General features: G+C 42.8%; 1 protein-coding gene across 1 annotated transcript; it reads right to left on the bottom strand.

The window, feature by feature from the left end:
* Positions 1 to 13,299: 13,299 nt before the first annotated feature.
* On the bottom strand, positions 13,300 to 70,048 carry ntng2b (netrin g2b). The gene is made up of 8 exons (XM_079178860.1): positions 69,916 to 70,048; positions 67,833 to 68,569; positions 56,200 to 56,843; positions 37,225 to 37,397; positions 35,210 to 35,239; positions 18,756 to 18,923; positions 15,848 to 15,982; positions 13,300 to 14,692 (listed from the first exon to the last, which is right to left on the bottom strand). The coding sequence occupies exons 2-8, from the start codon at positions 68,049 to 68,051 to the stop codon at positions 14,469 to 14,471; spliced, it is 1,593 nt and encodes a 530-aa protein (XP_079034986.1). The 5' UTR covers positions 68,052 to 68,569; positions 69,916 to 70,048; the 3' UTR covers positions 13,300 to 14,468.
* Between the last annotated feature and the right edge of the window lie 2,041 nt (positions 70,049 to 72,089).

Here is a 72,089-nt window from a genome sequence, read left to right as displayed (position 1 = left end):
TTTTAGCCAGGATAGTGTGCGGCTGAAGGGATGGAAACGTCGATCTGACATTGTTGTTATTCCACCACTTTGGTCCAGACTGAAATAACTCGGCAACTATTAGTTGGATTGTCATGAAAGTTTGTACAGACATTCACAGTCCCCAGAGGATGAATCTTAATTACTTTGGTTATCTTCCTCCAATGCCTCTAGCACGTTGACATTCTGCATTTTTAGCGAAATATCTCAACAACAATTGGATGTTTTTGCCAATAACTTTGATACAGAAATGGCCCTGATATGAACAAATAAAATAACTTTGGTTATACCTAGCAATAGCTTGTCACCTAGCACCATCCTCAAGCGAAATTTGCATGCTGATGTTCAAAGCACCACTCGGGGCCGCTTGCATGGCTGTTTGTTTCTTTTACCTTGTGTCTTCATCTCTCTTTTACTTTCCAAAATGTTTTTCTTCGTCTTCATTCTTTAGCAGGTGTCTGCCTTTAATCTGTATTTGGTTTTTGTGCCCGTTTGTTGTGTGTTTTCCTTGTGTTACTGACTAAACTAAACTCAACTCGGTTTCAGGATGACTGCCAGGAGCTCCAGGTGTTATGGGACTCCCTTATCTTTATAATCCTCACCGTCTGAATGAAAAGCCTGTGATCCTCCTTAATGTTCTTGTGTGATGTCATCTGTTTATACTTCTGCTCCGTCTTAATGTCTTAATGGGGATGTTGATGACTCCCCTTATAGAGCTTGTTATCATTGTGCTGGTTTTGTAAGGACTGATCGCTATGATGCTTCACTTGGGGAGTGATGCTGATTCCTGTTTTACACTAAAAATATCAGTTTGCATTTTGGTCGAAGTCTTCAGTGTTCATTTGAATCAGACCACAGTCTTTTGCGTCATGCTCTTAGAATCTTTCACTGCTTTTTGCAAACTCCAGGCTGCCATCTGGCCACTCTCCCACACAGTCCAGATTTGTGAAGTGCTGCTCTGACTGTTGTCTTTCCAGAAAATTCTCTTGTAGCAGCCAAGGAACGCTGTAGTTTAGTTCGACAGGTCCTTGGATCTTAGTCACCTCGGCAACTGGGGTCCATTGTCGCATGTCGCTTTAAGATTTAAGGTCGGACGTTCAGCTCTGGGACAGAAGCTTTACTCGGGCCACTTTGACGGTCTTTGTGTTCACGTGAAGCCCCTAGGAAATAGACTTTCAATTCGACAAAGTCAAATGAAGAAAATGGTCATCCACAATGCAGACATGGTACATGTTACTACGGAGGATTCGACGCAGTTCTCTCTCATCGTCTGCTGCACATCTGAATACTGCACCGAGTTAAACAGTTGAAGTTATTCATGTGGAGCTCCTTGTCATGCTTTTGTGTTTAACTGATGGAACGTGTCATCAAGTGTGCAGTGATGGACAGCAGGGATCCATTGGAGAGCTGCGGGGAGCTTAGTCCACATGCTTTTCTGATTTCCTGAGCATTCTGACAGCATCATGAATATTTCGACATCATGCACTGCATGGATGTTTTTTTTTTCGTTTTTCATGTTTAGTGTTCCCTGAGTGTCATTAAATTCTAAAACCCCCACAGGGTGTGTAGCTTTTAAGCAAGATATTTGACTATCAGTAGGCCAGCAATTAATATTTTCCAATAATAATCAAAGCAGCATTTCATGCTTATGGTCTCATCTTTGTTAAACATCGGTTATATCAAGGCTCATTTATTGAATTTCCTATGTTCGAGGACAAACACAAGGCTGACTAATAAAAGATTTTCTCAAGTACCAGGAAAAACATAAATATGGTGGTCCGATGTTTCTATTACAGAACAGTTCAGCTCAAATTGCACTTAACAGCTGGAAAACATATTTGCAGTAATAACAGACCTTTTACGCAGCAGCAGGAAAAGCACATGTGAAACCAACATTAAGGATGGCTCTGTTCCATTAAGCAGTAAGAACTGGCACAGCTAAATGAAATGCAACCACTGTGATTACTTTGTTTGACAAGTCAATGTGTCAGCTGTAAAAAGGTTTAGTACAAACAAAGCTTTAATTTTGTATGTCTTCTTTTGTGTTTGTGTGCTTTTATCCATCGGTCTATTGATCTCTTTTAATCTATTTATCAATAACACCCTTTATTGGTGTAAAAAGTTGTTAATACATGTCTTGCTTCTTGCACACTGCATTGCAGATCTAATACCATTGGCAGAGCTTTAGCTCTCCTGTCCTTTGGGAACCTCCTGGCACTGCCTCATCAATACCATGGCCTGGTGGAGGATTTAACAACAACAGCAACAAATGAGATGTGTTCAGTAAGTGGTGCACATCATTGATCTTTGAAAAGTCACTATTTTTACCATCTTCTCTCGCTCCCAAGGTCAAAGGTTCAGCCGAAGTGCCATTACAGCACCATACAGGATTGCACAATGAAATGCATTTGTAGACCCCTTTCCTACTACACATACAGAACCTGCATAGACAGGTCCAATGTTTTTAATTAGGATAGACCGGGGCATTAAGAAGAAGATGCAAAAGCTCCTCTGTGAGCCCTGCACATACAGGCACTTTTATTCCTCATTAATCATAAAACCATACCCTCTGCTTTAGGTAATGTCCTAGCCAATATTACTACAAAATTGCATTACATAGGGAGAAAATACACAAATGATCTGCAGGTTATCACACAACAAAATTAGAGGATGCATCCCATCACAGTATATCAAATAGATATTCTTTTTCAATTTGGGAAATACACTTGTCTGCTGTCTTAAACAGATTTACAAGAGAGGATCAATAACAATATCATCTCCGCACGTCCAGTACGGAGATGTGTTTTGTCTGGCTCTGCTTTGTACAAAAAGCTGTTAGCGGACACGACATGTTAGCTTTGCTCTGTCAAAATGTGTCGTATCTGTGGTAAATAACATGTTTTTCTTTATAATTATGATTTCAGAACTATGTCAAGAGAAACAAACAAGGACCCCGCTTCCCGTTGGCTCCTCTCCGCTGCTCCCCGGCAGTGAAAGCAATAGACATGTGCTTCCACACGGCTTCATCATCAGTGGCAGTGGTACAGGGTATGATGGCATGGCAGACCTGGTCACAGATGGTACACTTAGGCGCCCCAGAGGCTGCCTGCTGACAGGACACACACATTACACATGAAACACTGTTATCCTCTGCTTCCGCTTCAGACACTCTGACCAAACGCTTTCGTCAGGTTTTCCTCTGTGCACATATGACTGATGCACTCTTTAGGTATCTGGCACACTTCTCCATATACCTGAACAGTCTTTGTCTTCTTTTGTACGGAACAAACGAAAGATTACTTGTCTGTCTCTTTTTTTTTTTGGGTTGTGGATGCATTTTTGTAGCAGTTTTAAAGGAATTTTGACTGCAGGAAAATGTTTTTGACTATGCGCATTTTCTGAGGTTCTGTTAGTGTAAATATAGAAAATCTGAATTTGTGCAAAATGCAAAGATGCCCATAACCTTTTGTGCAACAGATAATTGCATTCTGCGGGGTAAGTTCTGAGTTTCTGTTCCCGGGTCTGCTGGGAGATTCTGAACAGGCTCACTTTCTTGCTCTTTCTAAATTGACCTTATTGACTTCATCTCTGTCTCTTTCTTGTGATAGAGTGCTTTTGGCAGATCTCATTAAAGCTAGACGTTACATCTAAAAGAGGCGTGTAGCTGATCTCCCCAGGGCTTCGCATCTCTTTAGCAACATCGAAAAGTTTCTTGAATCAATCAGAAATTTGAAAGCCCCCGCTGTTCCTTGTCCTGCCAGTCTTTAGACATCTTTAGTGTTGGCGGATGGAGAGTGCAATGATCATATGACCTCCTGAAAGCCAAATATAAAACAGTAACAATAAAACTCAAAGGTGAATTGTACGAATTCAAAAAATGACATTGTGATGATGACTCGTTTAGTTTTACTTATAGGGCCACGGCTATATAGATAATGTCAGTGGTATCACTGCACAGTCGTGAAGGTTCTGAAAACTGACAACCTTTCGGGAAGGTACTTTACTATTGTTTCCTTACTTCAGAAAATTGTTTCTTTTTCTCATCAGTATACAGTAAATACATAACTGAAGCCCTCACTTGAACGTTGAGACGTGTGTGACAGCAGCTGACACAATAGTCTGCCATCCGTGAAGGAAATGCAGGAATGGAATAGCTGTGAGAGGGGTGTTTGAGAGAGACAGAGGCCGATAAAAGAGGTGGAAATATACTTCATACTACATGACAGAGTGTACAAAAAGAGAGCAACCCGGAGACGCTTTTTGAAAAGTAAAAAAAATAGAGAAAATCCCCAGAATTTTCAAGTTATGGCAAAGAGGAAAGTTTAATCTGTTCGAGGAGAAATGGTGCAAGAGCTGCTAAATATAAAACCTTCTACAAAAAGAAAGAATTGAGTGACAGAAACCAAACCAGAGAGCACACATAGAAGTCAATCATAATTGCTCTACATCCTCTTACTTATAGCAAAGTTGCCGATACTGTTCGAGGAATACTTTACCCACAGAATGATCATATTTATATCAATTACCCTCTTACCCTGAATTCTTGTTGTACACCTATCCAGACAGAGACAATTGATATGCAAATGGTCATTTTGTGTGTGAAGTATTGCTTTAAAACCCTAACACCAAAACAATGTAACCATACACTGTATATTACAGTATATAATAAGCATGCAGCTTCATTTTACTGCCTTTTTTGTATCCATTCCCCAAATAGAAGACTGTTTCTCAGTTTGTGTCACTTTCTTTTGAAAAGGATGTTGAGACTGAGCTGTGCCGGCTTTCAAGCAAAACTCTCTGTCTTCAGGTAACTTAAACTCCAGGTATGTCACTGCTGGAGATGGTGTTTACTCTGCAGTCATACATTTCTTAAATGTCAGTGCTCCTTTGTAGATGAACCCAGCTTCTTTCCCCTTGTGTCACGTACGTTGCCAAGTGTTCTTTTGTGTCTGTTTTTTTAAAATTTTTTAAATAGACTATTTCTCTTGCTCCAATTTCTCTTGACCTCCATATTGCTGAGTGGTGTGTTTCTCTCAGATCTGATTTTTAATCAGCTCAGTTGGACAGGCTGAAATCAGAGAAGTAGGTTTGTGAATTCCCTCCCGCTGCTTTAATAACTGTCACTGTGTTTACCCAAATCCCTGTCATTGTGGTGCCATGTATTTGGGACAATTTCATACAAATATTCTCTGCTAAGGTGGTTCTTTAAAAAACTTCAGTTGCTTCTCCGCCCGAAGTGTTTTCTTTCAGCCTGTCTTCGTGACAGGTACTACTTTACACCCAAATTAGGTTTCAGACAAAGCCATCTGGAGGTACGTGGACTCTGCTGTTTCCTGTGACTGTGAGGAATGACGGTCAGCTCCCTGGTGTCCTTCTGGCTAAAGTTTTGAATAAAAGTCTCCAACCTGCAGATGAATGCACCGGTGTCACCTGTGGTTCTGGCATATCATTGCCAAAAGACACACCAGGTGTAACAATGATGAGCATGCAAAAATATGCACCTATATCTTTCCACACAAAGACTGATATTTATGTAATTTGGAGGAGTTATCTTGTCGTCACACTGCAGAGTTCCAAACGACATCCTAACTTCTACCCATTATGTTTTATTTTGGTATACATACATTTGTTGATAATAATCGATTCATACATTTGACTTAGCCTTATAATAAATGTCCTATACATTAGGGCTGCTTTGCTGCAATTGCCATTGCCAATGCATTATTACAGATTAAACATAAATATTTCTTTGTTTTTGGTGTTCTGTGTTTAAATTTTGTATGTGTACCAAATCAATGACAATAAAGTCATATATATTGAATTATGTAAACAGTTCATAATGCAGTCACAAAGTCATTCAGCGGAAATAACATGATAAGGTGAATGGAATATATGGGAGAGGATCATCAACAGTCTACTTCTTGCTGTCTCTGCGTTTGCCCTGCGTGCTACAGTGAGGTGAACTGTTTGAAGTTTGAGTCCTCGAGGCTAATGAAGAGGAGCTTTGTCAATATCTTAACTGGGAGTCTGAGCCTCCAGTCACTGAAGCCCCTCTGGCACCGTGCAGCTGAAAGTAGTAGAACGAGGATCTGTTCACACACACACACATACAGCTGGTAAGTTGAATACTTCCTGGAAGTGTTACTGCTAAAAAAACAAAACTATAACAAATAACAGTGAGTGAGCTAGATGTGTGAATGTCAACCTGTTTGTGCTTTGGTGGTCCTTTGGCAACAAGAGAGGCCAGTTCCCCTTTGGCAACAAGCCCCCTTCCCAGTGTTTTCTATTAAGAAGTAATCCTGGACTGTTCAAACTTTTTGGCAACACACTATGTAATAAACTAGATCCAAAACAGTCATATCTTCTATTAATTTAACATCGACAAAATGTATTCCGTTTGTTTCGTTGACCTTTTTTCTTTACCAGTATTTAATAAGTTTCTTTAAATGGGTGAAACAGCGCCTCCCCGGATTCCAGCGCTGGTCAGTGTCTCCCAGTATGTGTGGCGAAAGGTGGTATTGCACCCGTAAAGTTGAGGCGGTGGCGTGGAGTCAGGACAGCGTGCAGCTGTCAAACTTTGATTACAGACAGGTGAGGACGTCGCAATGCTCTCTGAGGGGAAACCCTGAAGTGAATTGTTAAGCACATACTACTCTAGCCTCACAATAAATAATAGAAAGTTGTCATTTAAATGAATAAACTGAGCAGCAAGAGGTGAAGTGTGGATATGGACCAGATCCCCTCCATTGAAAAAAGGACTTCAAGTAAGGTGAGTCAGAGACACTTTCTCTCAGTCTTTTTTTGTCTTGCTTTCCTGGTGGTTAACAGTCATGTCACGTCATGGCTGTGTGTATTTGACTGCTTGCTGTCTGCTTTGTGCTGGAGGTCAAACTGTGCCTTAATTGTTTGGACACTGAAGCTGTTGTGTTATTGCTGCTGTCCACATGTTCAGTAGGAAGCCCGCTGAGGCTCAGTATTTAGTTTGGACATTTCTCTTTAATTTGCAGCTATTTTTTTTGCTTCTCTGTGATTGATCTTGATTAGTGATTGTGTGTGTGGCCTGTGCAGGAGGTCTGGTTTTGTATTGAGTCTGTGCTGCATGAGTAATTGGTCAGAATACACTGTAGGCTTTCAGTATGCTGAAGATTGTGTGTAAGTCATGTATTTGATACATGCATTGATGCTTTTTAATGTGAACATGTATGTTTTCATCTGTGCATACTTTTCTTCTTCTTCTTCTTACTGATCTTTTTATTACTTTAGTTTTCCACATTTTTGTATCTAAAACAAATCTGATGGCGCTCTAGGATGGACACAAATTCAAGCACTTTCAAATAACTTCAGGACACTGAGTCTGAATCATGGGAAGCATGACTTGCACTCATTTTCCAACCTGGATACATGTTTATTTATGAAATTTGGTTGATTTACAGATCTCAGGAAAGATCTTTGACATCACTTTGACGTAAACACATGTGCATCGTTGTCCATCTTGTGTGAAAGTGTGGTCCGACTCTGTCTAAAGGCAAAAAGCCTGCCATCATAGAGAGGAATGAGATGTGATGAATCCTACACATGGGAATAATGGCGCAGTGTCTCCACAGAGGCATTCATGGCGTGGCAATGTCAAACACGTTAAAAGAACCAAGTAGTTTTGTGAGGGCAAAAAAAGAGAGTTCAGACCTGTCCAGTCACTGCGTGAAGTTGACGTGAATGCTGGATTGTCAAATTCGGGGAAAAAGCTACAAAATAGTGAGACACAGGCCAACGTCAGTAAGGCGTGGGGGGGTTCAGACAATTTGTCAAGCACACTGATACCTGTAGAGTGTGACACTTATCCACTACTCTGTTCTGTATGTGTCTCGAACTCATTTGATAAAAGCTTCATCAGGCCAGAAGTCCTTTCAAATGACTGTGGAAGTAAGTGCTGCTGTTAAAAAGCATTTAAGAGGTGCATATACTCTGCTGTCATACTGTATTAAAATGCAATAATGTCTGATATAGGGTAGAGATGTTGCCTTCATGTCTGCTCTTCATATCTGGGAAGCTTTGTCTGCTGAAATTTTCAGACGGATTAGTTGGCAGAGGTACGACTCGGAAACAAACTATATTTGCCACCTGAAAGCATGCCGACGTCCTTTAAAAGCACTGCAGAATTTACAAAAACATCAAATACGACGGAAAAAACATCCTGCTCACGGCACACAAACTCCATCTGTGACAGTAGTCTTTAAAAATTCAAAGAAATCTGACACACTATTAAAGCGTGAAACAGAAAAACCCAACAAATGTTTGAACATTGTTACTCGTCGGGTTCATGAGCTCCAAGCGATAAGACATCTGATCTCATATCTTCACCGTTCTGTATGTCTGCAGGAGCAGCGGAGAGGGCAGACATCCCAGCACTAAGTCGTACAACTGGCATTTTAGAGCTCTGATGTCAGCCCCACTGGTGCACTGAGCCTGACAGCTGAGTGAATTGACAAAGATTTCAATTTCTTTGCCTGGAGCAGAGGCGTTGTGAGGGTTACATACTGCACAGCGGCAGCCATCTTTATGCCAACGTGTTTGAGATGGGGCACACCGATACGTCACAAGGGCATGTGTTGGTAAAGGACAGTGTTAGAAACAAGGCAATGCAGCAGCAGCAGCAGCAGCAGCACGATGCGCCATCTGTTAACAGACACATAATAATGACGACAATGTCCTGAGAATAAATGTGAAGTTGCAGAAACTAATTCCAAAAATAATTTAGTCACAGAAATGTATTACAAAGTCAAATGTTCATCCCCTAAATCAATGATAAAACATTCTGCAGCCGACTTGGTGATAGGTAGACAGGAGCTCATGATTTTCTGACCAATTTTAATATTTGTGAACAAATTAATCATTCAGATTCTGGGTCAAACCCGCTTTGGGGGGGGGGGGGGGGGGGGGGGGGTAGCCATGCATGTCCGGCTTTGGTAAACTGCCATTTCCAATACTAATGGAAATAGATTAATTTAACTGATTTGCAGAGCCAGAGAAAACAAGGAAAAGAGAGAGAAAGAGAAAATCACTGATATTGGCTATCGGTCCAATACCTACTCAAATAGCTGGATCGGGTATAGGTGACGATGGCCAATCTGGTATCGTATACCATCATTCTAATAAACAATTCAGTTCATTTATGTATTTATTTGTCTTATTTTGTTTTACATGTCAAGCCTGATGTTGCCTTAGATATAAAAGAATGATCCCGGGCTCTTCTACACAGTGATGCATGCAGCTAGTTGATCAAACACTGGTATCGGATCGGTACTCGGCATCAACCGATACCCAAAGCCCAGGTATCTGTATTGGGACTGAAAAAGACGGCTCGGTGCATCCCCTAATATAGACAGAGAGAGATGTGAATCTGAAAGTTTTCATTTGGTAATTATTTGATGTGATTCAGTGTTATTCGGTCGTCTGTCAGGGAAGAGTATTGAGCTGCGCTGCAGTCTGGAGTCTGAGATGCCCAATAAAACATGCAATAAAGTGAGAGCAGCAGAGCTCACATAAACAGCATATTGTGTTGTCCACATGTTCAGCAGGGACAGAGCTGCGGGACCAATGAGCTGGCAGAGGCGACATGTTGTCTTTTTAGAAAGCCCAGCCTGTCTGCCTTCCTACACTGTGCCTGAGTCTGTGGGTTGTGGTTAATGTGGCCTGATTTTCACTGTATTTCTGTTATATGTACTGCGGCGATGCTCATTTTTAGCAATATTCTGTTTAAATCAAATAAATCTTTTCCACTGCAGAGTATATTATATTGTTAGATCAAGTTTCTTCATCTGCAGTTATTGCTATTCCTGACAAAAGATGCTGCCTTACCCACACTTTCCATGGATTTAAACGTATTCTTTAGGAAATGGCTTGTGCTTTTTTTGTGCTTTTTTTTTTTTTAAATGTCTGGCAACGCCTTTGGGTGTCTTTACAAATTTCCTTGGGTCAGCCTCAGGCGAGATGTCTCAGGTAGACACCTCATCAAGATGAATGACGGGAACTTGACCGACTAACGGGGACCAGAGTGGGACCAAAATCTGCTGACTTCAGGCAGAAAGTAGCATAATGCATATTGAATTTAATCATAATATGGGTTCAATTTCCATCTGTAAATAACAAATTTGTTATTGTAAGTCCTTGGGAGGAGCACCTCGATGTTTGTTTGTGTGTGTGTGTTTGTGTGTGCGCACGCACAAGTCGAAGTCAAACCTTTATGGCCAACTGTTGCATCCGCATACGAGGTGATGGCATGGTGAGGCATGAATTATTCATGCTAATTAATGCAGTTTTATTCAGTGATTTTCACGGGTACAACACTGCTGCCGCACCGCTTGGTGGTAACAGGTGGAGTTTTAAAGTTTCCTATAAAAACAGAGTTACTCCAGTTGCACTTACTTCACCTTCCATATCTCTGCACTCTGCTTGTTTCCTTGTGATTACAAACAGGTGGAATGCTCGGGGTGAATCTATTTTAGGAGTATTATTGTTAGTTCTTGTTGTCTCCTGTTCAGAAATGGAAAAGAGCACATGGGTAAAAGAAATTATGTTGACTGTGCTTAAAGGATTTTCATCAGAGTGACAGCTGACAGTATAAGCTCATACACTATCCACATTTTTAGCACGGATCCTTTCGGGAGGGTCTATTTTCGGGTAGATGAAAATATAGTTTTTACCATTTCATCAGTATTGATAAGCCCTTCCTCGATTAGCAGGATCGGTGAGCCAGGATACTTATTATTAGGAAAGAAAAATCGATGCTGTCCTGAAAGACTTTAGGTATCGGGAGAGGAAAAGGTGGACTGGCGCATCCCAAAGCAGAAGGGCGAGTCAGCCGGATCAGAGTTCTTGACGGTGAACGGGGAAGGGCTTCAGCTGTGAAACACACAAGGTATTTGAGCCAAATCGCATCTGTGTTACCCCCTTAAAAAAAAACACGAGGTGCCCAGTCAGGCTTCTTCCAGAGGGATCCGTCAAGCACAAGCTCCCTGTACTTCTAACCCTTCATCTTTTTCCAAAAGATGATGAAACATGAGATCAGTCAAACCCCAGAGAAACGCATGACCCCAGCACAGAAATCAGGTCATGTACAAGTAAATGGTAGGGCTGTACAAAGTGACTGACAGAGACCCGTGGGCACACCACGGGGAAGGTGACTGGCATGTGTATCCTCAAAAACAAGGGGAATTTTTAGGGCAGTCGAGACGTGGAAGCCTCAAGGACCCAAGTGAAAATCCACAGCCTAAAGTACTCCAAACACACGAGGCAGTGGTCCAGCTGGGAAAACAGTACAGAGATGACGGGGACAAATAGAGCCATTTTTCACCAAACTCTGAATCACATTCAGGAGACCAAAGACAAACGTATTCATCTCCCACACACACACACACACACACACACACACACACACACCAGCGTTGGCAGGTGCTACAGTTTCTAGATCAGATAAGTGTTATGTTCATGGTATGGCTGTGGCAGCATATACTTGTTTCTGTATCAGCAGGACAGTCTATCTCTTTATGTTAATAAACATAACTGTGAAACCACACCACATTGAAATGGATCTTTTGCACTCATTGTTCAGCTATTCAGAGGTGAAATAAAAAAAAGCAGCTTTCTGTTGTTCAGAGTTTACTCTCATTAATTCTTTATGTCTCCGGGTTCATCTCAAAGCAGCAAAGCAGAGGCGTTGCTCCATTTTAATTTAATTAGGGAGGCAGGTTCATCTGAATATTCATTTATTACCCTAATAAAACTCTAATGATAAAATTATTCACAGCTTTGTCTTGAACGGAGGAATCATTTGGCACCGCCAATCTCATTTGTTAGATTTCATTCATGAAAAAAAGACAACTGCAGCTTTTATCTTGATTAACAACGTGTGAATATAATATTCCTGTTTTGTTAAACATGGAGAAGTCCAAATCCATTTTTTATCCCCAGTTTGTCACTGCTTATATCCACGACATTCCTCAGGGATTGTTACGACACTACTTTTGTTACTTTGCAGATTCAGATTACTAATACAAAATGTAAATAACAAATTACTATGTATTAAGAAAGATGGCAGTATATACATGTGTTAAAAAAACACCCCAGCTTTACCAGCTGCAACATTAAAGTGGTGCGTATTTATGACATTAATTATAATAATCTATTATTGTAATTCAATTATATCATATTATTCTGATACGGGCCATTCTGTACAATGAGTACTTTTACTTTTGGTACTTTAAGTACATTTTGAATACTAATTTGAGCTGTAATGCATGACTGATGACTTATACTTGAATCTATTTCCACTCTGTTGTGTTGCTACTTTTATTTAAAGTTACTGTGAGGAACTTTAACCCGGTTATTAATTATACACTGGGCGACCAACTGTGTGTACTGTATCTAAACATCAAAATACAGTCAGTCAGGCATTAATGCCTACAGTATACTGCATTACACTTATTCTCTGGCTACGAGCACTTCCTGCTCTTTGATCCACAATGGAATGTGTTCCTTAACATCACTTCTCAATGTTCTACATTCATAAACTATTCCCTCCCAAGCCTCAGTTCTTGACACCATTCAGACTCAAAGGGGATGAGCCCTACACACAGAATAGCTAATACAGGAACCACCAGCTCAGAAAATAGAGGAGTAATACAAGAATCCCTGTCTTGTCATTTCTCACAGGCTTATTCTCGCTTTTATCTTTGATGTACACTGTATCCTGGTGTAATGCAGCATTCACGTCTCTTTATCCACCGTGTACCTGGGCTGACTCAGCAATCGAACCCTTCTCAGTGAAATGTTATAGTTTTGCAGAGGAAAATAAAAAATTGAAGGACATTTTTGCTAAACACAGCCTGTCACTGGAACGGCCTTGCAAAGGAGAGTTAAAGATGAGAAAATCCGTCCTCAGGGTCAGTCGTCTCTCAGGACCGCCGGGAATCAGTATATCTCCACTGTTTGTACAATGGAAAATATGTTTAATCAGCGCATCGCTTGTGCTGAATCTGCAAGTGACATTTTCAGATATAAAGAGCTCTTTGCAACTTTTATCAGAATGAAATAATTTATATTATCTTGACATAAAGCAGTTCTTTGTGATTGTCAGACAGACTGCTGGAATAGCCTGTAATTAAGAGTGTTCAATACCACGTCAGAAGTGAATGAAATGGCTCGAATGGCTGACTTTTTCTATAATTTTTTTTACCCCACTGTAAATAAAAAAAGAGATGTTAACAGCACATGTAATCACGGACACTTGATTGAATGACAAAAGTACAAGCAAGAAGGCAAATAACAGTCATGTTTACTGCAAGGTTTACACTCAGTGTAATAAAATGCTCATTTGGAATAGTTGTAAATGTCATTTTTTATAATTTATTGTAACTCCAAACAAAAATAATTTCTACAAAAAATATTCAAATAATGTCATATAATATTGATACGTGGTCGATATCTTTTCTCTCTCTTTTAGACTTCTGAAAAGTTAAATTCTGCTTCCTGTATACTGTGTGAAGATAAAATCTCGCTAAGTGTGGCAACAATCACTCATTCCTATAACAACCATAATAGTGACTAAATTTGTATTATTCGTAACCCCCTGGATATTATATAGTATGTATAATCTCAGCGACTGTTAGTGGGCACATTAGATACAATGACTCAAGATATAATTTGAAAAAAAAGAATGCAGCAGAAATAGAATAAATGTAAACTCAAGTATCATCTTTTGAGAAGAAATGAAACCTGGTTAATATACTATGTAGGCCTCAGCAGCAGGATCCAACGCTCATCTCTCCTCCTGACTCGTCCGTCGTGCCGTCATGTCGCGTACTCTCACCGAGTCTGACCACACACACACACACACACACACACACGTCGGCCGTCAGTCAAACGGAGGTGAGATCCTTAACTCAACCAAGGAAAGAAAAGAAAAGGTCCTTGTGGGTACAACAGCCATTCCCTTTGAAGTGAAACAGTGGTGATTTAAGTGTTTAGTTTATGCTTTTTGGTTTGATGCACATTGCTCCAGCTCAGGAATAAAGGGAACAGTGGTTGGTATGATTTTTTTCTTTTTTTTCTTCCCCCTCTCCGTCTGCATCTTTTTTTCTCTGAGGTCACTCCCATTTCTTCTCTGTTCATCCTTCTCACACCTCAGCACACACCCAGTATCATAACAGTCCTGTGAGGTGTGTGTGTGTGTGTGTGTGTCTGTGTGTGTGCGTATATATATATATATATATATGTGTGTTTTGTTAGGAGACTGGGGCTAGTTAGTGTTGTGTGTGAGCTTTTGCGAGTGCCGGGGTGTGTGGGTCCACAACTGGGGGCGGCCCTAACCATTCTAGGTCACCCCTCGCCTCGTGTATACACACACACACATACACACACACACACTCTCCTTAGTCCGAGGGGCATTTCGTAGCTCAGTGTGGAGTTAACGCGGCCAGCAGGTGGGCTAGCAGAGTGCAGAGCAGCAGGGTGGCCGTGGTAAGGTGCAGGGAAGAGGCGCCGTTGCAGTCCTTGCCGGCCTCGCAGCGGGGGGATTGGCACAGTAACCCTTTAAACTCTGGAGGACAGATGCACTTCTGGCTCTGGAAACATGTTCCTCCGTTCTGGCACAGGAGCATCTCGTCGTCGCAAACGTTAGCTGTGAGCGGAGACGAAGGCAGACAGAAAGAGTAGCAAAGGGAGAAGTATAGGGCAAAAAAAGGAGAGGGAAGGAATCACAGAGGTAAGGAGAATGAGAGAGAAGTCAGGAATAAAGAGGGCACGGCAAAGTGACAGATTGACAGGCAGTAAAAGGATAGAGGGGGAGTAAAGAGCATGAAGAAGAAAGAAAGATGTATGGCAAAGAGAGAGAGAGAGACAGGTGAGGGAAGATAAGGAGGGGCAATGTTAGAAAAGGCATGATGGGAAACAGAGGTAGGAGAAGAATTCAGGGCAGAAGGAACAAAGTAGAAAAGGAAGAAGGAACGAGGCAAGATAAATTCTCCAGTCTTTACCTCAGGGACAACAACAGGTAACACCTGCCTTCTGTTTTTTTTTTTTTTTTTGCAATTCTTTTCTGTCTGTTTTTCTTACGTCTGCACTTTCTCAGGGTCAAGTTAAAATCATTGTCTCAAACACAGCAGAAAATCCACTGCATTTGTGATATTTGTTAAGTAATGATTGGAGGAACAAATGGCATCGTTAAAACACTATAAAAGGCATTAGGAAAACCACAGAGGTAGTTGCACTGCAAAAGATACTTAACCTAAAAGTGTACTCAGAGAAAATAGAGGGGAGGATCAGGCTTCCATGACAGGAAATAATTACATGAGCTAACATGTTTTATTACACCGACGATAATTGGCTCTGTTGCATTGGAGTATTTGGAGTAAGATCTCAACTCTAAAGTGGAGTAATATGCCCCAAATGGTAGTAAATAAACCCACAGTCAAAATACATGTATGCCTGTGGAGGTGTGGTGTGTGTGTGTTTATGTCTGTGTGTGTGTGTGTGTGTGTGTGTGTGTGTAGGGTCTATGTGAGACTAAGGCCCCTCACTATGGTAGATGGTAGAGGAAGGAGATTCCCTGTAATGGGGTTAAGGAGTGATAGGGTCATCAATTAAAGGAGCAGCTGATGCTGCTAATGAGCTACATGATCTATTCCCCCCTGAGTAAAGATCACGTCGGGAGATGCACAGGCTACACAGTAAGTGGCACAGTGCACCTGCAAACGTCCTGGAAACCTACAACATTTGTTCATGGCTGGATTTATCCGACATGAACCCACAGAAAACTCTGCCCCCTTATACTCACAGTAACAGCCTTGTTTCCAGTAGTATCCTGGCAGACAGTCGTCACACTTGGCCCCCGTAGCCCCGTCTTTACACTGGCAGAAGCCTGTGCCGTTACATCGGTCATGAACCGAACCCATCTGGTTGCAGTTACACTCTAGGGGGAAAAAAAGAGATGGAGACATTTAGAATGAGGATTTGACCAAGAGTTGAAATGAGTTCAGCCACATATGTGCGCATTTGTATTCAGACCACAGTTTTGCTTTTGGTGTTGATGCTTTTCAGAGCTGCAGTACTGTGTAAGGTGAAGTTTGTCCGAAGTACAGAGAAATCCCAAGATGCTGCAGAGATTCAGACCTGAAATTTCGGCCCTTTTCAGCCATAATAATTCTTGTTTTGCACACCATGCACCTCATGGTGAAAAGGATGCAAAGTCACAGATAATGTGATACATGTAATGGTGTCTTGACTAAACAACTACTGTGATGTAGTAAAACAAGTTACGTTTTGGATGTTATCACTGAGATTTGATCCCACAGACTGTAAACAAACTGTCCCAAGGATTCTAAGAGGTTAATGTTTGCCGTTGGTTTCCTAATAACAGCACCTACCACACTGGGAAGACAGATGTCCTATGTCAGAAAGTACTGTGTCAGATGTTTGGGAAACTAATACGATCTAAATATAACTGCAAGTTCTTTTTATCGCAGAATATCTCCCTTCAAAGGCACGTGTACTAAGTATTGGGAACATTGTGGTATTTTGAACAGGTGAGGGACATGCAGACGTCTTTTGAAATAATAAAACAAATTCAGGCTTCGTCAGTTAAAACTTCATATGATTCAAATGGCCTATAAATCACCACAAACTAATGTTTACTTTCAGAAACACCATGAGCTCTGCTCCCTACCAATCACAGTAACTTGTACTGAAATGTTAACTACTTACTGAGATTCATGTCAAATAGGTCTGAGACAGATTTACCTCTTTAAAGCTAGGGTTAGTAAACTAGCAAAGGTACGCTAGATTTAAAAAATGACCCAACAGAAAAACCCAGCGCAGTGTTGCCAACAACAGCACGAGCTCCAAAAGTTTCTAAAGAGAGCAAGAATGTCGCCAAGTTGGCAATACTGACGGTTTGTCCCTTCAGGCCTCCTTTCAAAGCCTCTCCCCCAAAATTATCATTTTGAAAGTAAACATTTCCTAATAAACAAAGACATTCATTTCTTTAGACTGAATGAAATGATATGATTGTTTTATTACAATCCTGTGACAGCTACAGATGCAGGATATTTCGTTTTTATTTTTCGCAGCGCATTTGATTTGTTGATTGTTGTCGAGATGCTCAGAGAATTTCAGCAAATATAAAAAAAAATGTTTTTGAAGAAGATTAGCAACCATAGCGTCAACACGAGATGTCATTGGATTTGTCCCTTTTTCATATAAATTACACTTATTTCTGCAAGTGGTTATCATTACAAATGTGTATATTTATAGAAGCTGACTTGATATCCACATCAGTGGGAGCAGATCAGAGATGGTAAAAAAAAAAGTGCACAGCTGCGTATTTGCTTTGCATCTGTCTGTCAGTTGACCAGAGTTTCTCTTATGATCTGATGTAAGCCAGTAGCTTAAGCTAAACCCACGATCAAATTAACTCATTTATAATAAAATCATAAAATATTCATAGAAATGAAACACATTACGCAACCAACGCCATGCGGTTGGTAGCCGTGTGTTTGTGGGTCATGTGCATTAATATCGGGATTGTATGTGAGCCACCGAGGGAATGCGTAGCTGTGTACAATGCCTGTGCAAATGCATTAATGCTTGAGAGGGCATGGTTTCTTGGAGATGCTCTGGAGATGTCTGGTGTGAACTAATTTCTGTTGCCATGCTCGGTGTGCCAGTCTGCTGCCAGACGAGCTAATGGGGCCTTATCTGTGCCGACTCCGAGGCCTGTTTGTGCCCCAACCGCCACAAGTTTACACTCCAGTCCCCTGCAGTCCACCTGCAGATGGATTGCTGTTTGCATTGCTGTTTGCATCAGTATTAGTCAGTATTAGTCGAACAATGTTGGACTTCTAAACCATTTCTACACATAATGTACAGTAGCACCTCTAGATGAAGGACAATGCTGTCTATGGTTTGTACATTGTTTGGCCCAAAACTGCCAGTGTAATAAACTGTAAACACTGCGCTGAACTATTATTACCTTTCTAAAGTTGCTATTGTGAATATTTTAGCAAAACGGGTGCCTTTTTTACAAATCCAGCAGAAATGGAGCAACATTAGCGAATCATGTTTCTTGCCACCTGACAAAAGGAAGTGTAATATTCACCCTCATTTGAGCTCTAGTTTAGTCACCACCAACATGAAACATCTGTTTTTTAGCTGCTACATGCACCGCTATGTTCACCATCCCACCACTGACCAGATATAGTGTCCAGTGGGGTTTTTAGAGCTTATTTTCTGAAAACGGCTGCCTGATGCATCTGAAAAATATGTTGATGAGAACGGTTAGAGTGAACCAAAGAAAGTTGAAAAAAACCTTCACTTTTCAGCCGATGTGGACAAACACACTCCTCTAGAAACTGACATATCTTTAAAGTCATAGTAGGTGTATCTTTTCAAATCCTGTTTAAAGAGAGCCAATGCAACAAAATGTGTTTTTGTAAAAGCGTCTGAAAAGCAGCTGCATGGTTGAAAATACATTTGATATTTTATAGTTTTTACTATATGCATCTATTTAAAATGTCACTACTAGACTACCTTGTTGTGGTAATCTTTGTGTTAAAAAACTTGTAGTTGCTTGTATTTTAAAGCAACAACGCCTTCTCTGTCAATCACACACAACACACACTCCGCACACACACACACACACACGCCGTCCCCCTCCACGCACTCCTTCTTTCCCCCTGCAGACTGACCGATGCAGACGCTCTCATCATCCAGTTCGGCAGAGGCGTTGCGGAAGTATCCCAGTCTGCAGTGTTGGCAGTTCTGGCCCCTGGTGTTGTGCTTGCAGCTGACGCATGTGACGATGTTCAGGTAGTCGATGTAGCTGCAGCGGTTGGAGTGGCCGTAGCACTCACAGTCTGAAAGAAGGAGACATGTTTTGAGTTCCTTTACTAGAGGAAGATAATTATACATGTTCATGATATCAAAGTCAATACTTGGGATGGGGTAGTATCCTTGTAAGCATGCTCATGGGATTCTTCAGCGACCGGTGGAAGTGATAAATGACTTGCATTAACAGATATGTCTGATGGCTTTAGTTTTAGACGTCAGTGAACAAATGAATGACTCTGAGTGTGTTTTATGACTTGCCTTTCTGACTCTATATTGGTTCAATAAAGACAGACCACTCCCTCTCCATTACTACACTCACAGGTTTGCTGAGTCTGCTTCGCTGGGCTGCACTGATTACTGATGGGAATTCCACTATCCTGTGTGTGCGTGTGTGTGCGTGTGTGCATGCTTGTTTGTGTATGTGTGTGCAGGCGTCTGAGTACAGGTGTGTTAAATGTGTCTGGGAGTTTAATTGCATTACCAGATGAGTAGATTATATGCTACAAAATCATAACCGAGGGAGTTTGAGGTGAGTGATACGGTAGTTGTTTTCAGACTGCACCTGACACCATGAAATCGGTCTGACACCACTTAACCGGATTGAAAACCTCCACTGCCTCTCCTCTCTTTCACTTTGTTCTTCATTTCCACAGTCTTAAATTCTCTTCCATAAGGCGCTGCACAATCAGAGCTCTTTATTAAATGTTCCCTTTGTAATTCACGAATTATCTGAGAGGATTTGATTGCAGGTTTTACTCTTCATGCTCATACGCTTGATAAATTAAGACTTTATCCATATTTCATACCCTAAAACCAAAGCTAAAAAAAAAGACGCTGCAGAGAATGGTGTAAGACCTTTTGTATAATTTTTCCACAGAGGGAGAAATGAAAGCGTGATATAATTTACTCTAGGATCTGCATTGTGCAGAGGGGTACAGCAAGTGTTGCTCTACATTCTCACTACGGGTATCTTGGCTGAGGCTGGTAGCTAATTAAGCTTTTATTAAGCTTTAGAAGTTGCCTGCAATAGTGTGCTGCAAGGCATCACTGTCCTCTAAAGAGGCGTTTACCAGGCATGTTTATGCAAATACACATTTAAATGCACATTAAAAAGTCTGAGTTTAGCTGTTTAATCAGCCGTCACATTATTATTTTATTATTGTTTGGTTGATGATGCCAGCTGAAATATTAATGAGCTGGTTTAAAAGGAAACCAGCGAGTGCAGTGCCATAAAGTGCCTCTCTCAGCACTGAGGAAACCGTGCTAGCGGTGGGGGAAGAACTGCCTGATTAAATATAAATGCCCAATTACTCCACAGACTAGAGATGCAATGGGACATTGTTCCACAAATTACCGTTAGGAGTCAAGATGCTGCTTTATTTCTGTTTATCAATTGTTCACGGTGAGAGATGGTTACATTGACAGAAATTAAGAGAGCTGCCTGCATCAAAAGAGTCTTTAAGGGTGAAGGAATAATGGCACATTTTGCTAACAAGCGTACTTTCTAAAATCAATAAACAGGAATGTCAATGTCTGCTTTTGTTTGATGGTTTAATATGAATTTAAAGTCTAAATACTTACCTTGATCATGCACATAAAGCAAAAACACGACCAAGAGGGAGTTGCATAGGGAAGAGAGGTGAGCAAAATGAAAAACACAAGACATGCAATGAAAGGAATTTTCCCACAGGTTGCTGCTTGAAAAACAGCATCCACACTTAAGTGAAATGAGAGAGTTTTCAATCGCTGATCTGAACCAGAGGATTTAACCAAGCTCGAGTCTCCTGTCTGTATTTTCAGACCAGGTCTCTTACCTCTGAAATCATCGTATATGATCCCATACAACTGTCTGGCCTGGGGCTCTCCAGAGATCAAGAGTTTCAGGAGCCCTTGAGGGATGAAGGAGTCTTTGTTTAAGATTTATCTCCACGTCATTTACGGCGCTAGAGTCATCTACAGCTCTATACCTTCACACAGCTGGGGCAGGTATAGGTGGGCATCAGTACTTCAGAGAGGTGCTATGGATTAGGTGGATGGGATTCCCACTAGACTCTACCTTAAAGAAGGGGGTTGCTTTGTTCTATAAAGCTGACATAATCTTCACCTAGTGCAGTGTTTCTTAACTGGAGGCACAGAACCCAAAAGTCATCCTCAAGATTTTATTAGTTTGTCTTCACATGATCCAGAGCTTTCAAGTCAAGTCCTATTTGTCAGCTCAATATTTGACTGTTAATATCTGGGGTGGACTGGAAGCTGGTTTTAAAGGGAGTCATTTTCAAAATGGTCCGAAAAGATGAACTTTTAAGTTGTGGGTTAGATTTTCTTAAACATTTTTGGGGGAAAAATCATATAGACCTATTAAACTTTACAGCCTTAAGTGAATAAGATTGATACAAATGTCAGTTTGTAGATTAAACCAAGAAAAGGATGATTAACTCTGGGCTCAAATGATTCAAATCACCACATTTAATGGAGCTATAACTGCAATACTGTGTCACCTATTAATCTCATCAGGATACATTTTGGGTCCCAATTATCACACGGTTATGAATCACTGTGTCATCTCAACACATGTTCAAAATTCTACCTTTCCTTTTCTCTCTTTCGCTCTCTTCTCTCTCTTCATCTTCTCTCCCAGGAGTGTGTTTGTGGGTCTCATGACTCCCTCTCTCCCACTCAGGTTTGTGGTGCACTACAAAGGAGCAACAACTTGCAAATCAATCTATATTGACGTAGCGCAGACCAACGCAGGCTGTTTTACCAAACTAGAAAGAACGACGACTACTGACGAGACAACAACATCCAATGATTTGTTTGAAACCGTTGTTAATATAGATCCTATTCACATATAATGTAATTGACTAAAGGACTAAGGATTCTTCTGGGTATTTAGCACATTAAAAAGTTCTCTTTTCTTTTAAAAGTATCATACAATTGCTCCCACTCTCTATAATCACTTCAACAGACCAGACTTTAAACTTAGAAACGAATTATTTTGAATGCAAAAACAACATTGTGTCTTTCAAGAGCATTTTCCATGTGAAGTTCATTTCCTTCCTGCTACAGTTGGTCCCAAATTAAGATGTTGCCTTATAGCGTATGTTGACTGACAGGGTTATCACGTAGTTAGAGATAAATTTAGATACATTTGTTGTTCCCAGTTTCTGTTTTCACTGTGAGCTACCAAGTTTAATTCACAATGAGAGTTTACTGCATACATCCTTCACTACAGATACACTGCAGTATATAAAACTACAAGAGCATTGCTACCACGACATATAAACGATACCTTGCCCGTGCCCAGATGAGGTTGTTGATTTGTGGCCATGAATCTCATGTCCGTGTCCTTCAGACATGTGGGAAACTGTCAAACCACAATTATCATAAACATAACAAGCAAAAGGATCACATGAAGAAGATTGTATATGCTCTTTTTCCAGCAACCTAAATAAGCAATGGATATTTGTGTTTTTTTACTTGGTTCTACTGTCCTTTTCTTGATCTGATCTTGAGTCTCGGATAGAAATATGTTGCCAATGTTGATGCCAAATTAAGCTTAATATGTTCACCAACATGCTACTGTGTTGCAGAATAGACACGAATACATGAATTGATACACTATTCTATTGTTCAGTGGCCCATTTCATCACTTGGAGTTGCCAAGTTTAGCTTGTGAGGAAAGTGTATCTACTACTGTACAACAGGTACACTAAAGCATGTAAATATCCCCATAAAATTCTGCAACGAATTACAAAACAGAAACCTTTTCTACCTTTGCCATGCTCCTCTCCTCCATGCACAGATGAGGTTTTGGTTTTGTCTCCATGAGACTCATGTGCACGTCTATGAGACTCATGTTCCTCAGGCTTGTGGGAGACTGCCCGAGATCATTGTCAACAAAAGAAACAAAGACACATTTCTGCTTTTTTCAGGGGCTCATTTTAGACAGCTGAAAGTGTATCTTCTATTTACTGTGCTAAAGGTCAACTATAGAATATAAAACTACCAGAACATTGCCACCACTACATGTAAAAGATATCCTCTCAGCTTTTCTTTCCTCCGCCTCCCATTCCTCCCCGTGCCTAAATTAGGTTGTTGTTTTGTGGTCATTGGTCTCATCTATGTGGCCATGAGCCTCCTGTACGTTTCCCTCAGTGGGACACAACACATTTCATTAGAATTACTACAGTATGCACAAAATATTCAACTTTTCGTTCAGCTTTTTTCCCCTCCCCGTGCCCAGATGAAGTTGTTATTTTGTGGCCATGAGTGTCATCATGGGTCGGATGTACATGTCCCTCAGACTTTTGGGAGACTAACGCATACTATTTTTCATTGACATAGCAAGAAATAATGTCTGTCTGTTTGTGTTACAAGTTGCCTAGTTAAACTCGTAGTAAAAGTGTATCCACTGCATATTTATAGATACCACTACAGGTCAACAACAGTACATATAAGGATATACCTTTATGCTCGTCCTCCCTTTTGATCCCGTGCCCAGATGACGTTGTTGTTTTGTGGCCATGAGTGTCATGAACGTGGCCATTGGTCTCTTGTACATGGCCATGAGTCTGTTGTACGTGGCCACGAGTCTCTTGAACGTGGCCTTGAGTCTCTTGTACGTGGCCACGAGTCTCTTGAACGTGGCCATGAGTCTCTTGAACGTGGCCTTGAGTCTCTTGTACGTGGCCATGAGTCTCTTGTACATGGCCATGAGTCTGTTGTACGTGGCCACGAGTCTCTTGAACGTGGCCATGAGTCTCTTGAACGTGGCCTTGAGTCTCTTGTACGTGGCCATGAGTCTCTTGTACATGGCCATGAGTCTCTTGAACGTGGCCACGAGTCTCTTGAACGTGGCCACGAGTCTCTTGAACGTGGCCACGAGTCTCTTGAACGTGGCCATGAGTCTCTTGTACGTGGCCATGAGTCTCTTGAACGTGGCCTTGAGTCTCTTGAACGTGGCCACGAGTCTCTTGAACGTGGCCACGAGTCTCTTGAACGTGGCCTTGAGTCTCTTGAACGTGGCCGTGAGTCTCTTGAACTTGGCCGTGAGTCTGTTGAACGTGGCCGTGAGTCTGTTGAACGTGGCCGTGAGTCTCTTGAACGTGGCCTTGAGTCTCTTGAACGTGGCCTTGAGTCTCTTGAACGTGGCCTTGAGTCTCTTGAACGTGGCCTTGAGTCTCTTGAACATGGCCATGAGTCTCTTGTACATGAGTCTGTTGAACGTGGCCATGAGTCTCTTGAACGTGGTCATGAGTCTCTTGTACATGAGTCTGTTGAACGTGGCCATGAGTCTCTTGAACGTGGCCTTGAGTCTCTTGAACGTGGCCATGAGTCTCTTGAACGTGGCCATGAGTCTCTTGAACGTGGCCATGAGTCTCTTGAACGTGGCCTTGAGTCTCTTGAACGTGGCCTTGAGTCTCTTGAACGTGGCCATGAGTCTCTTGTACATGAGTCTGTTGAACGTGGCCGTGGGTCTGTTGAACGTGGCCGTGGGTCTGTTGAACGTGGCCGTGGGTCACCTCTACGGCGCCATGTGTCTCATGTCTATGTCCCTCAGATGTGTGGGAAACTGAAACACCACAATTGCGATTGAAATAACAAGCAAAAACACAATATAAGGTACATTTTAAATGCTGTTTCCTTTTGTATCTTAAACAACCAATAAACCATATCTGTCTTTGAACATATTTCTCTAGATTTAGCAGTATAACTATCATGTCACTGAAGAGACAAATTTAGATTCTTCTTTTTGCATTGTTGTTCCAGTGACAAAAATTTGTGAAAGTTTATCTACTGTAAACTTTCACTTCTACACTTTTCTACAGTTAGTTAAAACTACTAAAGTGCATACAACAACATACCTTCACCGTGTCCAGATGAGGTTGTTTTGCGACCATGAGTCTCATATACGTGTCCCTCTGAATTGTGGGAGACTGAAACACGACAATTGTCATTGAAATAAAAAAAAAAATCTAGATCCACGTTGCCGTTTCTAGTTTTGCTGTAAGTAGCCAACTCTTAATTGTGGTGAACGTTTGTCTACTGGATATTTCCATCACTACAAGCAAACTACAGTATACTTGCTATCACTACACAGAAAATACCTGTTGTTTCAGCTTTTCTGGCCTTATGCTCCTGCGCCTCCCTTTCTTCCCCGTGTCCAGATGAGGTGGTTGTTTTGTGGCCATGAGTCTCATGTGCGTGTCCCTCAGACATGTGGGGGACTGACACACCGCAATCATCACTGACATAACAAGCAAAAATATGAGCTGTATTTTACGAGAAGATTGCCACCGCTACATATCAAAACTATACCTTTCCTTTCAGCTTTTCTTTCCTCATCCTCCTTTTTCTCTCCGAGCCCAGATGAGATTGTGGTTTTGTGGCTATGAGCCTCATGTATGTGTCCCTCGGACTTGTGCCGAACTGAAACGCCACAATCATCATTAATGAATGAAGCAAATGCCAGCAAGCAAGCAAAAATGTAGATGCTTTTCGGCTGTTTCTAAAAAAAATTGTTGCTGTCAGTTGCCAACGTGGGGAAGGATTATCTACTGCATTTTTCCTCCACTACAGGTTGAGTTCAGGTGGCTACAGCTGACTACAGTACATAAAAGGATCTACCTTTATGCTCTTACTCACTTTTATCCCCGTGCCCAAATAAGGTTGTCTCTTGTACGTGGCCATGCGTCTCTTGCACGTGGCCGTGGGTCTCTTGCACGTGGCCGTGGGTCTCTTGCACTTGGCCGTGGGTCTCTTGCACGTGGCCGTGAGTCTCTTGCACGTGCCCGTGGGTCTCTTGCACGTGGCTGTGAGTCTCTTGAACGTGGCCGTGCGTCTCTTGCACTTGGCCGTGGGTCTGTTGAACGTGGCCGTGGGCCTCTTGTAAGTGGCCGTGAGTCTCTTGCACGTGCCCGTGGGTCTCTTGTACGTGGCCGTGAGTCTCTTGAACGTGGCCGTGCGTCTCTTGCACGTGGCCGTGAGTCTCTTGTACGTGGCCGTGGGCCTCTTGTACGTGGCCGTGAGTCTCTTGTACGTGGCCGTGAGTCTCTTGTACGTGGCCGTGAGTCTCTTGTACGTGGCCGTGGGTCTGTTGAACGTGGCCGTGAGTCCCATGTCCCTCAGATGTGTGGGAAACTGAAACACCACAGTTGTTATATATATGTTAAAAACCTAGAGCATCCCTACCACTGCATAAAAAAGAGATAGCTTTTCTTTCCGCTTGTCTCTCCTCATTCACCAAATATTGTCATTGTAAGCGTCATGTCCTTCAGAATGGTGGGAGACTGAAAAACCACAATTGTCATTAAAATTATGTGCTTGGTCCTCAGACTTGAGGGGGACTGACGCGCAACAATCGTCAGTGACATAACAAGCAAAAATATCCGCTCTTATTCATTTGACATGCTCTTTTCTCAGCAACACACCTTGAACAAGAAATACATTCTGTATCCATTTCTACTTCATCCTGTCAGCCAGATAAATAATATGACACCACTATTGTTGCCAAAATTATGATTCAGCTCTATCGCTGATGTTGAGTGACAGACTATCATGTCAGTGAAGAGATGAATTTGCTGTTTTCAATTTTTAGTGCCCCAGTTGTTGTTCACCGCGAGCTGTCAAGTTTAACTCATGATAAAAGTGTATTTACTGCGCCAAAAGTAAACTACGGTATATAAATCTACAGGAACCACTACTACATATAAAAGAGTAATACCTGTCATCTCAGTTATGCTTTCTGTCTCCTCCTTCCCTTCCCCCCTGTGCTCGGATGAGGATGTTGTTTTGTGGCCATGACTACGTGTCCCTCAGACTTGTGGTAGACTGACGCACCACAATCATTATTAAGACAACAAGAACGGACAACGTATGAGGTATTTTACGTGCTCTTTCCAAAGCAACCCGAACAATAAGAACCGTATAATTAGGCTGATACTGCAGTGGGTAAAGATTACTGATATCGTCTGCCTTTCTCTCCCTTCTCGTCTTCCTTTGAGACTTTGTTTTCTTTTCTCTTTCTTTCTCTCTCTGTGTGTCAGATAGTGGATTGCCCCATCAGGGGCCTCAGCCCTGGGCTTCGGGAAAAAGCTTTGAGAGTCAGAGAGGCTTGAGAAACTCCTTCATCACTACAATCTCACTCCGGTTTTGAAAGATATGACATGCACTTCCTTTTATCTGAACGTCGTGACATTTTCTGAAACTCTCCATATGTGCTTGTTTCTTTTGTTTTGTTCTTATTTCTGCTCCTTTATTTGATATGAATATTCGTCGGACGCTATATAAAGTAACATCTTCTCATGGGTGCAGCTCCTTATGTTGAGATTTAATGTTCTCTGTGGTGCACTCACACATTATCTCAAATCAATACGAGAGACAACCTAGAACACACATCACGTTTTTACTGCATTTTTAATTGTCTCTCGCTCAAGTTTTTCTCTTTTTTCACTTTCCCAGAGGGCTTTATGCTATTCCCAAGATCCTTTGCTTCAAGATTTTAGGGCTACAAATGAAATAATAGACATGTGGAACTAGTTTAGTTTATGGATCAAGCCCTCTCTTCATTTTACCTTTCCATTTACTGCAACACAGGCACAATTCAGTAAATCACCAAAGTCCTCCTCACATGAGTGATTAAGACAAAAATATAAAATAACCGATCGCATGAAGCAACCACACCATGCACGTCATTTAGGCACTAATGATCTCCAGACCACCAGAGAATACAATGTTTCATGCATCCATCTGTGTTTCCCCTTGAGGGGTTTTTGTACAGGCGATGTACTTCTCTGGTTGTTCTTCTTCAGAGGGGGGGGGGGGGGGGGGGGGGCATCCTGCAAGCATCCTGCTCCCCTGCGGAGCATCCCCCTTCAGGCTATCTCCCGCCCACTCTCTCCCCTTCATCCCTCCCCGTCCCTGGGGCTCCAGTCAGACAGGACGCCAGCAGCTGTTCTCACAGCACCCTGGACCATATCGCACAACTGGCATCATGCCATCACTACCTCTCATCAAAGTAACCCCTGCCTTCCTCTGCTCATGTCCGACTCCGGCCCCACTGGACCTTCTCTCTCACACATCTGTCACAGCTGCACACACACACGAGCATACACGCAAAATGAATGGGGAAAAAAAGACACTCTTGTGGGAGAGCAGGATTCTGAGTCCCGGTTGTTTCAAAAGGCAGACGTAGCACAGCAGTGGGCATAAATGCATTTACTCTCAGTAACCTATGGTGCCTTGGGGGTAGGAGTGATTTGAACTGTTGTTGGCATTCATCTCAATCAGCTCAGCCCGAAACCGTCTGACTGGCAGGTTCGTGCAGGGTTCCCGCTTGCTCTACACTGACTGACAGAAGGGACCTCAAAGACCATGTGATTTTTATTTATATCTTGACACTCAATAGATTAATGCCCCTCCATGACATAGTATTTTGCCATCTACTGCAGTAAATTGAGGTTAATGTCAAGGGGGATGTTTTGGGCTCAGTCCTGATTCTGTCTCTCCTGTTACCTCTTCATATCTATCTGTCACTCTGATCCTGCGGCTGATGCTCCGCAGTCCTCTCAATGCCTCTGAGTGAGGCACAGACAATGTCAACTGAACTCAGACTTTTTGCAAACCTTCCACCGCCAGTGCTCGTACGGCCTCTCACTCACTCACTCACTCATCCATGTTAACTAGATTTCACTGCCACTACCTAAATTGAATAAGCATTTTCTGACATGCGATATGATGCTGAACATAAGATTATGGAAGCTTGTGTATACGAGCATGTTAGGGACTTTCACCTCGTGAAAATTGCCAATTTCAGAAAGGTTCCACACCGAAAAAAACATCACGTTGGCTGGAAATGAAAATGATCTCCTGATTCTAAATGAGATTATTCTATTTTCTGGCAGCCTCTAGTCTATATCTACTGTAGAACTAGAGCTATGGGTGTGCCTTACCTCCTCTCTCACTATGCCTTGAGTGTTTTTCCTCAGTGTCGTGCAGGCTTGTTTGATGGTGAAGATGAGACAGGACGGCCCCTATCGTTAATGGATGGTGGTGTAGATGATGATTAACAACCGAATGATGCGTGGACTCCTTTGGGACTGGGTGAGACAGATGTGAATGTTCGGGGATTGTCTCCGAAGGTGTGAACCCCTCTGGTGTCAAGGAAACCCGGTGCTCCTCAGAAGGAAGGCTAACCCCTCGCGTAACAGGAAGTGCGTCAAATTCCCCGATGGGCACCAGTGGAGGCTCAGACAAATGCCTGGTGTGTAACACATTGTCTGTTTCTGGGGCTGAGCTGTCTGTAACTCTGGTTTCTGCAGGTGGAGCTCTCGTGTCTGTTGCATCGGTTGCATGAGGACAGAGAATGGAAATGCAATGAGGAATGAGCGGGCTAAGACATTAGCATAAGAGATGCAGCATCAGATTGTTTATCCAAAGAAAGCCTAGCTTTCCCTTTTTCCTCTTCAAACGCACAGAACACACACACACACACACACACACACACACACACACACACACACACACACACACACACACACACACACACACACACACACACACACACACACACACACAAGCATGCACGTTCAAACACACAGAAGTGAGAACACACAATGATAGTGTGATTTCACACTGCTGAGATAGGCTAAACTCAAAAGCTGTTCCACAACCCTTTCAGTGCTGGAAATTGTGTTGTTGTTTTTTCAGCAAAACACAGTGACTGTTAAAGGTGTGACTATTGTTAATATGGCTGTAAAATGAAAACACACACTGTTTGTCAAAGTGTATTGCTCTGTTTTACAACTACAGTGTTGTGTGCGGATGTGTGCATATGTTTTGTCATCTCTAAATCTGAGAGATGTTAATCTCTCACCTTCACAACAGTAATTCATTAATTGCTGATCTATAAATACAGCGCTGTAGTGGTACAATATATCAGCTATGACATAATATGAATGCATAAAACTACTGGTGCAAGTTGCCGTGTTTAAACTGTTCTGATGTCCTGACTGATCGTCATGCTATGTTCCACTAATGTGAATCTGAAATTATTTAGTGGCCACAAGTTTATTCTATTCAACGGTTACTTAGTGAGAGAGCGAGCATAATTGTGATGCTAGATGTTCAGACTTATGGCTGCACACAACACTGTGTTACACTATTAATACAGGGTATGTTGTTAAGAGAATATGGACATTTTAATTCAAGAAATTCACTAGAATTACTCCATTTATTGGTACGATAGTAATTGATAGTAAAGACTTTGGATCTGATCTCTAATTAGATTTTTTTTTGGTCACTGATCCCCAATTGTTGTCCCCCAAAAAATATGATGTGAACAACACCAAGTACATCATTGTACGCTCTACATCATCAATGAAAGCAGGAGTTGACGCAACTTTTAACCGTCACACTTTTACAGTTTCTCTATTCTAGTATAATCGCACTACAATCATGACTAGTCTCGTACTGCCTAGTTTGCAAGTGCCTACCTCCACCTGGATCAGAATGATGAGGGTTTAGAGAGCTGAAATGTGAGTTTCCAACCCCAGAAACTGAGCCGCTGGAGGCAATGGACTCTGCATGTAAAAGTACAAGGTAGGAAAAAAAAGAAAAAGAGGCAGGGCCAAGGTCTTAGTGTCATTTTCAGCCATACAACAGCGCCATCACTCTCTCACGCAATGCATCAATAATCTAAGCTGATTCATTACATCACCATGTAACATGTGCCTGTCTGTCTGTACAGATGGACTCACTAACGGTCCTACGACACACTCTGGCACACACACAGACGCACACACACACACTTCAGCGAGCGAGTGTCCAGTCCCCGCTCGCCCGCTCGGACACATTTTTAGGTGTCTTCCTCACAAATGCATTTGCATATAATGAGATCATTTGTCACTTGTATTAATATAGCCAGAGAAATGATAACAATAATGTTTAATGCCACTTGTCAGTCTCAGCATTCTCATCATTTATTACCGGAGTGCTGGACATTGATTTAGCTCCACACTAATGAAGCCGTTGTTATTCAGGACCAGTTAACGTTTTTTTTTTCCAGAACACCTAATGGTGGCAGGAGGAGTGAGAGCATGGATCTTATTAATATGTCACATGATCTTCCAGACATGATCCAATCCCTCTCAGTCGAAGGGCAAGTTCAATCTTTATAAAAAAGTGAAAGGATTTTAATAGACGGGCATGAGACGAGGATGGTGGACAGATAGGATTGCGGTTGATCGAGTGCAGTTCCTCCCCAGTGCCTGTGAGTTTGCATACACTTGTCTGTCCGCATGTGTCTGCTCGGCCTTTATTGAGGCTATTCTACAGCTCTGGGTAGATGAAGTCATGCGGGGTCATGGTGGCTGGATAGGTGGCTGTATGACCGGGTTTTAGGATTTGGTTTGTGTGACCTCCCCTCCCCCTTCGCCAAACGCCCATCTGTCAGCCGACCAATGGGCTGCGGGCTCTGTGGATCAGACTCTCTTGCCAATAGATTGCTAATCCTCATCTGAGCATGCTCAGTGATTTAACTGGGACAGGGACATGACAAAGGGTGCAACTACTATGACATGCTGTCCAACCCACAAGTCCTGCTGTAACGTGCACAAGGATGCATTTGATCCGGCAGCACAGACTACAGTCAAAATCTCATTATTGACCTTACTGTAAAATCCACAATACATACATAAGCCAGGATTTTCAAATTCAATATGATTCATAGAACCAACTTTTATGTGGAGGAAAATTTAGAAAATAAACTCCCAGGCTGCTTAAAAACTTTTCTACATAGTTCACATAAAGTGTACAGTTTTCTGTACACGTATTGCTGTTATTAATATTTATAAATAATATACACGCTTTGAATGCATATTTAAATGCAGTTGAGAGCCAGAGAAGATAACTGAGATTACAGATGATTAATATTCAAGATAATTTGTCCTTATGTGATCTAGTTTTTAAAGTCACAGGACCTTCAGCCTCACAATAAGTTAAAGCCTGTGCGTGTGTATCAGTGTGTGCATGAACAAACAGTAATGGCGGCCGCTCTGTGAGAATAGAACCTAAGACCTCAGATCCCCGGGAGGAGAAGCAGGGGATGAAGATGATTTATGTGTTTCACTGAACTGCACCATACGCCCGCCAGAACTCCACAGCATGTGCACACACACACACACACACACACACACACACACACACACACACACACACACACACACACACACACACACACAACGAGGCTTTGCTCACATCAGGGTCAGGTTCAAGCCAAAATCACTTCTCTAAACCTGGGATAAAAAAAAAAAAAGACAGAAATACTCTACAATGGTATGATCTTCCTTTCTGGTGTCCCAGAATTGCACATGAGTATTTCAGTTTAAAATTGTATATATTGGAAATTATGTTTGTTAATTATATATATTTCGTGCATTCATCATTTTGAAGAAAGTGATTTTATTTGTTTAAATGTAGTTAATAGTTTTGTCAAAAAAAGATACAGCTTATATTTGAATGCCAATTATTTAGACAGATTAAAGCTGCAATGATTATTTGATAAATAATCAAATAAATCAAATAAATAATACATATTTGTATGCAAAAATGGCAAAAAGTCACTGGTTTCAAACAAAACAAAACAAAAAATGGTGTATGACAATGAAAACAATTGTTAGCTAAAGCCCTGTTATGGAAGTAAAATATAGTTCAGAGAATCACAATATGACTGTAAATGTAAAACAAAAGTCTACATGTGATGTGTGTCTTCATATCGGGCTTCAAAAAGCTTACAAAGGACGTTTGTACAACGTCAAAGCTTCTGTCAGCTCCTTCTAAATCACAGCTAATCGGTGAATTCTTTGACTTCCCCACCGATGTCAGCCAAGCAACAAAAGTGCTGTGCTGTTCAACAAACGCTCCTAATGGATTTCCTTCAGACAAAAAAGAGAAACGAAGAAAGTCTGACGACATCACAGCGGTGCCGAAATCCCAGCTCCTCCCACGTCCTAAGTGCTTTTCTGGTGGAACATGAGCGGTTCGCTGCCGACCGAGATGGCAGGTTTAAATTTAGCATGACCAGGGCGAGCCGGCCTTTGAGGTCCACTTTACTGTACATTCAAGCGGCTGACAGATTCTGTTCACGTCCGTCCTGGGCTGCTTGAAGTCAGTCAGTCAGAACAAATAAAGTCTAAATGTCCATACAGTTTGACGCCCACGCTCTCAAGACGGGACAAGTCTGGCATTAACGTCAGAGATATAGACGACCAGGGAAATGCACAGCTTTAGACCTCCAGTAGGCTGCAGGGTGAATTATGTATGATATATATACACAGACACAAACACACTGCTTGTTGGCGTCTATAAGCACAACCACAGGCACACACATTTGCTTTGTCACAAGTGAACAGTGAGTCTCCAAGCAGCTGCTCCATCATCCGACCAGCGGTGGAAGAAGTATTCAGATCCTTTACTCAAGTTAAAGTAACAACACTGCACTGTACAAATACACCAGCACAAGTACAAGTTTTGACACCAGAATGGTCACTTTCATAATGTTTTAAAATGACGGATTGTAAATGTTCTCGATGCATTCACCTGTAAGCAGCATTTTAATGTTAGGTCGTCAAGGTGGCGCTAATTCACCACTTCATGAGCATGTTATCTTTTGCTCGGTTATTGAGTCTTATTTTTTCTCAAGATAACAACATGAAAACATCTGCCAGTCTAGTTTATTTCAACCTGTTTACTATTAAAAAAAATCAACTTGTTTGAATTAAGTTTTTGTACATTTTAGGAAATAGGCTTTCTGGCTTAGAGGTAAATGTAACAGTGAGGATTGGTGCTACTTTCATATCTGTCCGTCAAATAAGAAGTTTCCAGTTTTTGTGCTAAGCTAAAATAAACTAGCTTCATATTTGACCCACAGACAGGAGAGTGGTATCGATCTTCTTATCAAACTCTAAGCAGCAAAGAGGCATTTCCTGCATTGTCAAACTATTTGTTGAAGACGTGTGAGAGTCTTGAAGGAAGACAGAATAAGGGGAAAATGACGCCTTATTCTCGAAATTTCATGAAACAAATTGACTTCCATTGAAATGATGTCTCTGCGATGGCAGATGTCTTCACTTCTTTTCATAAAATAAGTCTCAGTAATAAACAAAGATGGAGATTTCTGCAGTGTGTGCAGTATGGCATGTGTTCATCTACAAAGCAACTAGTAGCTACTAGCTATCAAGTACCTCTGGCTATGGCTAATGTACTTTTCCCGCACCTTCCAGAGGGGCTCCAAAGGGCTCATGGGTAATAGCCGGGGACCATTCAGCTTCTGAGATGGTTGTGGCGCTCTTTGTTTCACCTTCAGTTTCACACCCCGCTTCAGTCTCAGCTTCACCCTCTGTCTCGTCTTCACCTTCAGTGGCAGTAAAGGTTCAGCAACACAGGTAAAAAAAACGTGGATTGACAAACAAAAAGTGAATCTGTGGGAACCTGAAACTGAACCACTAAACTCATTATCATCCCATTAGCAAGCATCATTTGTCTCTTTGATAAATCATACCCATTATTTTGTCTCTTAATTGTGAGAGGAGACCTTTGCAGACTTCTGCAGTGCAGTCCAATTGCTCAGTCTATCCATGCATCAGCCTTTTACTGTCCGGCCATGTGGAGAACAGCCCAGTGCTGTCAGGGTTGATGTTGCCACTTTGCCGATCGTTTCTGTCTAACAGCTCGGAGGCTGAGAGCCTCTCCAAAGAGAGAATCCCTAATCAAATTCCCTTTTATTCCTGCCTCCCAGAGCTCCTCACCCGGAATCACACTGCATTACAACACTATATGCCCACATCCTTCTCTAGCATTTCTCTCTGTCTTTTCTCTCTGTTTCTTTTTGCTGCTCCATCCAACACCCATCCCCCCCCCACACCCCCACACCCCCTTCTTCAATCCATCCGCAGCAGCAGTGTCTTTAGTCTAAATAAGAAAAGCAGAGCTGTGGAAGAATTCCTCCTGTGCAGGTTAGTGTGATGTGCTGTGATGAAAGGACATGGCGACAGAGAGGCCTATTAATAATAAAGCACACAGGGCCCAAGCTGCAGCACTGCGAGAGGAGATGCAGGAAAAGAGGAGTGACTGAGTGGAGAGCCAGCTGAACATCACAGGAGAGAGGTAGAGTTTAGGAGACGTGCAGGAAAAGCGAGGTACGGGGTTAAAAGTTACATTTCAAAAACAATGCAACAAAAAAGGGGGAAGAGAGAGAGTGAGAGAGAGAGAGAGAGTGTGTGGAATTCCACCTCCTCTGCTTTGCATTATTACTTACTAGAACCGGAGGGGGAACCAGCAATTGTACCTGAAAGAGAATAAGAAGAGGGAGAGGAGATGAGAACTTGTTTATTTATGCATTCAATTTGCCTAAAGACTTGACTGTGCCTCATTCATCAGACTCAGGTGGCAGAGAGAGCTTAAGAGCTGTTCTGCAAAATAACGGTTTGTTGTAGACCACCTCTCAATGTCCCGGAGTAATTACTGGGCTTGCATCCTCCCTAATTTGCCCCGTTACTCTTCCCCCAAAATCCTCCCATTCAGAGGTCCTCATCATATATGTATGTTTTAAGAGAGCGCTGCCACTTTGCAACGCTTGAATCAAAAACGTTGTGCCTTTCCTGCATGTTTACCAAGATTGTATTTATAGTTAGGTTAGCTTGGCATGCATAATGCAGTCCGTGGAGACCAAACTGTTTCGTGAGCCATGGCCATTTTGTGTACGATTTCAACCGAGCAAGTTTTTAATTTTTAAATTCCACTAATGGGATTTAGGAGTTTAAAAGGGTGGTGATGTGCTCTGAAGTTGTGTGTCACCATTAGAACTGGGTTGGAAGCAACAGCATGATTTACAAAAAAAGGGCTGACAATAGAGCCATTCTTTGCAGAGTATGTGTGTGTGTGTGTGTGTGTGTGTGTGTGTGTATGTGTGTGCAGGTACAGGTGTATGTGAGTGTGTATCTGCCTGTGTTCCCCTCTGTGTACATGCGAGTGTGTCAGTGTTTGTTTGAAAGGAGAAAACTAGGGAGGGGCTGCCCTAGATTATTATTTTATCTTAGCTAGCTACTGTAGCTGGCTACACTCTCCGAGAGGATTTCCCCCCACGCACTCCCACGTTGTTGCACAGCTCTGATCTGCTCTCTGCATTGAGGAGACGACAACTCGGAGAACTCAGTCTCTCCATCGACTTCTCTCAACTTGTACCCTTGATCCTGCCTTTCATTCAAAACCTCATGACAAAACCCATACATCATCAATCAAGCATGCTGGAAATCACTGCATGTATATTTGTTTTGAAATAGAATCGCAATAATGCAAGTAAAATAACACAACAAAAGAAAATACACAAAATACTTAACAATTAAATCAAGAATATTTTGTTATTGTGAGAGGCTAAAGTAGAATGTATTCCCATTCTTTACTCTCTAAAAGACACTGGACAATGTTTCAAATGTTTTCTGTACAGGAGCTATCTGTGACCCACTATCAGCTAATGGGACACAAAGCTAGCATTAGCTTTGATTAGCATCAGCGGGTCTAAACTACCAGCAATAACCGCTAACGTAGCACTAAGGTAACATAAAATAAGCTGGGCTTAAGACTGCAACATCAGCTCTGCAAGCCGTAAATGGAGCAACTAGCAAGCGCGGCGTTTCTCTTCAGTGGAAAAAGATTATTCGCTTTCATTCCAATAGATAGAGATTGATATCACCCTCACGTTTGTACGGTAAATAAGAAGCTACAGTGAGCAGCAGCTTAGCTTAGCTTAGCATAAAGACGGGCTCTTTTCCATCACAACAAAAGCTCATGAATTAATACGTTTTGTCTCATTTGTATAATCTGTACAAAAACTAAAGTGTAATGAGGACAATTCACGTTTTACCCGGGGTTATGTGCTTGACCGTTTCCTGCTGACACTTCAGGGATAATGAGATATAATGTGTTCCTCGTGAGCTTTAGAGGTGCTGGTTAGGGAATTTTACTTCCCGACAGACGCAGGCTAGTTGTTTCCCTGTGTATTTATGGTTTTAACCTCAGAGTAATATCAATCTTCTCATCTAACTTTTCTTTTAAATGCAGAATAAATCATTCTAAATCTTCAGCAGAGTCTTGGCTCCTCCCGGGAAACATTTTTAATTGTTGCAACTTCAATCAATTAATAGTCGTATCCATTCATAATACAGTAAAGCTAGCTGACAAAAAAAGCCAAGGTAAAAAGTCCTGAGTATTTTTTATCTAACTGTGTGTCAGATTGGTGAGTAATTAACAGAATAGCATGTTTTAGGTACGTACAGGTGTTGGGGGTTCCATTGGGTGTTGGCAGGTAGGAACCAGCCTTCCAGGACTTGGCTTTGAAGCCCTTCTTGCAGCGCTGGCAGTCCTGGCCCGTGGTGTTGTGTTCACACTGGCACTGGAGGTTCCCATCCTGCAGCAGGCACTGGGAGGCATGGAGGTTACACTTACACCTTTCAACAAAAAAAAAGAAGGAGAGTACACAGATGAGATGAGAGAGGCAGAGCACGAAAGTTGTAATCACACGCAGGTTGTTGGTGTTAATGATGTTAGAAATTATAATATTGTTACACTAGACAAAAAAAAGAGAAGTGCAAATAGTGAGTGTTAAAGGTCTGATGCAGAGATGGAAAAAAAATCTATTGTGGGTGAATTGCATTATAGTGGTTAAACCAGATTAAGATCATAGGATTAAGGTACGTAAGGTTCTAAGTAGTTTGTTGTTTACTGACTACACTGCACACCTGACAAAGAGAGTAAAAAGTAAGACGTGTGTGTGTGTGTGTGTGTACCGTATGGGTGTAGTGTACACTTATAAATGCACCATATTCAATGCCATCAAGATTAATTGGTGTAAATACATTTATATAAAGAAAACGCTGATTTTCATTTGGTCTCAATTTCAGAAGTGTCATGCAAAGCTACAGCACTCATTTCTATGTTGATGTTTGCTTGAGCAGTTTGTACAGTTGCCAGGCTACCTGATTCTCTGTCATTTGATTTCACCAACAGCTTCTGTGTATCTACACCCAAACTGAGTAAAGCATCAAAAAGGAATCAAACCGTTTTTACTAAAGTTCTTCTGAAAGTCAAAACTCCAGATTGACTGAACGTAGACCTGAAACTTTTAATTGATTCATCAAGTAGTATGAGCGCAACCTCACCTGGTTCATGTATGTTTTGTGTCTGTTGTTTTTTAATATGTTTTTATTGTGATGTTATTCTTCCCCATTTGTACTCTTATATGACATTTTTTACTTGCTGCCCATCTTGACCAGGACTCCCTGGCAGAAGACATATTGTATCTCATTGGGTTAAATAAAGGATAGATGAATAATGAATAAAATAAAGCTTGTCGCTTCTCCTTTTTCTCAAGATATCTGGAGCACAGGGACACAAAGCAGGATGTAAAGTGAAAAAAGAATACACTTGCAAAAGATGAATGCAAAACACTGTTGGTCCAAGATTGTTGGTAATCTATTTTGGAACAAATTGTTGTTTACAATTACTGCCTGTGAAATTCAAGTATCTGAGTGTGTGTGCGCACAAGTGTGCGTGCACGCATGAACATAATGTGTGCACAGTGCGACCGCGGCAGAGGGCAGGGCCCAGGTGGTCTGATCCAGAGGTTGTAGCTCGGCTGGGAAGGAAATGAGGATCTTAAGGACATTCGGCAGCTACGACTTTAAATTACAGCCTTTTCCAGATGAGCGACTGGACTCCAATCCAGTTTGTTCCACAGGAGTGAACAGCTATCCGTCTGCATCAAATATTCAAAGAATGGCCCCTGTATTCTGGCAGGATGACTGCTTCAATCTTCCTTCCTCACACTAATCTGCGCTTTCTCATCAATTTTTTCTTTTTTTTTTGTGGTTTATCCTGTCGGCCTACCAACCTCAATCCTAGTTTGGCGACATTACTTTACATACAGGATAACGATGACTGAAATGACTGAAAGTTAGAAAACGCGTAGTAAACTTCACAGCAAACGAAATGGAGGCAGTCGATCATGGTACGTTGTCTCGCATCACATTGTTGCTTGCGGTCCTATAAATTACCCATGTTTCTCTGATCACCTGGACGAGCTGACAGGGACGTGCCAGGGAAAATCCATCCGTCGACGAGGCCTTGTTTCCTGCATGCCTTCTGAAGGACACGAGCTGTCCACTTAGCGGAGAGGGAAATTGAACATCTCCTTTTCATGGAGGAAATAGAGAGCGAGCGAGTGTGTGTGTGTGTGTGTGTGTGTGTGTGTGAAATGGGACAGGTCCGTGTGCGCGAGTGTTTCTGGCTCCAGTGATTGTGATGCATTTAACCGAGAGCGGCGATGACAGCCAACAGATCTGAGAAGCAGAGGCGCGGTGACTAACGTCTGGATTGAGTGACTGACAGCGCCGAACATATCACCGCTTCTCATCTCCCGCATCTTTGGTGATAAATCTCATCTGTCCCATCTTAAAAGAGGAAGCGCCGCTGAGTGCAGCATCTAGAAGTTGTAGTTAAAAATCAATACTAAAGAACAAAGTGATTTTCTACGTATATGCTGCTGTGCAATTTGTGTCTTGCGGGGCCTAATGGCTGCAGCCTACGAGAGGAAATGTCCTCCCTCTAGTCAGTTATCTGGACAGTCGACATATAGAGGTTAAAGCTTGCATGAGCAGATGAGTCTGGATCCATAAATTTACCTTCACGAAATGCCACTGGATTTCTAAAGTTAACTAAATCCTCTGCTATTTTATTATATCATTAAAGTCTTGCAGGTTGAAACTTTGCACGTCCCCTTGACCTGCTTTTGTGACTCCTGCCACGTAGTACAGCCAACGAAGACCAGGAGTGCTTCTAGCCTTGCAGTCCTTCCGCATGAATGATGCGACACTCCAACTTTTCAAGTGCCGCGTCTCTTTAGCTCTCTCTCTCTTTCGGTTGACAGCTTGCACTGGGATTTCTCCCGATTCCCCCCCCCCCCCCCCCCCTCTTCGGTCCCTCCACATACAAATAATACATGGGCACAATCATATGTTAATGCGCAAGATGTCTGCCTTCACTGCAAAGTCATCAAAGTGGGAGTATCAGCTCTGAGCTGGAGGAAGTTAAGACAGGACAGCTGGATCCATCACAAGCCTGTCTATTTACTCAGAGAGAGAGGAGAGATGAAATTAGAGAAGGTGAGGGGAGGAAAAGACAAAGAAGGACAAGAAGAGAAAGCTGGGTGAGAAAGGGAGTCTAGGAGCAGAAGGAAGTAAGTGATTCAAATGTATTCCAGTCTGCATTAGAAACCACACACACAAGGTAGTGGTTTAATTAGCTGGTGTAATTATGGGTCAATACTTCTGTTTATCAGTCTGTTGGAGACTGTCCTCCCGAGAAAAACGAGCCTATCGTTCGTTTCAGCAAATGGGCAAAAACATCTTATATTTACGTTTTAAGGGACAAAGCCTCCACCAGTGGTTGGAATTATGAGTCTTGTCCGTTGGGAGCAAAGGAGGAAGTCGGCTGATGTTACTGTAGAGCCACAAAGTCTGCAGAGGAAGGAGGTCGTGGTGGATGGATGGCTCAACAAAACATCGGACTCAAACACTGGAGACTGCAGTTTGTTTCCATTCAACGCTAAACTTTTAACAATGGCCGTGGTCGTTCCCTGGCATCAACCAACACAACACATGATCTTTCCCCAAAAACGATTGCAGAAAAGAAATCAAAGACTATATAGTAAATAAGTTAATTGACTTATTTGCTGTAAAGACTGTTCAATACTAATAAGTAACACGTATCGTTCTGCTCACTGACCAATTTCTTGAGGACTCGTTCTTTATCAACTCTGAATTGTTTTTATGCACATTTTATTTTGGTGTCCCCTCAACTAAAATGGTCCAACATAAAGAAGATAGTATTACTCCATGAATGCTTCAGCTTAGCATCCGAACAATACAACACTATATTACTAGTTTGCAAAAGGATATGTTTTAAAAGAAATGCATTGCTGGATTATGCTTTTTTTATCTCCAGAATGACCAACTGTTTTCATGAAAATACCTCTATAAATATCTACATATGTTGAACTGAGCATCTCTTGCTCTTGCGTCACATTATTCACTTGCGGCATCTGCTACTTAATAGGCATTTATATGGTTGTGTTTAGGTTAGAGAGAGTGTGGTCTCGGTTTTTCCTATATTTAACCAAAACCATTATCTTTCTCTGTCGAAAGTGTTTTTGAAACCCAAAACTTTGTTGTGTCAAAGTTCTGGACTACGTACCCCAGACCACATCACTGTGGTGTCTGTGTGGTACAAAGATCAAAAGTGTTGCCAGAGTAAATAATTCAGACGGCAATTATGTTTCCTCCAGAACATGTTAAGGCAAAACCATTTCGTAGGCGACAGTAGGAGACAGAATTGGTGCATGTGTATTGTATGATCTATGCCCACACTATGTTTTGCATTGATCAATGATCTGTATTTCTTATCTAATAGACGTATTAGTTGTCAGCTTATCTGTGTGTTTCTCTGTCCGTTCTCTGTGAAGTCATGTCAGCGCTGTGCATTTAATGACGCGAGGACTGCCTGTTTTAGACGGCAGAGACGCGGCAATTAGGAGAATAAATAATAAGAAAGATAAACAAACATCAAGGGGGAGTCATGTGGTGGCAGAGTCTGAGAAAGCAGCTGGAAGCAGCAGTTAATGGGGCTTTATCTGTCTCTTTACTGTAGTCGATGCCTATTCCTCTATTTCTCTCCGGGGAAGTTGCTATCACTCCCGCTTTCTTATTTTCGGTTTTGCACTCTCCTCCCACTATTTTTTCAAATGTTTTTAGTTAAAATTTTGCTCCAAAATTCCATCTACTGTAACCGTTCCAGTCCTCCAGTCTTTGCTCACGCTCTTCCTCTTTGTTCATCCATTTTATCCCCCATCTCTGTCTGTCTTTTCCCCTTCTGTCTGCAGCCCTGACTCCTTTTTAGATTTGTTTTCCTTTCTTCTTTTTTTTTTTTTTTTTACTACTGCCCGTAACACCAGTGCACTCTGTGGAGCGCATTGAGTAAATTGGGTTGTGGACTTGTGTCTGAGCGGAGTAGGTGGAGGAGAAAATAGGCGGGTATAGACGATGCAGGGGGGGGGGGTTCAGCAGGGAGTAGGGCAGCTGTGTCAGAGCGCTGACAGTCTGCCTGCCTCCCCGACCACAGCGGTGAAACTCGGAGGAGGAGCAGGAGGAGGGTCCGCATTGACGTGCTCTAACCTGCGATGACAGACCGCATCGATGCGGCTCTGACCCAGCAGGAGACCTCCCTCTTCTTCTACTCTGTGTTCGATCAGCCGTCACTGAGAAGGCCCACTTGCTATTTGCAACAACTCCCTCCCCCGATACCGCAACCGGCTACGCTACCTGCTGGAGTCACAGTAGAGTGAGAGCCTAATGGGCAATGAGTGTCAGGGCTTTTGTTGGAGACTTAACACCCAAACCAGGGCTGACTCATGACATGGAGGACCACGTGCAAATGCAAGGCGATGAATGAAATCGCAGGAAAATGGACAGGAAATGAGAATACAACATAACAGCCCTACACTTAGCCGCACCTTTGTAAAGTGTATAATATCTGATTTTTGTTGAACGGAGGACATGAAGTCTCCCTCCACTCAAAAATGTGTTTTGCTTGTCGTTACTTCACTCAGATGTTTGACCTTCACTGTGCAGAATGACATATGTGCAGAGTTTCACATTCATCAGCGAAAGTTTCCCCGTGCTCACGTCAAGTCTCTGTTTAACACGTGTGCGTACAAGCAGGATTTATGCGACATCGCGACTAGTTTGACAGCCAATCATGGTCCTGTATGCAACTTACACAAGTGACCCTACTTCTTACTTGATCTATTACCTCCGTAAACACGAGTTTGTGGTCTCAATCTCTAGTTTCAAGTCTTCTTCAATACAACATGATGTTCATTGAGTAAATTATGGTCTAAGGGAGTGGCTACCTTGTGATTGACAGGTGGCTACCACGGCGTTGTCCGGTCTGGGAGTCATCCATGTTTTCGTTTTACAACTTTAACCCGTTAACAGTGTGTTTTCAGTTCATGAAAGTTAATTGTAACCATGTATTCAGCATTCGGTGGTACTTAGCTCTCCCCTCTCGTGTCACATATTGTTGCAATTAACCAAGATGGCAACGGCCAATATGCCAAAATTGAGGCACCAAAACCGTAGTTCACCAACCAATGGGTGACGTCCCGGTGAGTACCTCCACTTCTTATACACGGTCTATGAGGAGGAGACATCGTGTCCCCGGAATTTGAAAAGAAAAGAACAATATTTACACATTCATAGATTCTGTATTCTTCATTGAGGGAGAAGGAGTAGACAGGGATTGGTCTTATTTATTGATAGATCGTAATCATGGACTTTTGTTGTTGTCTGTGTTGTTTTAATTGCGTCTATATTATCTTTATAGTTCACTGTGCTGTACCACAAATTGCCGCTTTGGGGACATTCAAATGTTTTAGGTCTAAGATGTCATTTTAACTAGGCAATTTAACTTTTTTAGGGAAGAAACATATCAGACTTAAATCACGCCTGGAGGTGATATTTAAGTATGTCCATAAATTCAAATCTGATTGGTAGAAGGCGGCCTGCAGGAAAGCCGAGCCCTCCAACATCGCCTATCCCCGAGCTCAACGGCAAGCGACCGAGCGAGGAGTGGGTGTTGCGTGAAGCTTGGATCATTGATCAGCAGCACGCCTTATTGGCTTCTGCTGAGGTCTTTATCACCGCGTCCCCTCCCACTTCCTCCCTCGCCTTGCCTCGTAAATTCAGAGCAGCTAATTGGACATGACTGCGTTTATGTTCCAGCTTCATAAATTTCTTTCTCTGAAGGGAGAGGATCGATTTTCCTCGAGTGCAACCTCCCGTAGCAGGAGAGCAGCATGAGTCTCTTCAAACGTTCCCTCTCCTTCTCACCTCTCCTCCTCACCCCCCCCTCTCCACAATCCATCCTTTCTCTCTCTCTCTCTCTCTCTCTCTCTCTCTCTCTCTCTCTCTCTCTCTCTCTCTCTCTCTCTCTCTCTCTCTCTCTAGACTAAACAGGTAATCTATAACTGACCTCCCCTGCAATCATGTGGTGAGCAGGGATTACACTGTGCCTCTGTTCATAACCACAATAATTCTTTCACACGTCTATCAATCCGTCACCGTCATTCATTTAAAAAAAACAACTTGTGGTTTTATCCTCAACAAATCATTCCACTCCAGCTCATTATCTGTCATTATCTAATGAAAGTTGTCCACTGCAAAAGACCAAAAAATGTTTTAGATACATTTCCTCCCTTTCGTCTTTTTCTAGTTTCTCAGGGTTTAAAAAAAATACATATTTTTGTGGGGCGTATCACAAAAGCCATACAAGGAGAAAACCCTTTCCACTGAAGCATCTTAGGCAGCCGAAGTGACTGTGTGTTTGGCGTCTCCACAACACTCACAAGAACATAGATACATGCACTCACTGTACATGTTCAATGTTGAAAGATCACTGGATGTTTTTGGGCCTCAGAAGGAAGAAGCTGAGTGAAATTGTCCAGCAAAAATACTTCTTAAATTATTCAAAATGCAGGAATGACCTTGATTGTCTTTGCAATCCACACCCTGTGTGTGTGTGTGTGTGTGTGTGTGTGTGTGTGTGTGTGTGTGTGTGTGTGCCTACTATGCAGAGTACGGGGATGTGTGACCTCCCTGGTGTGTACGTGGGATGATTCATTATATTAGCACAGTTTGCTCTGAGTTAAGTCTTTTAGTTTGTGATGCACTAGATAGAGGGATGGATGGAGAGAGAGAGAGAGAGATATTGTGTGTGACTAAGCGTACGAGTAAATTATTTACACAGGATACAGTAACTGACTATTGCGTGCGCGCACATTCCTGAGAGCATCGCTCTGATTGGTCGGTTTGGAGTCGTGTAAAGAGCAGCAGGCAGAGTTAGGGCCACTTTGAGCTACCTGCTCTCTGAAGTATGGACTGTATGCACAGAACCAAATAACTAAATAATGGAGCCTGGGCACATCCTGTTCTCCTGTCCAGACCTCAGAGGACCGTTCTCATGAGCACAGCAGAGGCTGTGTGTGTGTTTGAGAGAGAGAGAGAGAGAGAGAGAGATACTGGAAGAGCTCAGGTGTGGGTTACATGCCAGCTGTTTAAAATGTAGTGTTTTTGCTGGCCTTTCAAACTGCAGGGGTAATTAATATGTAGCTATCAAAGGATTTTGTCACCCTGGCTGTTTCCAGTAAGGCTTTGTGTAGGATGAGACACCATTTGTGAATAACTTTCTTGGTCACTTAAACCGTAAGTAAACGCTTGTTTTAAGAAGTGGCTCAGTGATATGAATTTATTCAGATTTGTGGTCCCTTTATTGATATCAGTAAGCACATTGACTCTGTAGTGTATGTTGATTTATGTGCCTCTCTTGCCTGTTTTAGTGTCCACTTTATTTGTGCTATCTTTTTAAATCATACTCAATGCATAACCCCCTGACTGTGACAATGTGCAGTACACATAGTTCCAGACGGTGAACATCTCAATCAGAGCAGCTATGGACACTGGAGCATATCATGGATACATTTCTGCTTCTTTTGCCACCTTTTTTGTTTTTAGTTTCGAGTCTGTGTGTAATTATTTTGTTTCTGCTTTTGAATATTCTTGCCCTGAAAGTTCATAAAATAAAATCAGAAAACCAACGAACATAAAGACAGTGGTAATCAGTCGCGGTAATCATACAGCGGAGCAAAGATTGTATAAGACCACGTTCAGACCAAATTTAGCAGTGGATGAGGAACGCAGACCGCTCATTCACTGCAACAAAAACTAAAAAAAAACGCAAGGTCATCCAGCAAAAAAGTTGAACCTGTTCAACTTGCCACAAAGCACAGTTACATCTTCCAGCGAGATGAAATACTGCAAGCTCACACACTAGGTAGATATTTTTTACTTTTTGACTGTCGCAACACAAAAGTTAAAGTGATTGCTGTGATGATGACTTTCTAAATTCTGTCTGAGTAATATAAGTGTGCAATGTTTTGGTGTCTGATAAGCTTCAAATCTCATGGATCTGTTGATCAAACTGAACTTCCTGGATCATATTTCATCGTCTCGTCTGTACCCGAATCAACAAGCCCCCACCAATTTGTTTTTTAGCAGGGCTTCGTTTGATCTGAACACCCCTTAAATCATTCAAATGTTTCTATCAGAACTAACTCTGAGAACTTATTAAGTAGCCATATCTACTGATCATCACTCAAAATATTATCAAAGCAGCCGAAAGTCAAAATGTTCTTTTACTGGTTAAATACACACACAAAAAAGCGGGTAACTGGGAATTTTATTTTATTGGCCAAAACATTTTTTCTACTGAATAGAATCCACTATTTAAAGTAAATTGTCCGTTTGATTATGTGTCCAAAAAAACAGACTGCCATTCGTTCTTGTGCAAAATAAAAAATTCCAGTAATGAAGTATATGTCTGTGCTTAGTATGCAGCCATAAATTAAATACTGTGTAAAAGCCCCACCTCAGCAATTTCACCTATAGTTCTCTCTGCTTGTCTCTGCGTGACACTAATAAAAAGTTATTGTCCTATAAATAACAAACACTGAATGTTATCACCTATGAATACATGCACCCTGACTGACCACTGTGGTGGGCAACCCTTATTAATTCATCCACAGAAGACATATTTTACTGGCATTTGGCACCTGGCGGGTGGTAGTTTAAGACTCTGCACGCCGGCATTGTAATATTCATGCAGCATGATGCAGCATGAATGATGCAGAATGGCTGACGCCGCTCTTCCTGAAGCAGCCATGTCACCGCATCTTAAGGTGTCTCCCCACTAAAGAGAGATCGGTCTCACCCTGTCCGGCCCGGATCGACCCTGAGATCACGGTGTTAACAGTGCTGCATATTAGCGCGTAACCTCCCTGCAGAGTCCTTACTGCTGCTGAATGTGTTTTAATGAACACTACAGCAATGAGTAACACCTGGGGAGGGAGGAAATTGGGCGCGAGTTGGAGGCGGGAGGCGGGGGGGGGGTGTTATTATACATCCTCATTTTATTCAAGATATGAATGAGGAAGAAGAAGTAAAGGGAGTTGGGAGCCAATGGGGGGAACGAAAATGTGATGATGAGACAGAAACTCTGGGACGACATGGGGTTTGTTGGGAGGTTCTTCCTGTTGTGCAGCCCCCCACAGAGTCCTCGGACCCCCAGGGGCGATAAGGATCTTTGTAGGATCTTTATGTCTGGTGTGTGTGTGTGTGTATCAGAAAGAAATATTTTGGCAGTGGAGGACAGAATACTCTCAGGGCCTTCTCTCTGAGACGGAATGCCCGCCACACGAACTTTAGAGACGCACTGTTGAACCTCTGATGTGTAAAGGCATGTTGTTGTAAATAAGCCCACCAACGCACACAAACCCGTAATCCCCATTCCTTCACCCAATTATTTTTCCACACACACACAATAACACGCGTTTGCTCTTTTTCTTAGCTGCATGTCCTCTCATTTAATTTATCCTAAAAGTCACCAAAACACGCACGCACACAGCTGCAGACACACATACCCAAGCAAATACAGAACACAGTGGGACCGTGGAGGGGAGGATGCCTGGGGAAGACGAGCTGTGCTGGGATCAGCCAGAGGACAGGGGTTAATATAATTATCCCGCTAAAACCTTGAGACTGAGAGAACATCATTAGTCATAGAGAGGAGAGAGTTGCCCGAGCTGCGGGGCAGAAGAGGAGGAGAAGAGTGAGAGGAAGGAGAGTTTCAAAACACACCAGTGCAGTTAGCAAGACAATTAGTGCTAAAACTTGGGGGTCTGTGTGCGTGAAACCCAGAGAGGACAGTGTTTACTTGTGCTCCTAGCTGTAGCAACAAAAAAAAACTGCTTAGCTTATTCAGCAATTATGATATTTTGCTTAATAATCTCTCTATAAATGAATTACTTGTAGAGGTTTTAAAATAAGACTCATATCTGAACTGAACACATAATGATCCAGCATAAAGTCCAGCATTATTTAGTAATTGACCTCTGCTTTGTAGTTATCGAAGGACTCACTACTTTTTTGTGAATGTGCTTCGTGCCAATTAGGGCCAAGAAGCAGAGCTTATCCAAAGACGACAGAAATGTAACTGTTCTGAACACTATATGTAGCCATCTTTGTCTCTTCACTCTTTACCAGATGTCAAGTTTGGGGGAACTTTGGTTACTGTGTATGACATGAATACGAGTGACGAATAGAGAGAGACGCAGCGTCAAATTGACCCCATGCTTGAAAATCAAACAGTCGCTGCAACTACAACTGATTATTTTCATTCTCTAATAATCTGGCAATTGTTTTGTCGTTTCACAACAATTATTGATCGACTAATGAACTAATCGACTCATCGTTTCAGTTGTTGATCAAACACAAAACAGTGGCTGTCTTTCAGCATTTTTTGCTTTTAGTTTCCTGCCAACTACAATCTGTTGTGGAAGGTTTAAATCTAATACACTGCATCCAACTTTATTTACTGTTTTACATTTGATATTTAGGATCAGATTGCTGCTTAATTTAAGAAATACAATAAGGTATACAAAGTAGCTAGACTAAGATTGTCATGAATGATGATGCATGTTTCCTGCGTATACTGGACCACTTCAGCGAACAGAAAATAATACCTAAAATGTGCATAATGAGGAAGTATTGACTACTTATTGGTTAAGTGCAATTTAGCAGCTGATTAAGAGTAAATCATGATTAATTGAGAAAATGTTCAGCAAGTAGATTCACAGAAACTACAAATATCCTGGTATGATTTCATTCTTGACCTTGGAAACAGTAGCTAACAAAACAGTCTCACCCCAAGCTCCACTTGCTCGCTTATTACAGAGCTTTTGACCAAACCGCATGGTTTTCTTCAGCAGATGAAACGGCTTGAGCTCAACTTTCAGCATTCATGAGAAGTTCAACGAGCAAACTCCTCCTACCGATGAAGATTTTGTGACACCATCGAAAGCAATGGTATAGTCCTCAAGTCACTCATAATACTTAACTATATAGTTTGCTCTCTACTTCTTTTATTAAGTGATTCATGAACTCTTTTATTCCGAACTCATTGCGTCTTATTTGAAAGTGTTTGAAAGTGTTTTTCCAAACTGAACAATGTTCACCATCACCTGCTGTCTTGTTTAGCTGAAGTGAAAACTTGGAGACTCTCGTCCCTCCAAAGCTCAGGATGGGACAACACTGTGGTGAAAGTAAAAGTCTCTGACATCAAAACCTGACTGATCACAGTGTGAGCTGGTGTTTCTCTCACTGACAAACACATGGGCTTGTTTTCTGCCTCTCGCATTGATGAGCTCTTTATCCGTGCCCATTCGACATGCGTGTGGTGACGGCGACAGTTTAAAGACCCTGTGTGTGTTTTTGAACACACCATGCCTGTAATAATGCTATGCTAATTAATGTGGCTGACTGAGAACAAACCATCTTTCCAAGGACACCCTCCCTCTACCTCATGTTCTCCCACTTACAATTCCCAGCATGCCTTTCAGCTTTAAAGCACACTCGCGGTATCAAGAGATTCCCCTTTCACCAGATGCTGGGTAAGGCACACTGCAGGCACCAGTGGGGAGAATTCTTTATTGTATTTGTGAATTTAAAAGGATATTTATGGGACGACTAAGACGAGGGGTGGGAAGGTGGAGGAAGAAAGGAGAAATCTATTGAAGAGGGAGGGGATGAAGAAAGAGACATTCATCTGTGAAACAAAAGAAGGGGAATGAAAGGAAAACAGGCAAAATTGCTGACTTTAACTTTCCTTCCCTTCTGAAGGGAAATAAACTGTGATTATGAAATCAGTTACAACCATTGTGTCATAAATCATGGCATATGAGAGGAACAATGACACATTCCTCATTGCGGTCCTGCAGCTTTCTGCATGCCTTTCTTTTCTGGGGAGTGCTCATGAATGATTTAAAAAGTGATCTGTTTCCGAGCCTCGGCTGCCTCGGAGGAAGAGGAGCTCAGAGGGGAGGAGTCTGAACGGGGTGGGAGGGACCACGCGTGAAGGTTCCCCCCGTCTTCGGCGAGAACACACACATCAAGCGTGCAGCGTATATATTTCATTCATGAGGGAGAATGCTGGCAGTGTTCAAGTGCAAAGCGGTTTTCTCTTGAAACGGAATAGACGGGGGGAAAGTTTTCAACCGAGGCTGGAAAATACGGGAGAATACGTGGGGGAGACTGTTACTCTGCTCTGTGGTGGCTGTGTGAACTGGAGAATAATATTTACAGAGCATCACACCTCACATCATTCATCACAAAATCACACACCCCAGCTAGTCCCATGAAACTAGGAGTTAATCCATCATCTGCCTCCCTCTTTTCTTCCTCTCCCTCTCCCCCTGATCCAGGCTTATACCTTCCATCCGCTCACCTTCACTCGGTAAAGGACACGAAAGAAAACTTTTGGTGTAATACAAAAAAAAAAATAGTGGTGACAGTCTCCAAAGTCAAAGTCACCCTACATGGATAACCAAGCACACAAAAAGACTGGAGGCTCCATAAAGGGAGCAGAGGAGAGGCATCCGTTCTTCCTTGTTCTCCGGTGGAGATGATGGACAAGCCTCGAGGCCACAGAGATTAATGCTTCCAGAACCACAATAAACCTTTGTAACAGGCCACCATTCAGTCTAATTAGTCTATCCTTCAGGAGGCAGCGCGACTGCAAAAGTACAGATCAGGGTCACTGAAGGTTTCTCATTTAAAACTTTAAATGAGTACGCTGTGCTGTTACAATTTGAATTATGTGTTGATTTTCAGCATATGATCAGTTCGAGTGTTTAGTTTTATATGTCAACTGGTCTGATTTGTTTTTTCTTCTTCCCTATTTTGCTACAAGAGTACTCATTGCACTTCACAGTTATACAGAGATATCGTCAGATTTTATTCCACACGGTCTTCTTCCTTGTCAAAACCTGGCGCCTACATTACCCACAATGCAACTCTAAGTGGGGATTCAAACCGTGTTGAAAACAGAGCAGGGGGCTGCGTTGGTGGGAGCGTGTTTAAGATCCTTGAAGTCCAGCTGGAGTAACTGATTAATGTGTTTTTAAAGGCTTAACGGCAAAACACAAACAACAGTTTGTAATACTCAGTGACAGGATTTTAGGACGATGTGCAAAATCAATGGATTTCCCTTCTAATTATCTTGTAACCCCTCAGATTTACTTTACGATCTGTTGAGGTCCTGATCCCCACATTGGGAACCACTGTCTTTGGTTCACGATCAAGACATTTGCCCAGTAGGTTATGGTTTAAGTTTGAATTAATCTCAATAAACCTGATTCAGATATGGCTCCACGCTTTCATCCTGTTCACATCGGTTTCTAGAGATCCTATCTTGATAAGGTAAAAAAAACATTTAAATGCAAAGTGTAAATGCATACAGAACGCGTTGGGATCTGACTGCTATTGGATTGGCCAGACCACATCTGAATTTGCACAATCATATCCGATCCCAATATGTGCAGAATCGAGAAAATGATAACTGTTAATAATTTCAGGTCTAAATGCCAAGGCCTGTGGATCATCATCCACATAATGTATCCAGATAAAGCTAACATGCTAATATCGGGTGTAAATGTGGCCTGATCTTGTCGTCTTCTGGTCACTTCGAAATAATATTCTCAAAATCAAAAATCTGAGTTTTCAAGCTTATATTATAATATATTTCTAGATATTCTGCACACATGCAAGCACAACACATAAGCAGTGGAATGAAAAATAGCCAATCTGATGATAGATGTGTTAAGCATTTGTGGCCCAGACGCACGGTGATGTATTCACTTAAAACTGAATTCTCTCATGACACATTCCCAAGATAAACAACTCTTCCTCAAGCAGTAAAAGCTGCATGTAGCAGCAGCAGCAGCAGCAGCAGCAGCAGCTATAGTCGTCCCTCGCCAAAAGTCATTTAAAATGAATGGCCATTGCATTGCTTGACTTGACCTGAGACATATTTGTCGGCGAGTTCGCCAGCTGAGCCTTAATAATTTACATATTTAGATGTGATCACAACGCAGGCAGAGTTGACATAAAGAGAACATTTTTTTTATCCCAGGTGTGCAAAAGCCCTTCAGAGGTCATTATCCAGATCAAATAACCAGGTATGATCACATGTTAATACAGGTGTAAATGGGACCTAAACATTTGTTATACATATAATATCCATGACTACAGTTTGCTAATTTTGTATTTTTTCTTAATTTTACAAAGGACTTCTGCTGCTCTGGCTGTCATGATATAAACAGACGAATAAGAACACCTAAAAAGTCATAAAAACTGCGTTGACTGTCCTTTCTCTGCTCTCTGCAACATGCTTATAAGCAGCAGTAAAGTTTCCTGTGCCAGTCTGATGGAGAACTTAAACCTCTCAGCACATTAGCTCCGTCAGCGGGCGGGCCAGGATGACAAAACTAAATCACTGTTTCTTTGTACTACTTGGTAGGGGTGGTATTCATATTTGTAATATATTTATTTAGTTCATATGGTGGCAATGCATACTTTGCTTCTATTAAATGTCATTCCTACTCCGTCAGCCAATCAAATCAAACTGAGAAGTCGGGGGAGAAGAAGGCCTGATGCTGCAGCGATTACCAGCCGGGAGAGAAAAAACGATGCAGACTTTGTCTTCCGCCTCACTCTGCTCCATCTCCTTCTCCCCGTCTTGGCCCTAATCCACTTAGTTGGCTCTTCCTGAGCTTACAGCCTTTGCTTTATTCCATTATAAAGACCCACCGTACGACCTGCTGCTTATTTCATTAAAAAGGCCCAATCCATGACCCCACAGCTAATCTATAATGCAGACTACAGACAGGCCTATAGCCCACTCCACAGTCCAGCAGGGCGGCTGACAGATGGGACAGAGGGAACAGGGATGGAGAGATGGAGGTCCAATGAATGAGGGGGAATTTGAGAGCTCCGCTTACGAGTGAAGCTTCCCGGTGAATAGGATTTCACTGATGTAAATGATGATAGAGCTGAGGCTTTGCTACTCTTTGATTGCTGGAGATGGCTTTCCCATGGCCCATCTGTCCGCGATATGGAAATGGCCACATCTAAGGGTTGAGTACAGCCTGTAAAATGAGCATGAAGCCAGAGGCTTTGAAAACCCAAAACACCTTGGCTTAGAGGTGATATTGTAGCCGGTACTGTTGCTCATTACAGTCAACCCCAGGAGAACTTTGCAACACAAAGTGAGTGAGGCTGAATCGCATAATGACGTTCTATCAACTCTATCCAATTTGTCTTTGCCTCCTTTCCCTCTGTTTGCCCTTCTCTGCTCTCCGCTCCACCGATGGCTGCCCTTTTACCCTAAATGCCCTCTCACAACTGGCTCAAGATCCAGTTTGCTGAGTGTTTTCATCGCGTCCACAAATCTAAATTTACAACCTCCCCTCCTATCAAACTAAGCTTCCCTGCGTTTGCACTTAATGGACTATCAGGTTACATTTTTATTGATAAAGCAGCACTATTTAGCCCTGAGCACCTGGCTTCCCGCATACCTGCGCCAGCTCTTTAGAGCCCAGCAAGTCACTCAGCGACGATGCAGCGTCGGATAAAAGAGACCCGTCCCACAGAGGTAACGTCTTACACTGGTTGATGAGAAAAAGGCTTTTTCCCCCCTTTTTGCTGTCTCTGTCCAGGCTCAACGCAGGTCATTAGGAAGAGTTAACTAATCATAATTACTTTCAACTGGGTTCAGCAAGAGAGCCACAGCTAGCGGCCGGGGGACATACAATACGGCCAGGAAGTGACTACAACCCTCTCTCCATCGATAACGCCAGCATATCTCATTACCGGGGCGACCTGCGGTACACTGCCATTCGGTCTTGATCATATAAAACCCATTTCAGCGTGCCGTCCCCGCCGGAGCACCAGCCGAGTGGAATATTCATTATTCAAATTTTAAGCATTGGAAATCCCAATATGTTACTAAGGCCAGATGAGATGAGATGAAATAGCTTAGCCTTTTGTCCAGGGAACATTGACTAATCGCCTCGCTCCCCAAAATCAATTTCCCAGCCGTAAGCATCAGACACTCTTGATTGTACTGTACTGTTGAAGACCCCCCACCACTATCACCTAATACTCCTGCTGGCTGCCCAGAATAACTCATTGATTAGTGATTATGTTACGGGACGTGTGGGTGGCCAGGGCGGAAGACGGACCGGCCTCAGTCATCTTCGCAGGGCTAAATTTGGGTCCTCTGTTACCAGATCCAGCACATGCTGACACTATCTCCAGCTGCCACCAGCCATTAGCCCTGCTCTCTGGGTGAGGAGAGGAATCAAGAATGTTTTCTGGAAGTATAAATATGAAGAGACATTTTTTGGGGAGCTCAACAGTGTAGCGTAGCAAAGCGGCACAGCAGGGAATTGGAGACGGAAGATTAATTCGTATAGATGTGGTGCACTTGTGGACTACTAAATAAAGAAATAAGCACACATATTTCTAAACAGGCATGGTTGATTATGGAATGTGCTGGTTGCGGTGGAGGTTCTGGCGTGGTGATGGACTGTCCCCCCCCCCCCCCCCCCCCCCCCTCCCCCTCCAGGGTATTGGGCAGAGCGCTCCCTCGCTCTCTGATTCTGTGCTGAGCCTGAAAAGTGGCTGTGATCAATACCTGCAGGCCCTTTTCACAGTGCTAGAGGGCTGTTTATGTGTGTGTGCGTGTGTATGTGTGTGTGTATGCTGTGTCAGCATCCACTCAGGACTTCATCAAACAACCCCCATACCTCGACTCCACACACAACAAGACGCCCACATAAGCCAACGCCCCTCAAAAAAGTCACTCATTTTCACTTTCCCTTTTCTCATCCTCCATCTCTCTCTCTCTCTCTCACACACACACACACACACACACACACACACACACACACACACACACACGCCTCCTTCCTTCTGTTCCAGGCCATCCCAACACGGATGTTAAATACCATTCAAATGTCAGCTTCCCGTATTGATTGGAATGATAATTCTTAAAGGTAGGAGAGATGGCTTGTTGATGCTAAGCAGGCGCGTGACGGCCCCGAGCATCCTTCACTGTCACAAAGTTGCCATGTAAGGGTTCCTGGGCTCCGCTGGCAGAATGTGGATGGCGGTTTACGTTAGACCACCGAGGCCACATGTTTCTGTCATTAATCATTGTCCTCTCGGGCCGGTGACAGGCAGACCAGGATTCATGTTGAGAGAGAGATGGGGTCGCTTTTAACGCCCTCGGATCAGAGAGACTGTGTGCGAGTGTGTTTGCATGAGTGTCGGAGCGGACGGTTTGTTCATCACCAGGTGGTTTTCCTTTCGTACGTCATGTTTGAGTGTGAGAAAAGACATTCAACAATATGCAGGTTGTGCGATCCGCTATCTTTTTGTTATTGATTAGTATTGGCTGGAGTCGTTTCAGCAGATACACATGAATAATGCTTTGCAAGTTGAACGGGTATTATTTGGTCTTTTATGTTTAATTGAGCATTGTCTTAGGGATTATATTCAAGTGGTCAGTCCACCTAATCTATAAAAAGACATACTTTCGACATGCACTTACTGGTACAGTACCAACTGTAGCCATGCAGATGGTTTCACTTATCTGTTTTCAGATATCCAGCTGAGATTTCTGCTGCTGCACTCGAGGAGCCATGCACTTCCATTGTAGCAGCAGAAATCCTGTTAGCGGCTCTCAAAGCTCTGGAAATTGACACCTGAAATCTGTAAATAGTTTTCATTGAATCTACTTGCTGCCGAAGAAATAGTCCCCGTGAAATCACTTTAACTTGTGGACCAGAATAAGCCTCAAGGTGGGCAACGTTTTATTTTCCTGACACTTTGTGTACATTTATTTCCTGTCGCACTGCGCGATATGGGTCTAATAGGATTTCAGTCGCAATCTGTGTCGGATTGTATGAGATCAATTCGAGGCATGTGCTGTGACAGGAAAAAAGTATCTGATCTAGTATCATACGATCTGGATGTTTTGGTTTGACGACCAACAAGTTGACCATGTTTCTCTTACGATTGTCAACTCTTGAGTGGGTGATGCAAGAGTGCAGCTATAATTTCACACAACATAATCACCTTTTCAGTTAATAATATAGCTCTCATTTCTTCATTTTGTACTTTCTTGGTTAATAGATTTATGAAAATGTAAACACAAATGCATCAAGACAGCATTGACCCTCACCTGGCCGGTACCTCGATGTTGGAGATGGCATAGAAGTACTTAAGCAGGTTGTCTCTCTGGACATAGGTGCCTCCGAGGGCGGGCCTGAGAAGCCTCATCCTCAGGTTGGTGAAGGTGAAGAAGTCCCTCAATCCCTTCATACTTTCCATGCGAGTGAACAGGCTGTCCATGTTCTGCAGCCGCGCTCCTGCAAACACAGAAAAGCGCGCCCGCACCTCGAATTTCACGTTCTTGTCGTTCTTGGAGCCGACCCAGCGCGAGTACTGCTCGCTGCAGATGACCCGCGTGATGTTGGCGGGCGAGAGGTCGCTCACGCGTTTGGGCGGCATGTTGAAGGCGTCCATGCAGTCGTCGGCGTAGAACTGGTAGGGCTGCCATGAGCGTCCGTGGTCCATGGACTTATCCAGCACCATGATACTCGGACGGCCGTACTCGAAGGTGATCTGGATGTCGTCTGTGAGCTCCAGACTCTTGTTCCAGGACATTGAGATGTTGGCCAGCAGGGGCTCTGGGTGCCGTCTCCATGTGACTGTCTGCCAGTAGGTGAGTAGGCTGTTGCGTTCTTTGTCCTGCATCAGCTGAGGAGGGTGGGCCAAGTCCGGGTTGGAGGCATCACACTCATCACTGCACAGGTATGGGTTCTCCTAAAAGAGACGACGACAGAGCAGGAATACATCAGTCAGGGTTTGAGTATTAATATAATATTGTAGTGTTGTAATATGATGTATTGGTCTATTTATCAGAGGCCATCACAGACTCGGGGACAGATTCAATTATTAATAGGCCCTTGGACAAAGTTAAGCTAAACTTTGGGCCTAAACTCTCAGTTCCCCTTACTCTTTGAGCATTGTGTGTGTGTCCTGTTGCTTTTAATAAGTACCCATGAGGTACGGAGAACACAGAAGGCTACACACAGGGCAGTTTAATTACATTTTGCCCACAACTCCAGAAACCAGCAAGTAATACAATGGCGGAATATTAACCGTCCCCAATTTTGCTCGTTGTTAGTTAGCGGTAATTTTAGTAAAAATAATATTAAAATAAAATAATATGAACTGACATAATAAAAGTTTTAATGCCATTATTTCAGTTTATAATATCCTTTGATGGTGCATATTCCCCTACCAAATAATTACTTTTTTCTTTTCTTTTTTTATGCCTTTTATTGGATAGTGATAGCGATATAGTCAGTAAAGGGGGAGAGAGAAAAGAGAGCGTAAAGGGGGAGAGAGAAGGGACGACATGAAGCAAAGGGCCGCTGCATTAAGGACTCAGCCTTGGTACACGCGGCCTCTGCTCTATTTGAGCTATAGGGGCACTCCAAAAATAATTACAATTAATCAATAAACTCCAAAATAATTAGCACAAAGTGAACATGGGGCCTTTGCAGTCCATGGGGCAGTTGCTTGCTTTGCCCATTTGGTAATCCAACTTCAAACGAACTTTAATTGCAGCTAAAACTCTCTTAATTTGTGAGAAAACAAAAGGTCTGGCCACAAAGTTGTATTTGTATTCCAATTTATCCTCCCAGTCTTCCAGAAAAAGTATAGATCTTCCCCTTTTCTTTGAGCAATTATCATACATCAGTACTAATTCAAAAGATGTGTACTTTTTTCTGTTGCGTCCATGACTCCCCACAAAAAAACGTCCATATTGTTCCGACAAAGGAATACGTGTATCTAAATGAGGAGCGCCTTTAAACTCCCCGCCAAGGCACCGAGGGACAGAGAGCTTAAAAGTAAACTTGGCAAACACCACAACAGGAAGTGTGAAGGTCAAGAGGATCGTGCGTCGTCACCGTCTTTGCATAGACAGCAGAGTGCTGCTGCACTTTTAACTCCAGAGAATTGATCCTCCTCTTCTAGTGATGCCAAGACGTTTAAGCCCCTCCACAGAACTCAGAAGTCAACGGGATTGTTCGCACTCCTCACACAGAACCTCTTTCTAGCTGCACTGAGAATTGTCTTTCACTCTCTGTCAGGACATCTCAGGACTAATTTCATTATCAGTTTATTCAGATTAGCACATTTCCATGTTCCAAAACATGTCTACCTCCCGTAACCTTTTATTGAGGGTTGTCACCAAACTTTGTGAAATTTCAAATCCGTCCTCTCGGATAAGTTTCCCCACACTTTCCCCTCCACGGTTGCAGGCTTGTCATATTGAGACGTTTGCAGACATTTCAGTGAAATTGATGTATCTTACTGTTGTAAGCCAGTTGTCTGACATCCACATCACTGCAGGAGTTAAATATTGACACAAAGAAATCCCAGAGATCCTCACAATCGTCTCTCCTGGTGCTTAGTTTTGCTCTGACGCTGTTTAGATTGTATCACATTCAGAAGGCTCATCCTGCCCTCAGGATGTCCTAATTACACTGATGAGTTATTTTCATTGCATCGAAGGGATCCCTATTTGTATTATTTGTTCAACTGTATTCACTTTATAACACACAGCCACTGGCTTATTTCATTTACTTTACATTTGTGGCATTACTCGAAAAAAAAACAACCCCAAACTGTCATTTCCATCATATGACGCAGTTTGACTGACTAATTTACAAAGACAACTGTTTTCTGCTGTAAATACAATATATACATTTTATTTAGGTTAAGAATTAGATGCTGATGCCTGTGAAGTTTTCACTCTACTGTGCTTCAGACCCCCTCTCCTGTTCTTTCTACACCAACTGGTTACATTTTACAGCTGATGTTGTCCTTCTTTTATTTATTGGGAATCCAATATTCTTTCTAAATGTTGCTGCAATCTTAACAAGCTCTTGATGGAGTGCAGAGTATGTCTTAAAATATCCTTCTTTTTTCTTCCACCTCTTCCTCTCTTTCTTCTCTGTTTTATTCCTTTTATTATTTATTTTAGTTTTATTACTGCTTCTAATTGTACTGTTTAAGACTGTGACCAGCTCATCTTGAAATTCTGTTTGGTGCAGAAAAAAAAAAAGGATTTACTTCAATAGATGTAATAAATTAAAGTGTATGCTTCGACATAAAACAAACCCGGTTCGGTATGTCACTGACTTTGTTGAACACTGAGCCCTTATTTATCAAACTTTTAAGAATTACACTCTAGAATGCTCACAACAACTTGGGAGTGAAAAAGTGAATAATAAGACATTTCTTAAACGACGCACTCTTTACAGCAAAGAGTAATGGTAACCTTAAAGAGCCAATAAGAGACAAGGATTTACTTTGCATCTGCCCCTTGCATTTTAGTCATTGTCAGTTATATTATTCTCCAAAAATGTATGATTTTGTTCTTTTTATTTGTGTAAAATCCTTAATGTCTCCAGTAGCAATTAACAATCTAATATTTTTGTGAAATATTAATAAAGATGTATGAATGGAAACAAAGAGCAGGAAAGACATTTGCAGACTGTTAAGATGCAATTACACATGTTGCTTCAGTTCCTGACCGGTTCAAAAGACCTCTGGAGCTCTCTTGAATTTAACAGCATTTTAATGACCTAAGTTTGATGAAAAGCCCTTTTATCTTTCTCTTAATTCCCAGGTTTGATATTTAGCCGTTGAAGAGAACTACGGGCCCTGATGATAATACACTTGATTAATGTGCCTTTTCTTTAACTATGTCTGAAGATTTCTAAACCATAAAAAAACATTAAACTCAAGGAACATTCACAGACAGAGACACGTCTTAGTGGGCGAAAATCCTGGCAATGAAAAATGAAATGTTAAACAGATTTGTGCTTTCTCAGATTAGAGATGCATAACATTCACTCACCTACTTTGCCATTTATCAAATGATGGCTGTGACTGAAGATACGAAAGTCACACCGAGAACATGAACTACACAAATTGATGGAACACTAATAGAACGTAATGCTGCATCTGCTTTAAGCAGTATTAGATCGCATAATGACTGTGTAGTGATATTTCCCCCAAAATCAATCTCTTGAGTAGAGTCGCCCCTTAAAGGCTTTAAAGGTGGCTGTAAATGGTTGCTGGTTTCATCCTTGATTTGAAAATGTATGGAAAAGAGTCACACATGAGGGTTGAGATTCAAGTTGTGTATTTAGCCTCATTTGGGAGGAGATAGTGTTTGTGACATATGGAGCATACAGATGGAGAGTGGATTATGAAGTGATTTGAGAATTTTCAATGGCTGTTTTAATGCTTTTCCATTCGAGTCCATCGTAACTAACATGAATTCAAGCTCACCTCATTTTCTACAGCAACCTTTCGGGCCTACAAAGGCTTATTGTTCAATACTCAAAAGATTTTAGGATGAAGTATCGCTTTAAACCGCAGTTTCTCCCGTATGATGTAAGTTCTACCGTGAAAGCAATACTGCATAATATCGACTGTGCACTGTGCAAGCACGGATCATGTGTCGCCGCTTCTTTTCAGACGTGCGCTTTCTCTCGTCTATTGCCAAGAAGCAGCCGACGGTGGTTCTGCCTTTTTGAATGAAGTCGTCGGACTGCATCGAGGGGAAAGTGAGCAGTCAGTCAAAGCCACTCTAGTGGTCTAATAACAAAAGCAAAAGTTACAATCCTGCGAGGCTGAGATTATAAATCATCTGATTTATGGTGACAGTGCAGAGTGGGAAAACTCCAAACATAAGCAAACGCTGAGCCGGCACTGAGGGAAGCTGTACAGCGCGGAAGACACTGTACAGGATCATAATGCGTGTGAAGAAACAGCGGTGAAAGTACAGGATCCCTACACCGAAACCTGCAGATAATCTATCTCTCTCCTCACTGCAATGACATAGCAGCATTGTCCTCTATCTGATAACCCAATTATCTCCATTGCACTGACTCAGATAGAGATCACTGTCGGCACAAACGCATTTAGGATGATAAGCTACAATGCTCATAAACAACTGCAACCGGAAAAAGACATAAGAATTAGACGAAGGGTACTTTTACGTGCGACTGTTAGCCGGAAGCTACTCTGTACCGTAGCGGCCTCGCTGTTTTTGTATCCTCCATTAGTGCATCCCCTGACCTCAGTCCAGACACACGTTTACACACACGGGACTGGATTAGTAGGCTGTTGTTCTGGGGGATGACCCTCGACCTACAAATCCTATTGAAAATGATCGCACTGTCACGCTGTCCCAGATACGACACAAACTCCATATACGTTGGCTGCTTAAGTGTGCTTGTGACAGCGTGTGTGTTTCTGAGAGAAAGTGTGTTTGTGTCCAGGCAAATCCAAAGAACTAGACAGGAAGCAAAGATCAATGCTATATATATATATATATATGTATGACCTCTCCGATTCTCCCATAAGGATTAGCTACAATAGAGGCGATATGTTCCGTAATATAGGCTGGAAGATTTTTATCCCCCATGAGAAACTTGCGCGTGAGGTTATGTTTAAGCCCTTTGTCTGTGTGTGTGTGTGTGTGTGCCCCGTCCTCCTTATCCCACTCTACCCCGGCCCACTACATCTATGCCAGGACACACGCGCACACGCCCACAAACACCCGCATACACACACACACACAGATCCCGGCCAACTGCTGCGGCAGGTGGCCCGCACTGCTAAGCCCCTCCAGCAATTATCCTCCCTGGGATCCTGTCTCCACGACAACAGCCGCCGCGATGCCTCGGCGATGAGTGACTTCCTTGTTTTCACGTGCGGGTTAACAATGCAATTTCTAAACGCTCATTAACAACTCCTCAAGTGCAAAAGTTTGCATCGGACCACCAGGACTTATTGTGAGTGAGCTCTCTGACCTCCGGAGCACATCGGTTTATAAAGGGAGTTATGAACACAACAGCTGTAATAAAACATTTCCGATTGCATACGGTAATAGCAAGCTGCCGTTATGCATTTACACGGAAATAAAGCATGAAGGAAATAGTGCTCTGCATGCCCTTCCTCGTCTCTTCCATGGCTTTTATGACCGTTTCTGTCCCCCATCCCCCAAAATATTTTCTGTCACCGCCGGCGCCTTGCCCTCTCTCTCCTCTTTATTTCTTCCTCCACTTATAGGAGTTTCTAAGTTATATTGCTAGCAAGGGGAATAAAAGTAGGGACACACTCAGAGAACACAATTTATTTTGTTTTGGAGAAACATCGAATGAAATGACCCTCCCATTAAAAAGGCCACAGAGGCAAAGAGAAAGGGATATTGCTTTTTCACTTATAACGTTAATCTTTTATTTTGTTGGAGGTTTTTCCATCATACTTGTTCTTGTTACCCTGAGAGAAGATGCCGTGTCTGTCTGTGTCTGTATGTGTGTGTGTGTGTGTGTGTGTGTGTGTGTGTGTGTGTGTTGCCTCAAAAAACGTGTACATCCATGAGTGTATGTGTTCCGTACATGTATACAATTACAAACCCTTTTAATTTGATTACTTGAAATGGTGATTATTCGCTTGCTGTTAAACGGCAGTGTAAATGTGTCTTAGGGTGTGTGTGTGTGTGTGTGTGTGTGTGTGTGTGTGTGTGTGTGTGTGTGTGTGTGTGTGTGTGTGTGTGTGTGTGTGTGTGTGTGTGTGTGTGTGTGTGTGTGTGTGTGTGTGTGTGTGTGCAAAAGTAAATGTTTGCCATAGGCATGTGTGACTGTGCTAGAGGAGGAGAGAAGAAGGACAGAGCGGGGACACCATGCTGCTCCGAAGCAGCAGCAAAGCTTGACCCGCTCAGATCACCACGGTCTGACCAGGACGAGTTATATTAGGAACTTATCTTAGAATTAGGTAATGCTTACAGCCGATACAGTGCACTGAAAGAACAAAATATTCTTTTTTTTCTTTGAGTGCACTGATGAGGTGAATTCAGGTAAAAGCTATTATCTTTTATTGATGTCTGTTATTAAATCTAAAGCAATCACAAAGCAGGAGATGTAGATAAAGGGAGGCAGATGGGCTGGAAAAGGATCTTTGAGATGAAATGATGTGGATTGTGCAACAGAGATCTTTATATTATACCTTTTGTGTTTCTTAAAGAGTACTCCTCAGATTTAGCATTGCACTCCTCATGACGGATAGTCATCTCAAAAGAGGATCAACATTGTGCAGCAGAACAAGATGATTCTTTACTCGAAACATGGCACTTACATTACCCACAATGCAACTTGAACACCGATGTTTAAACCAGAGATGCGTGTATTTTATAGTAATGCGGCCTTGAGCCGATAGCTTCAAGCAGCGGTGAGAAGCGGGCTACAGTCTGGTAACCTCACGTTATAAGTGACAAAAGCACAATGAAACACACCTGATGTTCATAATCAGTGTGCTTCATCTTTTATTGAGCTGCTGTGTTAGAGATGTTAAAGGGACATTCTGGTATTTGTTGTCGTAATTCTTGGTTGTAATAACATTTCACTCACCACCTCTATCGTACCGATTTTTGGGAAAGGTGGACTCCAGGACGAACCATTTCAATCGCACCAATCAGTGCATGCGTCTGCTGTAGATTTCCAGAACGTTTCAAATCAACAGAAATCATGTCAAACAGCTGCCTTATGAGTCTGATTGGAAGTAAACACAGAAAGTTTATCCTTAGATGCTCATCCTCCTTGCCCTGACTAAGGTTGTTTTTGATATATCCCACATTTCTACCTTTTGGGGACTAGAGTGGCGAATAGTGCGAGTCTCCGACAGCTCTTCAAACATTTCAAATCGACAGAAATCTTCTCAAATACGTGTCTCCAGGCATTTCCAGGGGACTTCTTTCTGCCTGTATTTTTGAGACGGATTCTGCTGCACTGAAGTTTTGTTGGAAAGCTAAGAGGCTCACGCTCACTCGCACTTGTCTGTATTTCCCAAATGTCTACGGAGGCGGTAAGTAAAATTTTATCATGAAGAGTAGTCGGGACAGTAGTAGGGACACAAATATGATAACATCCAGGTACAAATTTCCCTTTGAATTATCACTCAAATCTTTTGGCCAGTCTATTTCTCACACTTGTCCAAACACTGGCTCTGTAGCTTCTATATACTTATGGCCTCTCCTCTCCAAACAGCCATCAGTCCGTAGATCCTGATGGCGAGACGAGGCGGTTTGCTCACCTCAGGCTGTCTAAGCCCCTGCGGCCAATCCCTCTTAGTCTCACCTCAGTCAGGGATAAATCTCACTTATAACTATCCTTCCATTCTGCCAACACATCTAAACACACTCTGATCACTTTCAACTGTATCCTAACGGAGAAGCAAGCCATGCCATTACATCACTACACCCTCCCCCCACCTACCTTGTTCGTACAGTCACTCTCTCTGTCGCTTTCTCTAGCTGTCTGTTTCTTTCTCTCAGTTCCCTTCGTTAATTATGCCCTGCACTGTCAAACCTACTCATGCTGCGCCCGAATTCCCCTCCGAGGGTTTATTATTAGGACACTGGCCACCTGGGCTGGCTTTAACCCCAGGGAGGTGCATCAGGGATGGCCCAATGCTGGGTGTGGGTGGCCCGTTCTCGTGGCCTCAATGGCCCACTGCTGGGCAGGGCAGGCCAGCCGGGCCTGGCAGGGCTACACTGGGCAGGGAGTATGAGGTATGGCCATAGGCCCAGTCTGGGAAGCACTGATCCACGCTACCAGCTGCCATCTTCCTCCCCTTCCTGCATGCTCCCCTTCCGCTGCTGCGCAGCTTCTCTCTCTTCTCATGTCTATTTTTAGAGCTGGCAGATTTCTACCTTCTAAAACGGGCAAATGTGTTGTGGAACAGGAAGGTGTGTGTGTGTGTGTGTTTTGTTTTTTTTGGTCTTTCTTAGACATACTACCGTGCCGTGTCGGCCAACTCGTGCACACGTTTCACACACACCCCTGCTGGTCCCCCCGCTAACGTGAGGCACACTGTACATTCCCGTACACATGCACGCGTCCCATTTGCATTCGGCTGCTCTCTGTTCTCGGGACCCAAGGGAGGTGATTGATTGAAGGTTTCGGTTCAAAACCAAAAAGCGAAATAACAAACAACTGTACGACGAGAGCTTTTTGAATGCAGCGTTTTTATATCGACACTGTGTGTCCTACTGTGTGGAACTGTGGTTTGATTTCATCTTTCTGCTTAGCTAAGCTTGGATCTTCCTCACCTCTCCCTCATCATTAGCTATCCCCCTCTCCAACACACCGCCTCACACCCCCCCCCCCCCCCCTTATGCCTCCTTACTCCATCATCCTCAACCGCAAGCTAAGACTCGGGCTATCATACAGGGGAACTACAAATAAACTACTGAAGCTCCTAACACGGCACTAGTGACAGTAGCATCTTTGTCAAAGTGCTGGAAGCCCGTCATGTTGGAAGAAGCCAACATGCTGGCCTTTTTGGCTGAGGAGGAAGGATGCTGCATTCCCAGGGAACAAGAGAGATAAATAGAGTGGAAAAAAATGCATCCCTGTGGAGATGGAGGGACCAAAAACTACTGTAAACCTGTGCAAGCAGAGAAAGCGACAGAGTGCCTCAACATCAAAACCCCCCAAAAGTGAATTTTCCCATAGTTTTTTTGGAGCATACTGTAGCGCTCATAGGGTGATGGGAGCAGAGGGAAATATTATTTAGCATCCTCCGCAGTATGTCTCAAGTCTTATTAAGGATGAGCAGCTCTGCGCATTGGGTGATGCAGTCAGAAATTATTTTTTTTACAGTGCCCCGACATTCCCTTGACTTGTGGGATTGCTGAATGAGTGAATGTAAATGTACACCAATTAGATAAGAAACCGGCTTTTCTGTAAAGCTGCCAAATCCGGGGGCAATTGGAAGAGGAAAAAAAAAATGCTGCTTGCATGAAAATAAATGATCTGTATACTAATAACCCTCAACTAATACTGAACTAAAAGATGGAGCAGATGTAATAACCTTGATTAAAGTGTCCCCAAGTGATATGCAGTGATTCCTAACCCAAAGTGCTTAGATTGTCATTTGAAAAATTGCAAAAATATGGATTATTACATGCCAGAAAAGTAATCTTTTGCTCAATAGGACCTTACATTGCCAAAGATTTGTCAAATAATTATCTAGTGACAGTGTTAAACCTACTCAGCTCTCTCATTATGTCGGCATTTGAGGCTGACATCCCTCATTTCTTAAGTAAACTTTCATCTCACAGCTTCTTCATTCTCTAAATCCCCAAGCAGCGCAGTAGGGGGGCCTGGTTCAATCCGCCACAGTCGCAGATGACGTGAGAAGAACCACAACTTTCCACTGTAATGACCCCGTCTGAAGTAAAAGTGCAGACTAAGACCAAACTGCTTCCCGTCCCGCCCTCTGTCCCTCTTTCTCTCTCTCTCTCGCCGGCCTAGTGGGGCACTCTGTATCCTTAGAATGGAGCGACGCTGGCCAAACCCTTGTAAGGAAGCCCATTAAGGAACCCATCAATATTTCATCATTGCTCACTCAGAAACATAGTTATAGAAGTTTCCAGGCCAGGGCCATTAGGGGGCAGACGTCAATACGTTATGGCAGCGAGCATCTCTCTTCAATTCTCCCCCCTTCTCCCCCTTGTCTCTGTCCGTCTCCTGTCTCAGGAGAAAGTCATCGGAGAGGCTTTCTCAAGACAAGGTTTCCGCTACCTCTACATTAAACAAATCATTAACCGTTAGGTATCCAAGGAGCGCAATATCCTTTCCTGCTCCTGTCAAATGACCCCAAGTACTGTTATTAGTCTCCGTGCAAGGCAGGAAGGAAGGAAGGGAGGAAAACTGGGGGCGGAGGGTTGTTTGTTAAATCTGTTCAAAGGTAACAAATCTCCAGTCATACAGGATGCAAATACCTAATTAACAGCATGACATGATGTGATGCAGACGAGCTTAAACACTCTCCAGAAACACTTGTTGTGAGATCCTGACTCATGGCTGTTTAGACAAGTCTGGCACCTTCAATACTGGCCAACTCAGTGAGTGGACAGTCGGTGACAGCGGGGCGATTATCAAGAGGATGAACTTGCAGTCTCACACACACACACACACACACACACACACACACACACACACAGTGAGTCAAACCTCAAATATAAAACTTTCTTCTGAAGAGGCAGTGGGAAGTTTAATTGCAGTCTTCTTAGTATTGCAATGATTTTACAACCGGTATTTCAAATTATTACACTTGCATTAGCTGGGATGGGAACTAGCCTGCAGGCTATAGTGTGTTAAATATTGCTGTAGCAGACATTTTAACGAGTTTTCCCGCAGCTCACCCTTCAGTGTCCTTGGAACTAAAAAGGTCCCGCTATATGCATTTTACCAGAGGAAATGTGAGGTCCTCTAATCAAACCGGATCCCAGGCTGCCAAGTCCATACTAATGTAAACAACACCTCCGGACCTCTCTAAGGGAGGTCGAGTCCTGCCAAGTCATTGCACTTATGTCATCCCTTTCAGCTCCCTATAGCCCTTACAGTGTGAATTCTGCTGTGTGAATATCCGTCATTGCGTTTCACTGTTGTCACTATTCAGCTTAATTACATAACCCCGTGACCTTGTTGATTTTCAAAATAATAGTTTTCAACTTTTTACACTTCTATGCATCTTACACGTGACTTAAACTGTATTTAAATGAAGACCAACCAAGGTGTTCTGCATGTGTGGAGCACCTGTTTGCATTGTTCACACTCTTTACGCTTAAAAAATATATACATATATATATTTTATATGGATTTTGAAGTTATTCATAAAGGTGTAAAAGATGCAGTACGAGTCCTGAGGTGAACTCACCAGAGTGCAGAACCTCTCGGGCGGGTTTCCGCAAGTGATTCCGGGCGGATCCACCTTGATCCGCATGTAGTCCCGCATGGACGCGGTTTTCGGCTGGCACGCGTACTGCTCCCACACCGAGCCCTCATCCGTGCTCACCAGGGACTTGCACAGTTCGTACTGGCCCAGAGTGGAGGCTAAGCAGTGCAGCAGCAGCAGACACACGGCCTGGAGGAGCATGGCAGGCTGGGGGGGTGTTTTTGGAGCGGGGTCCGGCACAAGGTGAGGGGGCCACGGAGCTCAGAGGAGAGGTGAGGCGCATGGAGTGGTAATCATAAGGAAGTGGTGGACATCCCTGCCGCCATACTGCTGTATTGTGAATGGAGAGGTGCAGGTAGATTGGCACAGCTCGCTTCCGGGCTTATAGATGCCCTAAATGACAAGAGGACGCTGTGTCGGGAACTTTCGCTCAGTGTCTCTTCACAGATATCGACGGGAGGGGGACGCTGTCTTGTTTCGACGCCTGACTTCCTGGTGAAGATGAGCGGTGGGTGGAGAGGCGGATAATGTTACAGAGATGAATCTCGGCATACACTTTAACCATAGTGTTGCAGGGAGTTGGGTGAGAGAGGGTCACGCGGGTCCATGTCTCAGAGAGCGGTGTCCTGCTGGGAAACAGTGGAGCTGGTCGGAGAGGACGCTGCGTCTTCAGGTATATCCATTGGACGTTTTGCACTGGCCGAGCTCCTGTGATTGTCCTGTGGCGAAATGAGGACAAATGTGAGAGAAGTAGGGAGTTAGTGTGATGAGCAACGTATCCTGATTCATTCAGCACATCCTTAATCTCACTGTAAACACTCTCCACTTGCTAGAATAAACGTATAATGTAAGTCTTTGAAATATAGGCTGCATGCGGGTGGGTGGGTTGTGTTCTCATTTAGTTGCATAATTAACTCCTTAATTATTATAGGCCTAGTAATGGGCGGTAATTTAGCTTGGAAATAAAAAACACCACATTCGTCTTCAGACTATATGAGGAGAACTTTTAAGTGGATGTGTGGCACAGCAAGCTGGTTGCAAGCAGGGTACATTTAGTTAAACCCGCCTCTAACCTTCGGCGATATTTAATCTGAAAAGTTGTAAATGAAAACGCGCTAAACATGCAGCTTTGTTTGGATAACATTGGCACGCACACCAGTGGCACCCGGCAGCAGCACGTGTTTTTACGCACAGAGTTGTATAGGCTCTCCAATGCTGGATATAGAGGGTAGGCTACAGATGTTTGTTTTTAAAATAACTGCACTGCAAGAAATATCAATCTGAAGGAGGCAATTAATTGCCTATATCGCCTATTTTCTTAAATTACGAGAGTATATGCAAAATGACAGTTATACGCACACATCATCTTCATTTTCTTAAATCATGTGCCATTTTCTTGAGATTTTCTTGATGATTGGCCTATTCTCTTACTCCAGCATATTCTCATTAATCTAATAACAAACGTCAAGCTAAACGAACTGCACAGGAAGTAGTTCTTCCCGGATTTATTCACTTTTTAAAATTATAATTCGATTTTAAACAGATTTTAATACATGAATAAATATATATTTATTCTATTCGATTTCAAACTGATTTTAATACATGAATAAATATATATTTATTCATGGTCGACACTTTTTGCAGCGTGCCCTCGTTGATCTTAATCCGACTGTCACCCCACACTGACAGAAGCCAGGTCCTCGCGCAAACTGTCCCGCACAGCCCCGTGGACTCGGACTTACTTCGGCTGACAAGTGAAGTCGTCAAAGCTATTTCCCGGCACTGACAGTGTTGTAGGGGTGTGTCGGTTTCTACAGTAGTGCCCCCCCGCCGCGCAGCATCGCTCGCACTACATGTGTGTTGCACATTCCGAGACAAATGCGTTTTAACGCATGAAATAGTGCGAATGAAGCCGAAAGTCCCCCTCACCACACATTATCCCGGAGTGGTTTCGGATATTGTGTTGCAACTCAGTGCAGCTTCTTCTCGGTGCAGACTTCGAAGAGCTTTGGCAAAAAATGCATCGTGTTGCGAGATGTTTTGTCAAATCAGATAAAGCACTTACTTCTAACATGCATCCGCGAGAGAGGTCCGGGAACATGCACGTCCCCGTCTTTGGGCAAAAAAAAAGATGCCCCCCCCCGATCATCCACTGAACTCGTTCCACGCCGCGGTCCTCGCTGTACTCCCGTTATCTGGCTGCCCCGTCTCGCTGTTTGTTTTTGCTCTTCTCCCGGATACTTTTTTTTTTTTTTTTATCACACCGTGGATGGCTGCGCACGGTAGATCGGTGTCCTAGATCTGGAAAGGGCTGGGAAAAGAGGAGTGAAATCCAGCGTCAAGGAGTATCAAAAGTATAAAATATTGACTTTGAGGAAAGGCTTGTGCCCGCCCTTCTTCCCCCCTCTCCTCCTCCTCTTCCTACTTTACAAGCTTGGGTTTACCCGGGATGCTCAAGGGCAGAAAGAAAGCGAGAAAAAAAGGCTTTATGGAAAATATCACCCTCCCTCCTTCTCCTCCCTCCCTCTCTCTCTTGCGCTCTCTGTCTCTCTCTCTCTCTCCCTATCTCTCTCTCTCTCTCTGTTAATGCCCAGGCTAAATCCTTTCACCATCACTTTCAATCACTATCTGAGCTTTTATCTGCTCCGGCCCTGCTGCCTGAACTGGGGCGGTGCTCCTGCTCCAAACTGTCCCCCACCAGGACCGGTCCGCACTCTGCACCCTGCTCGGCTTGAAGGACCAATGGGACCGGTGTTACTGTACTCTCTGTACTCTCGCTCTTAATCTGTCCAGATGTGTAAAAAAACAACACACACTGTAGGCCTACACTCTGTTCATGTTCACAGCTGTCCTTGCATAAAAAAAACAACATTTATACTGATGAGACTTGTAGTGTGTCTGCAGCTGTACTGATGGTATATGTATGTGACCTTATCGTACTTTATTATATTTATAATAACAATAACTGGATATTAACTTTTGCTGTGGTTTCTTCAGCCAGCAGTACATGTAATATTAGTTAGGGTTATTGTACATGGTTATCAGTGGATCTGAACCTAGTTCAAATGTACACAGATCAGGCACAATGCTGTGTAACGGTCCCATCCTGCAGCAGAGTGGTGCGCTGCCCGTGGTGCTGATATGGAGCGGGGCCTTTAGCCACGTTACTCACGTTAATCCCCCTCAGCTGTGTGTTGCGGTTGTTGCTCTCCATGCTTCAATAGTCCGTGGAGTTGCAAATCAATGCAGGGTGTGGGGTAATTCAGTGGTACCCAACTTCGGGGTGCAGCTACAACCGTGATGTCACGGTGGACTGACGCATCCTGGAGTACACTTCTGTGTCACTACAGGATGGCGAGAGGCAGCTTTGTTTATATTCGTTTCTTTAAAAAGACACGTCACTGATTTTACACATTTAGTTGAGTTTATTCATCAGGAGTACTACTCAGTCTGTCAAATTATATCTTATGGAGGGAAATTTTCTAAATTATGAAAGAAGTACCTTGATGATGTCATCAGGGTTGTAACAGAAACTCTTCTTTAGAACCTGGAGGTGTTGGGATCAAACAAAGTGGGCATTCAGGAGGCAGACAAGGTCTAATGGAAGACACTATTGAATTGCATTATGGGAAATATAGGTTCCAGCATTGTTGGTTGACCCATACTACCTTTTAGACTATACTACAAATCAGAATATCATGACTTCAGTGCTTTGATTTTGACTTTGATTTTCTTTTTTTAACACTCCTTGAACATCTTGTTTTTTTGTGACCTGCAGTGGTTTAACTTCTCACTATGCTGTAGTGACATAGAAGTGTACTCCAGGATGTGTCAGTACACCGTGACATCACTGTTGTTGGGTGAGGTTACGGGTGCGACAAAGCACACTTTGAAACCCACCCAGAGGTGAAACGAGCTCGACGCTTTCAAGCTTTTACAGCCTGACGTTGATGATGTGAGGGACCTGCTGCAGCATCCGCAGGAACCCTATAAAGGTCCCTGCACCTCATTTTGGAAACCACTGAAGGAACCAACGCTTTTGTACTGAAAATGCAGGAACAGATGTGCATAATACATAGTGAGCCAGGACAGTGTAATTCACACTTCAGAGGTGAATGGCCGGGGCTCACATTATTCACACCTCTAGTCACATTTTAGGGCAACGGAAGAGGGAAGAGGCCAAAAGACGAGGGGGGCAGAGGGAGAAAGAGATGTATGATTCAGTGGAAATTATGGACG

Source organism: Pholis gunnellus, assembly GCF_910591455.1.
Source record: "Pholis gunnellus genome assembly, chromosome: 18".
Classification (NCBI taxonomy): Eukaryota; Metazoa; Chordata; class Actinopteri; order Perciformes; family Pholidae; genus Pholis; species Pholis gunnellus.
Note: the sequence above shows the minus strand (reverse complement) of the source record. Positions and strands in the feature narration are given on the sequence as shown.

Coding starts and splice junctions, on each gene's coding strand:
- ntng2b (XM_079178860.1), bottom strand. CDS start 68,051: ATGCTCCTCCAGGCCGTGTGTCTGCTGCTGCTGCACTGCTTAGCCTCC. Junction 56,844..67,832: donor CCGAGAGGTTCTGCACTCTG/GTGAGTTCACCT, acceptor CGTCTCTTTTAG/GAGAACCCATACCTGTGCAG. Junction 15,983..18,755: donor TGATGAGAGCGTCTGCATCG/GTCAGTCTGCAG, acceptor TTTTCCCCCTAG/AGTGTAACTGCAACCAGATG.